This window comes from Ostrea edulis, chromosome 1 (genome assembly GCF_947568905.1).
Source record: "Ostrea edulis chromosome 1, xbOstEdul1.1, whole genome shotgun sequence".
NCBI classification, from domain to species: Eukaryota; Metazoa; Mollusca; class Bivalvia; order Ostreida; family Ostreidae; genus Ostrea; species Ostrea edulis.
The window spans coordinates 13,479,041-13,551,129 of NC_079164.1; the positions used below are offsets into that span (position 1 = coordinate 13,479,041).

General features: G+C 35.1%; 3 protein-coding genes across 4 annotated transcripts; 1 reads left to right on the forward strand and 2 right to left on the reverse strand.

Moving 5' to 3' along the window:
• The first annotated feature begins 1,201 nt into the window (after nt 1–1,201).
• LOC125661589 (uncharacterized) lies at nt 1,202–29,707 on the forward strand. 2 transcript variants are annotated; one of them, XM_048893647.2, is made up of 5 exons: nt 1,202–1,359; nt 28,716–28,821; nt 28,902–28,997; nt 29,091–29,153; nt 29,289–29,707. In XM_048893647.2, exons 1-5 carry the CDS (start codon nt 1,322–1,324, stop codon nt 29,391–29,393), a joined length of 408 nt encoding a protein of 135 aa, XP_048749604.1. In that variant the 5' UTR covers nt 1,202–1,321; the 3' UTR covers nt 29,394–29,707. The 2 variants fall into 2 exon arrangements, with proteins under 2 accessions (XP_048749604.1, XP_048749596.1); XM_048893639.2 differs by lacking the exon at nt 1,202–1,359 and adding an exon at nt 28,412–28,641.
• Nucleotides 10,341–28,329, reverse strand: LOC125661555 (rab5 GDP/GTP exchange factor-like). Its single transcript, XM_048893606.2, has 7 exons — nt 28,197–28,329; nt 25,747–25,943; nt 19,154–19,281; nt 13,462–13,722; nt 12,515–12,739; nt 11,565–11,821; nt 10,341–11,299 (listed from the first exon to the last, which is right to left on the reverse strand). The coding sequence occupies exons 2-7, from the start codon at nt 25,926–25,928 to the stop codon at nt 10,814–10,816; spliced, it is 1,539 nt and encodes a 512-aa protein (XP_048749563.1). The 5' UTR covers nt 25,929–25,943; nt 28,197–28,329; the 3' UTR covers nt 10,341–10,813.
• Nucleotides 29,708–30,396: 689 nt separating the features above from the next.
• On the reverse strand, nt 30,397–39,271 carry LOC125661582 (CDP-diacylglycerol--inositol 3-phosphatidyltransferase-like). Its single transcript, XM_048893633.2, has 6 exons — nt 39,114–39,271; nt 38,242–38,376; nt 37,538–37,691; nt 37,294–37,375; nt 35,772–35,853; nt 30,397–32,089 (listed from the first exon to the last, which is right to left on the reverse strand). The coding sequence occupies exons 1-6, from the start codon at nt 39,151–39,153 to the stop codon at nt 31,938–31,940; spliced, it is 645 nt and encodes a 214-aa protein (XP_048749590.1). The 5' UTR covers nt 39,154–39,271; the 3' UTR covers nt 30,397–31,937.
• Between the last annotated feature and the right edge of the window lie 32,818 nt (nt 39,272–72,089).

Genomic DNA, 72,089 nt, shown 5'->3' on the forward strand with positions numbered 1-72,089 from the left:
CCGTCTCCATGTCCCTTGAAAAAATTCAAGTAAAAGAGAAATATGTACTACCCAGATATGCATGTAGGTTAAGTAACTTTATTTTATAATTATTTTGATTGCCAAATCTAATAGTGTACTGTATGATATCCCCTTCATACACTATCATGTGATAGGTCTTTAAAACTTTGTTAATTGATGAATCTTGGTTAGTGAGAATTCTTGCCTGTTTTACAATGTATCAGAAGAGCGATTCTAGGCCCATGGGCCTCTTGTCTAAGGATGGCCTCAGGGGCCTGAAATTTGGAGGGTACGGTGTTGGTGGCCAACTGCTGTAACATATTTCCTTATACGCTAGAAGGCTATCAAAGTTCGTGTCTTGTCAATTCAAGTGTTCGAGGTGTAATTAGAATAGCAACTTTCATTGATAAAATGAAATTGGGAATGTTATTAGAAATTTTGCCTGCAAATATATACAAATATGGCCTAACCCTACCCAGGTTAATAATTACTTTGATATCAAGGAAATGCAATCAACATACAAAGATCAGGGGTTAACCAAATGATTTATAATTCAAAATAATTTAACAATGGGTATGACCACCCTCAGCCAAAGAATGGCTGACCTCGGACTAACGCTTATACTGCAGCCTTATTCAGGACACACAGTACACGTGTATGGAGCGCCAAATTAACATAAACTCAAATAATTGAAGATATCTTCAGTTATTACTCTCTTTAAATGAATTAATGCACGCATTAAATCAAATATTGCTCTCATCAACTGAATTAATGCGATCTTCTATTCAATTCTTGCTCTCATCAATAGAATTAATGAGAGCAATAATTGATTTAATGCGCGCATTAATTCAATTATTGCTCTCTTCAATTCAATTGATGAGAGCATCAATTTCGTAGAAATATTGCTCGCAATAATTAATTTAGAGCTCGGTATAAATAATTTGATGATCTCTTTCATTCAATTGAAGATATCTTTAATTATTTACAATTGCTTTTGTATAAGGATTTAATGCTCGCATCAATTCTTTTAAAGAGAGCAACAATTCAATTAAAGATATCATTTAATTCAATTAATGTGAATATGTTGAATTGAAGATATCTTTAATTATATAGTTGCTCTCTATGAAAGAATCATTGCTCTCTTCAAATGAATTAAAGATATCATTAATTCAATTGAAGAGAGCAATAATTGAATTAATTTTTCTAATATCTGGTATATATATTTGCATAATATATGCTACATGTATTTGAACACTGATTTTTTTCCTGAATAAACAACGAGCCTCCAATGTGCCATGTGTAGCATCATGGAGGAACTTTTATGATTGGACAACTTGTGGATGTTTCGTTGTCTCTCGAGTAAGTGAATATAGTATCTTTAATGTGCCTTATTAATATCATGACATTGAGTCGTTTTTTAATCTCCAACTGAAGCAGGACTAAATTAAGATAACCGCATACCGATAGCTGTGTCGCAGGTCAGTATATAAAGGTGGTATAATTGATCGGTTGGGTACATATTGTTTAACGTCCCGCTCGAGAATCTTTCACTCACTGACATGGAGACGTCACCATTGCCGGTGAAGGACTGCAAAGTTTAGTTCTATGCTAGCCGCTTACGGTTTTTGGGCAGGGAGGGGCGTAACCGGACGTTTATCGTGCCACACCTGCTGTGATACGGGATCTCGGTTTTTTTGCAGCCTCATCCAAAGAACCGCGCCATTTGGTCGCCTCTTACGACAAGCAAGGGGAACTGAGGACGTATTCAAACCCGGATCCCGCGGAATGATATATTAATCGAGAGTTGTTTTTAATTTTGCTGAAAAATTAAAAAGTTTAGACACATGTATTGCGTCCTTTAACAGGAGAAGAAGAAGCCGATGTTTAAAAAAAAGAACTTAATTGTTTCCCATCCTTTCATATACAATAAAATAAGTTCAAATCAAATCAACTATCCCCTGGCCTTTGTTAATGTACGTACACTGCTTTTTAGCTCATCTGAGCTGAACGCTCAAGTGAGCTTTTCTGATCGCTTTTTGTCCGTCGTCTGTCTGTCCGTCTGTCTGTTCAACTTTTCACATTTTCGCCTTCTTCTCCAGAACCACTGGGCCAATTTCAACCAAACATGGCCAAAAGCATCCTTGGGTAAAGGGCTTTCAAGTTTGTTCAAATGAAGGGCCATGTCCCTTTCAAAGGGGAGATAATCACAAAAATAGGGTGGGGCCAGAAGAGCTGAAATTTACCTGAAAGCTTCCTGACATATTGCAGATTCAAGTTTGTTCAAATCATGGCCTCAGGTGGTAGGATGGGGTCACAAGGGGGATCGAAGTTTTACATACAAATATATAGGGGAAAACTTTAAAAATCTTGTTCTCAAGAACCACTAAGCCAGAAAAGCTGATTTTTACATGAAAACTTTCTGACATAGTGCAGATTCAAGTTTGTTCAAATCATGGCCCCCGGGGGTAGGATGGGCCCCAAGGGGGGATCAAAGTTTTGCACACAAATATATAGGGAAAAACTTTAAAAATCTTCTTCTCAAGAACCACTAAGCCAGAAAAGCTGAGATTTACATGAAAGCTTCCTGACATAATGCAGATTCAAGTTTGTTCAAATAATGGGCCCCGGAGGTTGGATGGGGCCACAATAGGGGATCAAAGTTTTACATACAAATATATAGGAAAAATCTTCTTCTCAAGAACCACTGAGCCAGAAAAGCTGATTTTTACATGAAAACTTTCTGACATAGTGCAGATTCAAGTTTGTTCAAATCATGGTCCCCGGGGGTAGGATGGGGCCACAAGGGGGATCAAAGTTTTACATACAAATATATAGTTAAAATCTTTTTCTCAATAACCACCGAGTCAGAAAAGCTGATATTTACAAGAAAACTTTCTGACATAGTGCAGATTTAAGTTTGTTCAAATCATGGCCCCCGGGGGGTAGGATGGGGCCACAAGTGGGGGGGGAGGTTAAAAGTTTTACATACAAATATAGGAAAAAGCTTTTAAAATCTTCTTCTCAAGAACCGTTGGGCCAAAGAAGTTGACATTTACATGAAAGCTTTCTGACATAGTGTAGATTCAAGTTTGCAAAGAGTAGTTTGGGCCATAATAGGAACTACGGTTTTACATGCAAATATATATGGAAAGTCTTCAGATATGGGCCAAGGTGACTCAGGTGAGCGATGTGGCCCATGGGCCTCTTTGTCATTCGTACATGTATCTATTTTTCCATGTAGGCGGTGACTGGGAAATTAGATCAACACTCGCTGTACGTTTTCCACATTTATTATACATGTACGTGTTAGCAATGATGTAGAAAAGAGTACGGGGACGAGTTACTGTCCATTTCTTACAATACATAGGGGGGAGGGGAGTCCGCTATATAACAGTGAGGTAAACGTAACCTTATACTAATCTCTCTCTCTCTCTCTCTCTCTCTCTCTCTCTCTCTCTCTCTCTCTCCTTTTTTCCTTTCAGTCTTCCATTTTTATAACAAATTATTCACATCTGGAACATTTTGACTGACGTAACCAATCCGTTAACTTTCTCCAATTTCGGAGTATCTTATTGACTTGAGGCCCATTCTAGCGGTAATCCACTCATTGTTATCAAACACTATAATCTTAATTAGAGCCAAACCCTCTTCTGGTCTCTGTTACGTCATCCGTCTGCCCGCCGCTTAATCCCTAAAGCGATACTACGTGGCCGAGATGTCGGAGTCCTTTGTTACGATTAAGACATCTTGTAAACATTGATTAACATTCCATCACCACTATCTGGAGGAATTGTGTACGAATTAATCAAAATAAACAAGTTCGTTTACAAACAACTTGATATTAGAAAATACTCGAGAATATGTAATTTTACATTTCACATTGTAACATATTTCCTATTTATTATTTTTGCGATGTAAATTAGGCCATTTAAGATTATATAACTTGTATTGTCTATGGAAATAGGTTCACCACCACTCCATGTTCTTTGTATACATGACAAACTCCATGTAAAGCAAGTCATCCATATTTCAAAGACACGCGCAACGATGTAAAATATGTCTGTGACGTACTTCCTGTTAGAAATATTGAAGAAAAATCAGCAAATCTGTATGAATTATATGGCCGTGGAATGTGATCCCAAATTCCTGGATCCACACCAGATGATTGACGGGATGCAGGCGTAGAGGAAAAACAGTGATGGGTGGTTTCCGGTGTTCTGTTGTTCCTTCCGTGCACAGTTCTTACCTTTAGCTTCACAGTTTAAATATTAGTGCACATGTAATAATACAGTATTCACATGGAATTGAGACATTTACAGGAAACCATTTCTGTACATGCAGCGTACTTTGTACATAACAATAGCACAGAATCAAATTTAGTCAACATTTATATGTATTTCTCAGTTTCATACTACTGAAATACACTTTCCAAGGTTACAAATGATTTGTATAGCTTTCTTTAGGTTTCTGTAGAAGTAATTGTGTCAATTTGAACCGTGAAGACTTCTTATAATAACATTCTTTTTTTTTTTTAAATCTACTGTAATTTTCGCATAGAGAACAAACTAATATGAAACGAGCCGTTTCGAGTAAAAAGGACCCTTTTCAGTAACACTAATTAGTGCTACAGACTATAGAGAACAGTCCCTGAAAATATTCGAGCAATATGGATTGTCAAGATGACGACTAAACTGGTGATGGACGATCATGACGTCTGTCTTTACAAGTCTGTGATAAAGTTCTGTAAAATAAATAAATAAATGACGTCGCGCTTTTCTTGTTCATGATAACATTAAACTCTGTTGGGTAATTTTTGCTAGGAACGGCATTCATCTTCAACATTGAATTCCATGACATTGAAATTACAGAACAGGGAGTGGTTGATCGGCTGTAGCTTCTTGACGTTAAACACCATCTAGTTCCGGTGGAATTTTACCTATAATTCTTCGACAAATAACCCCTTCTGTAAAAGACCTTCTTACCAAACTCTTTAACTTATCTTTAAGTTTTCCTATTATTTAGGAAAACGCAAATATTACTCCTATTCATAGGAATAAGGGTGATAGACAAAATCCTAGTATATTTAACTGGTACAGTATGTAAAATAATGGGGGGAATATGATATAAACAGTTGTGTAACTTTGTAAAGGACACAACACTCTATCGAATGTGTAATCTCCATGGTTTCCAGCCAGGTGACTCGACGGTTAACCAACTCGTTGAAATGTTTGATCACATTAGAGCACGTATTGACAAAGGCAGAAACAACATTCATATTCTGTGAGATTTATAAAACTTTTGACAAGTTTGATATAAAAGTTTTCTGTACAAATAAAACAATAATGGTTTTGGTAGTAATATTGATGGTTGGAAATTTGTGTAAGCGATAGCGAGGAAACATGCAGTTTGAGGGTTGTGCTCGCAAATCTAAAATAACTGTTTCACATTTTCTAAAGCGTCATCTCTATTATACCATTGTTCATTATTTTGTATTTACCACTGGTTTTTAAAAATTGCAATTTTTTACCCATCAACAATAACAATTTCCACACTTTACATTGAGCTCGCCAGTACAGTTATTAGACTCTGTAGTCCTCCAACAGGTTCAGAGAAAGACATCACTTTATCTGTATACAGAAGTAAAAATTGTAGTCCCCCAACAGGTTCAGAGAAAGACATCACTTTATCTGTATACAGAAGTAAAAAGTGTAGTCCCCCAACAGGTTCAGAGAAACACATCACTTTATCTGTATACAGAAGTAAAAAGTGTAGTCCCCCAACAGGTTCAGTGAAAGACATCACTTTATCTGTATACAGAAGTAAAAATTGTAGTCCCCCAACAGGTTCAGTGAAAGACATCACTTTATCTGTATACAGAAGTAAAAATTGTAGTCCCCCAACAGGTTCAGTGAAAGACATCACTTTATCTGTATACAGAAGTAAAAATTGTAGTCCCCCAACAGGTTCAGAGAAAGACGTCACTTTATCTGTATACAGAAGTAAAAATTGTAGTCCCCCAACAGGTTCAGAGAAAGACATCACTTTATCTGTATACAGAAGTAAAAATTGTAGTCCCCCAACAGGTTCAGAGAAAGACATCACTTTATCTGTATACAGAAGTAAAAATTGTAGTCCCCCAACAGGTTCAGAGAAAGACATCACTTTATCTGTATACAGAAGTAAAAATTGTAGTCCCCCAACAGGTTCAGAGAAAGACGTCACTTTATCTGTATACAGAAGTAAAAATGAAATTTATAGAGGTTCACACGTATGGCGCACTTGTAACCAGACTTGAAAAAGTCATTTCAAAACCATTAACGTATAGATTGAATAGCATTGGAGGCAATAATTCACCCTGCATTAAACCAACGTTATTACCACAATAATCATCCAGGTGCCTATCCACACAAACTCAAGACTTCACACGATTGTACAAAGATTTGATAACGTTTATCAATTTGCCTTTCATGTCAATTTTCGACAAGTTTAATCACAGCATTGGTCTATTTATAAAGTCGAAATCAATAAATTCACAATATAACCTTTATCTTTTACATAAATAATTAGTTATTATAGAATGTAAAGCAGAAATTACATCTGTTGTGTCATAAAGTGGTGTAAACCAAATTGAGCTTCTGTGATAACATCGTTGCACTCTGACCATCCATTCTAATTGTCTATTATGGCGTGTAAAACGTTGCACTATTATACTAATCTTGTTATTCATATTCGAAAACTTGTAATTTATATTCTAAAACATATCATTCCTATTCTAAAAGTTGTTATTCATATTCGATAATTTTATCATTCATATTCAAAAACGTGTTATTCTTCTGCTAAAACGTGTTATTCATATTAAAAAACATGTCATTCTTATTCAATAAGTTGTAATTCATATTCTAAACTTTTCATTCGTATTCAAAAACATGTGATTCGTATTCGATAATCTCATCATTCATATTCAAAAACATGTGATTCATATTACATGCTTTTGAATATGAATAGCAAAATTATCGAATATGAATTATATGATTGTCGAATATAAATAACATAATTATCGAATATAAATGACATGATTATCGAATATGAATGATAAGATTATCGAATATGAATCACATGTTTTTGAATATGAATGATAAGATTATCGATTTATATTTTATTATAATTTTGAAATAGCTTTAGACCTTTTCTTGAATTTGGCAAAAACAAAATATTGATTAGGATCATTTTTCTTTAACAGTTTCAATCTTACACCGTCAGAGTTTTTTTGTATAAACTTTTATATCCGATTTCCGGATTTTTACCACTTTTTTTTTTTTTTTTTTTACAATTCAAAAGTTCCAAATGTTTGTCATCATTTTCAAAACTATTGAATTTTTATAAAGCTGTGGCGTAATCCTTTTATCAAGATTAAAATTCTTCATGAACCAAGGTTTGTCATCAACTTTAAATCTAAAGAGTGTACAGTTGTACTTTTCTCCATTTTAGACTGGTTAACGTTTTACCACGAAGTATTCCCCAACTATAGGAATGAGAGTATGCGTAACCCGGACGCAGTTTACCCCAAGATTGAGCGGAGATATAAATGTCTAGGTGTTGCGTGCTTGACTAATATCAAGAGTGAAATTAGAAATATTATAGAGGTTCAAATTAATTGTCAGGAAGAAAAATTATCGCACAAAATCGAGAAATGACAGGAAATTACCATGGTAGGGGGTGTGCTTAAAATGAAATGTGGAATTTACTGCAGATTACTATGTGTTGTAAAAAAGTACAAATATGGCCTGTTAAAGGCACGGGACCCTACATGTATATATTTTTTGTCATTTTTTATCAACACTTGGAATGAACTTTGAAATGTTTGCGATCATTTGTTTAAAATCGATATAGTTAATTAGTGCATGAGAGGGCCAAAGGTTAACATTGAGGTCTATGGGAAATGAATCGGTACTCTTTTCCCATCAGTATTAAACAAACCTCTAGCTGGTTTTAGTACATTGTCATGTACAATAAAATCATTAATTGTAATTTTATAATGTTCCTTAGTTTTTTTTATTAAGTAGTTACAAATCCATAATTGAAAATTAATTGTTTTACTTGCTGTTTGATCTTGAGGGAGTGCACTTTCACATGTGTTCGCAATTCTCAACTCTGACACCTCTTTCCTGTTTGAATATGATAGTGGTAATTGCTTTCTACAAGCTATCAAATTCAAGGTCAGACCTTGGGATTGTGATTTCTTTGATTTGGTTGTGTTTATCTCTCACTCATTTTACTGTTGTAAATTACAGGGCCGTAAATTACATGGAGGCGGAGGAGGCAGCTGCCTCCTCCAACTTTTGAGCCAAAAAAAATTAAAATTTAAAGTTCATTAGAATTTATGTTGTTTCCAATAACTAAGAACATGATACCTCCCTTAAAAAGCATTCCAAATCTTTCTTTTAGAATGAGTTAGTCAAGTAACATCTTAGAAGGCCCTAGAATCAAGGATTTTGCACGAAACGTGTTCAGTGTGCACAAAATGTGCTCAGCGTCTGGGGGCCGCCCAGGCCCCCGCCTAATTTCCTGCCTCCTCCAAATTGAAGGTTAATTTACGGCCCTGAATTAATGTTATCAAACTTTCCCCTGATTTTCCAACTTTCTGTAGTTTATTTCATTGGTCAATTCATACCCAAGTAGGCGGAGACATGGGTGAGTTTGCATGAGAGCATTTTACTAAATTCTTTATTAACTTTTTGTTTGCGACCCTCTCTATTCTGATCTTTGCTAAATTCAGATATACAATGTACTAAAATACGCCTTTATGAAATTCATTTTTAAAAAAAAATAAATTGATGTTCTGACTCGAATAAATTTTGGAACTTTAAATAATAGCGCTGTGTTTCTACATAGTTACATTGTACAAACGTGCATATTATTACAATATCTGTCCAGTTCACTTTGAGACGCAACATGATCAACATTCAAAATGTCTAAAATGTTCTAATTTTGCAAAAAGTGAGTCCTTGCATACATAATTCGGAGGACTGAAAACAAACTCTGTTTACAATAAAATCTTAATAGATCCCTGGTTTTTTCTGTTAAGATCTGAAATATTCCCGATCCTGCTGTAAAGAGAGTAACGCGGTTAACCTCATAATCCTTTCCTTTTTCAATATTGTCACAAAAACCTCACCTCGTCTTTCAAATATCGGGGAGGGGGGGGGGGATTAAACCAAGAACCCTAGCACTTCTGGAGACCAGACGGTCAACTTTAAACGGATATCTTTTGGGAATTAAAATTATTCGAAGAACACATTGTCCAAAAATTTATCAAATTCCTTCTTTTGTATATACGTCATACATATCTGTTATCGGCCAAGCCGCGATTGTTCCCGGCAAAAATTGCAAACAATGGTATTAAATTCTGAATTTTCGGTTTGAATTGGTATATATATGATATCTTACAATTAATATGTATACAACAAACATTCGTTGATCCTCATCCGACTGCAAATCAAAATACGTGGTAAGTGTACCTTGCTCATCTGTGTTCTAAGTCAAGAAGTGCATGCATATTTTAATAGGTCATCCATTTTTCAATAGACCATTACCACAAAGTCATCCTTATTTTAATTAGTCATTACCACAAGCAAGGTCACCCGTAATCCAATACTTAATTACCACAAGATAATCAATTCATTACTACAAGGTCATCCTTATTCAAATTCCTTCCCATGACCTTAGTTCAGCATCATGGCCAACTGTGTGACCTTGATTAAACAACCTTTGCCTGAAATATCTCATACCTAATCCTTCACCTAATCTTGTTAACAGCTGAGGTGTAATATTACAGCAAACATTGATCCTGACAACTATTTTCTAAAGTATTTTGTGAACAAGATGACATCTTGCTTCAGTGTAACCTCATCTTTGTTCACTAGGACATCCCCAGTCTAAACATTCCACTCCCGTTACTGTGGAATCATTAAAGTTTGAGGAAGCCAGTGTTCGTGGATAGCCAAATATTTACTAGTTTTGTGGGGATGAAAGTTCAAGGTTTAACGTCATATTGAAAATATAAATCATATTACTATAGTGTAGAAGCAAAGAATCACTGGTTCGTGGGGACGTAAATTCGCGGGCAAATTCCACGAACATTGAGCCCCCATGAACAATAATTCCACAGTATAGCCTTGTATTTGTTTATTTACAAGAGAATACAGAATTCTGCAACTTATACCCAATACAGAATAGCACCACATAGGGCACAAGAATTCCTAGTGATGTCAGGGTTAATCCAGGAGCAATAACTCTATCCCACTTAGCCAGCTAATTCCTTTTCAATAAATGAAATAATATTATTTCAAAAATTTATTTGAGTCCATCTCAGAAAAAACAAAGAAAATAAAAGACAAAGGCTTGTAGACATTCACATACAAACATATATACATACAAAATGCTCTGATCAATGAAGACAAATGAAACAATGAAATTACAGTTAAACCTTGTCCACAACTTCCACGCCTTGTCCTTGAACATTACATTAATATAAATAATACAAAAGTTCTCAATAAATATACACACAAATTTGTGCGCTCCCTTGTCACTCCCATCTCTCCATGAGTATTGGTGCTTGTGTGATGTTGATATGAGTATGAAGACATTCCGCAGATCTACAGCTTTGTTTACTACAGGCTACAGCTACTGACCCCTTCACATCAATAATATGAAACCTTCCTCACACAAAACCTAATCCACAAATTCAATCTTATCTTCACATACACAACACAAAATCTCTTTTCCCGTGCACACTCTCTCAGTCACACTACGATTAACGGAGCAAGTCCATTGGAACCACCTCTCCTGCTACGGAATCTGCTGAGGGGCTCTGTTCTCTTTGGCTGGTTCCCTGCCCAACCACTGACACAGAATTTGTTGGCATTATTGGTTCAGGAAGTAGTGGTGTTGGAAGATTTGCGACATTTTCTGTGTCAGCATCAATGTCAATTTTCATTTTCCGAGGTCGGATTGAACAAGGATTTTTCTCCAGTACACTCTGCACATCCTGCTTAAAACTAGCTTGAAATTCTTTCATATCTTGTTGGAGTTGGAGTGTGTCTGCCATGACTCTCTCTTGTCGCTGTCGGAGATCGGAGAGAGTCCGCAGGTTATGCCACATAGTGTGGAGACCTTCACATGTATTGTCCTGTCCGTTCTGGGGAGGGATCGCCTCCCCCGACATGTACCTGTCATATTCCTGTTGTGTTAGATTCAGTGATTCAGCGTTGATGCTCTCAATGAAGGTCACAGCACAGCACTGATTGAAAGAAAAAAATCCATTAACAATTGTGTCAAAATGTGAGATATCTAAAAGTTCATATACTATTCAATTGAATGCATGAAACAAAGCTCTTGTTAGTGTAATTGTTTTTAAATATATATGTCACAGGAATCAAACCAGCATTCTACTGCAAGAAAATGCATTCAACCCAGAAGAAAATTCTACATGTCTGAAATTTACAGTTTTGAGGTAGCATATCTTCATTCAATGGTTTATAAAAATGGGATTTGCCCCTACTCACCAAGTTAGTGAAGTAGTAGCCTGCTTCCCCGCTCATCAGTCTTCTGGGATTCGCAAACCTTGTGATGTACTGTATGTTGGACTGGAGTAATGGAGGATTGGCCTTCAGGACGACGAAGATCAGTGCGGGAAGGAAGTCATCCGCGTTAGCTGGACCCGCTTTGGAAAGGCTTAACATTTCGAAGATGTTCTTGCAGCAACGAGTGACACAATCCAACTTGTCTGGGGGCGATTTCTTTGAATTCATATCAATTATTTCTGAAAAGAAACAATGGTCGCGATGAAAAAAATGTCATCATTTTCTGAAAATGAACTAGCTGCAGATCTTTAGCTCTTTGGGAAAATATTAGGACACACCAGAGACTCTGGAACAGGACAGGACAAACCAGAGACTCTGGGACAGGACAGGACACACCAGAGACTCTGGAACAGGACAGGACAAACCAGAGACTCTGGGACAGGACAGGACACACCAGAGACTCTGGGACAGGACAGGACACACCAGAGACTCTGGAACAAGACAGGACAAACCAGAGACTCTGGGACAGGACAGGACAGGACACACCAGAGACTCTGGAACAGGACAGACTAGAGACTCTGGAACAGGACAGACTAGAGACTCTGATCTGTTCCAATATTTTCCCAGAGAGCTACAGGTCTGCAGCTACAAATGAACAAATCCTCTGATACCCGATTTGACTTTACATAGTCTTAGATGTACATACATGTAAAGAAATACATAATATTATTCATTTCACTGTACATATGTATGTGTATGAACTACTATTTCAATTTCAAAATGTAGTGCCATTGAAGACATACTTTCACATAACATGAGAGGTGAGAAAGAGGATTTTAATTTGATACTTAGAACACAATTAAGATACTTTATAAGAATTTCAACCTTTTAAGCACCTCCTACAATTTGGGGATGGACAATAGTAAATATACCTGTAATGGCCTTGTCCACGAGTTGTCGGACGTCTTCCTCATTATCATTGATGGGCGTGTCAAGCTGCTGAGCAGTCACCCAGTGTAGACTTCGGATCAGGTTCTGAGTCTTCAAGTCATTTTCTTCATCCTCGATATTCTGAGAGAACACCATGGAGTAAACACGCACCATCACGTATTTCTCTATATAGTCCAGCAGTTTCTCTGTCATCTCAGGACTCTGACCTGTAGTGAAGTCATTCTAGGTTAAATCTCAACTTACTACACGTATTTCTCTATATAGTCCAGCAGTTTCTCCGTCATCTCAGGACTCTGACCTGTAGTGAAGTCATTCTAGGTTAAATCTAAACTTACTACTGAGTCACGTATGTCATAACCAACATGAACACCAAAAACTTATAATACTGCAGATTCCTTATTCTAAGCGAGTACTTAACATCACGATATGCCTTGTGGACATCAAATTGCATGATCATAAATTCAAGAGTGGTCTAACGATAAAGAGTTTCAACATGTATTTCAGCAATATACAAGTAATTTCATTTCGCATGTGGTGCAAATTATGTGATAATAAATTCCTCACATATATTTCGGAATCTATAGTAATGAACATTTTTGATAGTAGCTTTGTAAGTACATTATATCCTACTGTACACACAGTAATAATAAGTACTATCCCTGCTCTGGTACAATAGTGAGCATCATACAGTACACAGTAATTATAAGTACTATCCCCGCTCCGATACAATAGTATCATACAGTACACAGTAATTATAAGTACCATCCCCGCTCCGATACAATAGTATCATACAGTTCACAGTAATTATAAGTACCATCCCCGCTCCGATACAATAGTATCATACAGTTCACAGTAATTATAAGTACTATCCCCGCTCCGATACAATAGTATCATACAGTAATTGTAAGTACTATCCCCGCTCCGGTACCTTTGTATGTACTGTTCATGTTCATCCTGTCGGACATGTTCTGGTAAAAGTCCTGGATCATTTCGGACAGGTCATCCACTGGTGCCTCCGTGTTCTGGGTCAGTTTGTCCACAATCAGCTTGGTGTTCTTGGTCACATCTACGGCCACATTTTTACGGATGGACTTCAGATAATCTGCAAATTCTGTTCCCAGTTGCTGGGTTTCCAAACTCACTCGCTTTATTTCTTTACGTGCGCTATTGGTCTCATGGACCATAGAATCTGAATTAAAACAAATGAAACCTGTTAATAAACAACTGCGGAAGTGACAGAATCTGAATTGAAACAAATGAAACCGGTCCCACAAATGGCACGACACAAATATAAAGGTGTTTTAAACATTAAAATCTTAAAAGTCAAGCAGATACATTAATATAGGGGGAAATGTTGTCTTGAATTAACTTAAGTTTTTTAAAAATTGAGAGCCATATTAATCAGAAAGGCTTGTTAAAGAATGTTGTCATCAAGTGGTCAGACAAATATAGTGACACTATCACTTTTCATTTCTGAAGGAAGTACCTTAGAAAAATCAGGGAAGCACCAGATTAAAAAACTCAACACACTCAAAATGATCTGACAAGATTAAAAAGACAATGGAATATTGAATTCATTAATCACCCTTTCATATTCAACCAAGACATTTGTAACGTTACTGGAATGTGGGACGTTTCGACTTAGGACGTTTCAACCTCAAGGACGTTTCGACCCAAGATATTTCGACCCAAGATATGTTTTGACCCTAGAATATTTTGGGTTGAAATGTCTCATCTAAATTTTTTTTATTGATAACTGGGATGTTTCGACCCAAAGTTTAATCTTAGACTCTATCTCTCTCCATGTATGTATGTATGTTTATATAATCTCTCTCTCTGTCTCTCTCTCTCTCTCTCTCTTCATGTATGTATGTTTATATAATTTATTTTGTTTGATGTGTATTTATGAATTGATTTTGGAATGTCAGTGTTATGTATTTATGATGTTAAGTAAATATGTTTTAATGTTCATTGTTAGTTATGGTTATTTTGATTTACATAATGATTTTTGTAATACTTATTTCTTCATTGGAATTCATTATTATAATAATTAACCATCGCTTTGACTACAATGAGCAGCATGCAGGATAACTGCGATCAAACATGACAAAGTTGGCGCTAATTGGTGGACTCGAAAGCGAAGCCTTTAAGAAATAATTAAGGGGCAGTGTTTGGCGTGGAGACGATAATGATGAGATCAATGTATACACTATACACAATACGCAAGTTCTAGAAATCTACGGGACAAACATTGTAATATACGAGACTAGAACTGTAAGAAATTCTTCATGTGTGATACTTGCGTAATTTCTCATTACACACACGTTGATATAATAAATATATCCTCATTTAATTTATATCATTATTTGTATACATAAGTGCATAATTCTTACAATAAAGAAATAAATAACAGGGAAATTTAAGGTAGAAAATGAATGTAGTTATCTTTTTATCTAATGTAAAAAGATAGACCCAGTATTTGGTCAAAAAGCCTAAGGTAAAAACCTCAGTGATCAATTAAAACAAAAAATCGACTTTTGGGTCGAAATGTCTGTTTTGGAAAAAAATATTTTATTGGGTCAAAACTTTTGAGGTCAAAATGTCTTTGGGGTCGAAACGTCCTAGTTATATATAAAAAAAATAAGTGGGACGCTTCAACCTAAAATGGGGTTGAAATGTCCACAGTTGAAACGTCTTTTGGGTCGAAACGTCCCGTTACCTTTTACTGCATATCACACATGTACCTATTTATAGTTCAAGTAGGTCACATGACTTTTATACATATACTTCAAAAGTGTATACTTTGATCACATTCTAATGTAAAAACATCATCAGTTGCTGACAATTTTTACTGTAAATTTCTATACAGATCTAGGAATAAAATAATAAATATTGCAGTATAATTGTTGATAAAGGGTCTGAAAGGAAACTGGCATTAAAAACCAAGTCTGACACAATGTGGGTGGGATATCTTGTGGTACTTAGTATAAAGATTCAATCCCTACGCAAGATCAGTGAACAGCACCTATTCGGGTGTTACCAGTCCTTTATCAGTCAGGGTCTGGGTGTCAATGACCAGATTTTATCTGATGAGTATTAGATATGTGTGTGAAGTAAGAATACATAATACATGAAAAGGGGCATGTATCTGATCATGTGTACTTGAAACATTATGAGATAATGCACTAAAACAAGCTAAAATAAACAACTTTGTGTTCGTCAGCCAGGTCTAGAGAGCCTGATCCCAAGTTATGTCCCTTTACAAAATCTTGTAAAATACTGGCCTTGGGACAGTCATTTTCTCAACTACACAATGTTTGATTGCATCATTTCATCTAGATTCTGTCTGCCTGTTTAATGTGGTGATTGTGGTCAAAGACACAGAAAGGTTACATCATAAAACCCCCAGAAATTACATAAATTTGCTATACATACTGGGATCCAGTTCAATGTTTAATAATTTATATGCTGTTTCAAAAACCAGCTAGAATTCTTAAATGAATGCAACAACATTAAAATCATATGTATATCAAATTGCTTAAAGACCTAAAATACATGATAAGGGCTTAAATTTTATCCATTGAAAAAGCAAAAATTAACCAAAAAAATCTTTGAGACTTTCATATTCAGTTATTCCAACCGGTTTTGCACTATTTCTAACAATTTGACATCAGAAATAATTAAATGCATCCAGTCAGGACCACAAGCATATTCCCCTGTTTGTTTCCAAAAATGTCTACCATCTTGGTGAAGTTCAACAATTACGATTGAATTTTCAACCAATGTTTTCAAAAATATCTAGCATCTTTAGTATAAATTTACTTCTGTTTTCCATTAATGTTTTCAAAAAAACATCATCTCTAGCATTATTTTTGTGACCAAAAGTTTAATAAATACATGAATATCAATATGAATCTTGTTCACTATGAAGTGTTTAAAATTAATATACGTGGAAGAGAATATGGTAAAAATGCACAGCAAGCATTTTTCTAGAATTAGTGTAATAAATTATGTGAAGTTTTGTATACCTTAAGGTCATATATGTACATGATGTTTCTCAATAATACATAAGTTTTCATGACATTCAGCATCCTACCCCATAAGAAAAATCTTGGGATATATTTAGAGTTAGCATACATGTGTTTTGATAGTTCCTGGTTGTGGGAAGTAAAGATGTGAAGTGAACTCTTTATGCATCACTGACGGTTGCATATACATGGACATTACTAAGCTATTGTAGCAAAGAGAGAGAGAAAAATCTTGGGATTAATTAGAGATTGAACCCAGCACCCTTGTGTCAGTAGTTCAGGGATTTAACCACTGAGCTACATGTAACTAAGGAAGATTTATGAAGGACAGCAATCTCTAATATTGCTGTATATATTTCAATATAAACTTTAAATCTATTTTGGAAAACATACAAGAGCTCTTTATATAAGGAGTGATATAATAATTTAAGAAACAAATGACAAAACAAAAATGTTGCATATGACCTTACAGGAAAAAGTCAATTGTCAATATATGGGCTATTTGGCCTTTTACATGTACCATATATATATATATATATATATATATATATATATATATATATATATATATTTTTACAAGATATAATCTTATCAATATTTTGTATCATAGCTAAAATACAAAAATATATAAAGCATATAACACAAAAAAGATACAATTTAGACATCAGACATGCCATTTCCAAACTTTATATAAAAGTAGAAAATAATGTTGTTTTTTCTTTCCTTTAATTTCTGAATTTAATGGACTTACCACTATAATAGAATCCCCCATCAATAGTTTTCACATTGATCACAACATAGTCATCATCATAGTCACAGTTTACATCTACCACAAAGCCCATTTCCAATTTCACATTGAGTTTGGAGAAAACTTTTCTCAGAGACATGGTTCAAGATTGGCTGCAGTCTATAGTCTATATGTATACACATCTACATGTATAAATCTGATATGTCACTATTTCTAATAACTCAAAGTGAGTTACATCACAATTCCTGAGCAGAGCACTGGACTCATCAATGAAAGGGAAGCTATTTTCAAATCTTCCACCAGGGGTAATCATGTTTTGATGTAGGCTCCCAGCCAATCATTGACACAGAATGCCCCAAGAACTGGCTTGGGCAGGTGACCCTAATCTCTCTGAGCATATCATATGTACGGTCATGTGACTTTGTTTGTAAACACTAGGGGTTGTAAAACAGGCTGAACAAAGAGAGGCATTAATTAGGCAATCTGCCACCTCTTACATAACATGACCACTAATCAAAGCTTCTCAGCAGGGTGTCAGAGCCCTGCCTTTTATCTTACACCTAAATATATAACTCTGTGTGTGGGATTAACAGTGATACAGCCTACAGTTTCATTATGTTTAGACTACAGGGCCTAGTTTTCACTTTTAATACTTTTTTTTGATTTGCTGTTGAGTGTCATTGCCCCTCAAGCTATTATTTTATAAACTTTCTGTACTGATTATAGACTAGGGAACAATTAACTAATTTCAATGTGCAATTTAAAACAGGTGTTTAGGAAGGGGAAAACATTCTGACAAGCTGTAGGTGACTCTGTATTTTAATTGCACCATGTGTTACCTACTTAATTTCTGTAAGCTGTTTTTGACATTTTATCTGAATTACATATATTTGGGGGGGATTAATCTCTAATACATCAATTCATGTATTTAACAGGAAGGGAGAAAATGCAATGGACCAGACCAGTATTCGCACCCCACCCCCCTTGAATCTCTAATCTGGTGCTTTAACAACTGAGCTATCTGGCCACCAGCCATCAAACCCATTTGACTCTTACATCCCTCCCTCCTTTTGTTGTTGTTTTTTTTTTTAATAATTCATACTTTATTTTCTTTACTCTTGGACAGGTATTGAGAAATAGCTGTCAATGTAAGGGTCCTGTATTTGATCTCCAATTGATTTAAAGATTGTTCTCCCCTTCTACAACACTACAACAAGTTAGTAATGTTATATATACTCTTAAGTATTACAGAAGGTTACACACACAACCTTCTGTAATACATAAGAGTTGATTTCACATTTTTACTTGCCACAACCAGGAACTATCAAAATATGCTAACTCTAAAACAGACCTGGTAATATACAAATTTTTTTTTTGCAACATTCAAGATAGGATGCAAGTGAGTTATATGAGAAACATGACACGAAAAAATCATATATTACTGAGAAACGTCCCACATGTTCTTATAAGTATCAATGAATGGAAGTTGGTATGCCCCAGACTAAAAGTCACAACATCTCTCATCAGACAATAGACAGAAGCATAGGTCTCTTCCTGCATTACATGCTACATTATCTCCCATTAGACATCAAGCCCACACTAATGTTGGACCTCTCTTTTCATATGAAATGCTTCTTACTGTGGAGCACAGCACTTCACATGTGCTCTCCTCTGAAGTATATATTTATACAGTGAAACTCTCCTGAAATATACGTATACATTGTGTACCTTTCGTGGACACCTTGCTGCAGACTGGACTGTGTGGCCATGCATACTTTTCATGGGTAACTTGCAGACGATGGACTTGACTGTGTAAAATTGGTAATTAAATTATTCATACATACCTTTCGTGGGTGTCTTCCTGAAGATGGATTTGACTGTGTGAGATCGCTTGTTAAACTGTACAGACTTTTTCTCTGTAAACTTGGAGAACAGTGGAGTACTAGTGGTCTCCTCAGCTTCTTCTGATGGCCTGCAAACAACACAATCATTTATCAGGTGTTAGTCTAAAAACTATTTACTAAACATGCAAAGATAGAAATTTTCCTTAGTATTTCACACAACAGACTGTATAATCAAATTCATAATTCCTCGAGAGCAACATCTCGGGTGATTTTCTGGATGGGATAAATACCCCATGGTAATCAACGAATTCTGTATATGTACATTTCACACGCACATAACGATCACTAAAAAACCACAACACTCAAGAGAATGCATAGTAAATTTACTTATCTGAAACTCACGGTAACATTTTCTTTTTTATTTCATACTCTCTTCAGTTATTTGAAATGCATTCATTCCAAGGGAAGAAACCGATTACCCAAAATTGTACATGTTTTATCGACCAGCAGTTGACACTTAGATCTGGGGGGACATATTGATGTAATAGACCTGTAATGCACAGCATGTTGATTTCATTGACCACTCACTGCTACCATATGCTGTGACCTGTTGGCTAAACACTCTCATATCAGCCTCCTTACTCATCAAATATTCATGCTAGCAAAAACTTGACACTTCTTCTGGTGGTGAATTTTTTTCATTAGTGGTACACTTAAAAAGTACAGGGTCCCATTTCACAAGGAAATTCATTTTTTGTAAAATAAAATTTTGTAGTCAACTAAATACAACCAAGTACAAATTACAATCTGTGACATTAGTGCTTTTTGTTCAGATCTGTGACATTATAGTGCTTTTTGTCCAGATCTGAAAATTTTCATACTTACAACAAATCACAAAAATTTAAATCCCCAAGAATGACCAACCACTTAAACGAGCAATAGCAGTGAAAGTGATGGCAACCACTTCAAAATATCTCCATGGCATATGAATAGTTATATAATTGACAAATAAAAGCATTTATTTTGTACAAAAACAAGAGAAACCTAATAAAACTACGTTAGATAAACACTTTTAGTGTGAAGAAATATATATAGAAGGAAGAATTATTGTTTTGAGTTTAAAACATGTTTAAAATAATTAAATACTGGTGTTATTACTGATAAATATAGAGCTATTTTGATTGAATTCCAATTTTGGTGACAAAATTACAGATAATGCCTCTTTAATACCAGATTGGGATTACACATATTGAAATGGAGATCTAAGTTACTGAGATGAATATAAATTATTATGTGTGTGGCATTGGGGGTCATCCATAATTGTCAACCATATTCCAAAGTGTGCAAAAAGCACACTTTTTGAGACCCCCCCCCCCTCAAAAAGTGTACATCAACCATTTTCAAATTCTCAACAAGAAGATCGACAATCGAGTTTATGAGCAATTTAGTTCAAACAATGAGTTCTTTAATATTGGTACCCCTATTTCTTGTTATATATGAATGATATACTGTTTATTATACTTTCATGTAAAATATTCGAACGTGATTGGTCGAGAAGCATTTGAAAAAACATATTGTTACCCTCTGAGAACAGAAAACACGCGACCCAGGGTGATAGTATCTAGCAACAGGTAACAGTACTTGACAACGGGTGATATTATAAAAAATTATCATATGCGACAAATTTATGCGTGTACGGTTCGCCGTAGATTGCTAGACGACGTCGTTTGAGCGTTTGTAATAAACGCGAGTACCCGCATCGAAATACGAAATATCGCACGACAGAGATTGATCAAATGTCAACAGACGTAAGTTTTTCTGCTTTCCAGTTTACATAACATTCAGTATAATAAAACAAATATTGCATGTATTTGAGGGTAACATTGAAATTTTCACCCCTCGAGAAACCATTGTCAACCTCGGCTACGCCTCGGTTGACAATGGTTTTCTCGGGGTGAAAATTTTCAATGTTAACCTCAAATACATGCAATATTTATATATTATAAATGTGCAAATCTTGTGTACATAATAGATTTTTGTTTTTATAGAAAAAAATAAAGATGTCTCTGTCTTATCTTGTCGTCTTTTTTTTTATATAGGCATTACACTTTTGTAACATGACCAATACTTTTATGTTTTTATAGCCAATAGTAGATGAAATCACGATAAAATAAAACCGAACTCCGCGGATACGAAATAAATCCGGAAGAGAAAAAAGAGCGTACAATAAAATTGTCGATTTTTTACCCCCTCCCCCCGAGCGTGCTTTTTGCACACTTTGGAAAATGGTTGACAATTATGGATGACCCCTTGGTAACAGATGACTATACATTATTATGTGTGTGTGGCATTGGTAACTTTGGTTGTATTGTATATTGGATATATTGAACATCTCTGTATTGTATATTGGATATATTGAACATCTCTGTATTGTATATTGGATATATTGAACATCTCTGTATTGTATATTGGATATATTGAACAGGTGTAATATGATCTAAAATTTCAAAAGAGCTGTATCAGACTCCTTTCTTATTCATCCAACTTAAAAATCCCCCCTTCTCTTAATTCCTGTAGGACTGTTTCTTAGGATTAATCCCCCTACCCCCTCCCCATCTCTTAATTCCTGTAGGACTGTTTGATAGGATTCATCCCCCCCAACAAACCCCCCCTCATCTTTTAAATCCTGTAGGAATGTTTCCCCCATCTCTTAAATCCTGTAGGACTGTTTGATAGGATTTATCTTCTAACAACCCCACCCCAATTGCTTAAATCCTGTAGGACTGTTTGATAGGATTTATCTCCTAACAACCCCACCCCAATTGCTTAAATCCTGTAGGAATGTTTCACAGGATTCATCCCCCCCCCATTTCTTAAATCCTGTAGGAATGTTGCATAGGATTAATTCCCTTAACACCCCCCCCCCCTCCACACACACACACATCTCTTAAATCCTGTAGGACTGTTGCATAGGATTTATCTCCTAACACCCCTCCTTTCATTAGTGCATTTAACCTGCATCTTTTAAATACACCTTAATCCTCCAATCTCCTGAACTTTTAAGGATTTTTCATGTGGTATCAAGTTGAGCATAATGTACATGCATTCAATGAAACAAGATTGATTTTTTAATTAATTCTAAAACACAGATGCCCATTAGAAAGTACACACACAAAAAGTCACATGATGAATTTGAATAAATACTCCGTTATATGCTAAGCACATCCAAGCTGGGGGTGGGATTGGGGTGGGGGGGGTCATGGGTATAGGTGTGGGTGAAAGTGTGACTTCTAGTATTGATCACCCTGTAGTATCCCCATTATAGTCCAGTATTGATACAGCTCTGTCAATGTACAGATATGTATTCTAAGCACTGTTAACCCCCTTCCTGAGTCACGGTGTGCAACATCTGTTTCCCACCATCAGCCTCTAAAACTAACCCTATTGATCCCTTAATGTCTGAGTGAACCTTGGTCTACCTGACTCACACCTGACTGTGTCTAATATTAGGGCTGACTCCTATAACAATCTGCTCATGTTAGTTCTATGTTGTGTCCTATTTCATATTCAGTTAAACTTTGACTATATTTACCATATTTTGCTGAAAAATACCCACTTTTTTCCAAGAAATTTTTGGTGTTAGAAAAGGGTGCATATTATATACCACAATAGGTATTTGACCCTCTTTTTTCAGGTGGAACTTGGCGGTTAAGTAATATTTCACTTGGAGACATAACCTTAATAGATACTGTATGCTTTTTCACATTTTATTAAAGTGGAAAAAAATCATGCAGAATGAATTCGAACGATTTGTATGGATACGTTAGATACCCATCTTCATGTAACAAAATTTCAGAGGGGTGTACGTATTTCAATTATTCATTTCTCTACTGCATCCAAGGCATTGTTTTTACAGACAGTGCAATACTTATTTACGGTGCCTATTAATGCCTTTGATTATAATCATTTTCATAAATTAACAAGAGGGTTATTGAATAAAAGGAAATTAGTTACTGAATAAAGGTGACTGCAGTTTACAAAGCACCCACTCCATTCCCTGTAATGGGTGATTACTATACTCAAACTACAAAGCCATTCATAATTCAAAGACATCAATTTTTTACCTTTACCCTAGCCTTGCCCTTATGACGATGATGTCACTTACTGAGGATATAAGTACTGACAAATAAATCAAGTGTGATAAGTGTTGTACATAGAGGAATGGGGGGGGGGGGGGTCAATGTGCCAATACACAAGCACTTTTTTGATTGAGTCATTGTCTGTTTTATCAGATTCATCAACTAATGATGAGCCTCATTGTGACTGTTCCCAGGTCAACATTAAGAAAAACCAGAAATTTAATCGTTGAAGTGATACATTTATTTATCATCATAAAATTGTTATCTAGTTTCTTTTTCAGCCATGTTGTCCATTAAAATGAAAAATATAATCTGACTAAAATTAAAGTTTGGGACATATACTAAATTTAATCCAAACTAAAATCCAAATTTGGAAACATACGAAACAATACATGTACTATGCTAAGTATAATCTGAATTAACATCTTAAAAGGACATCATTCCATACTAAGTATAATCTGAATTAAAATCTTATAAGAATATCATAATTTCTTCACCATTCTATTTTCACTGCATTGAAGATTCTATAATATTGTGGAGCATGGTTAGGACAGCACTTTGTAGTTTGATGAAAGGTGAGGTGTCATAAAAAACAAGTTGAAGTTATATTAAACATAGTAAAATAGGCCCCAGCTACATGTGTTTAAATCATTTCCTGCTTGTTTAAATCATAGGAAATTAGGTCCCAGTAGTCTAAATAATACGAATGAGGTCCCATCTGTCTAAATAACAGAAAAAAAGGACTCCCAGCTATCTAAATTTTAAATAATAGGCCCAATATGTCTAAATTTTAAAAATAGGTTCCAGCTATCTGAATTATAAGTAAACTAGAGACCTACATGAACTGACCTTGGATCAGGGTCACGACACAACATGTGCCTATTAGGTAACCAATTTGCCATGTATCAGCTTCTAATGTCCCTCCAAAACAAAGTTATGGCTTAGATTTTTTTTTTTACACTTGATGTACACTCTGTAGTATAATGATATGACCCACACATAAGTAAGATGGATAAACAGGGCAGTATAACGTAATGATTCGGAACCCATAGTTTGACCATACAAGTTTACAATTCATTTCATTTCTCGTCTATTCATTGGACACCTTAATTAAAAGTACATACCTGTATATGATGTGCATATCTATTATAGGTAAAATATTCTGTTCGAAAGTTAAATGTTTCTTATTTAAAGTCAATTGTATGCAAAAACTTTCTATTTGCAGATTGTACTTATGAAATTTATCTTTTAGAGTTTTGTGGTCTAAGTTTCAAAAGTACTTGGTATATTACTATTAAAGAGAGTAGAGATGTTGAAATCCAGACACACAAAAATTTCATTTCACCATGATATAATAAGACTAGTCCAACTTGGTTACAACTCCACTAAATACAGGTCTCAGATATCACATGAAAACAATCTGTTCTGTTGTCATATCCCATTTTTACCTTCTCATTACAAAGTTTGAGGAGAGAAAAATAACTGTAGCTATGCAACAGTGCCTACACCTGTTCATTGTTTATCACAGACTGTTCTAAGAATCTTCAGTTTGGTTTGACACCTAATTTATCTCATTAAGATTTCAAACAGCCTAAAGGCTATTCAGTTGCTCTCCTCATTATGCAGACTAAACCATCAATACAATATCATGCTGCCATCTCAACATGCATACAGACTAAATTCTCTACACAATATTATGCTCCCATATGTTCTGGGCTCATTTTCTGAAATGGGGAAACTACTTTTGCTTCTGGTAGCGAAATTGAGAATGATCTCATGACTCACGAGCCCAGTATTAAATTCTTACCTGCTCATGAAGCTGAGCTTAATCCTACCTGCTCTTCTGCTCATCAAGTTGAGCTTAATCCTACATGTACCTGCTCTTCTGCTCATCAAGTTGAGCTTAATCTTACCTGTTTTTTCTGCTCATCATATTAAGCTCATTCTGACCTGCTTTTCTGCTCATTAAGATGAGCTTATTCTCACCTGCTTTTCTGCTCATTAAGATGAGCTTATTCTCACCTGGTTTTCTGCTCATCATGTTGAGCTTATTCTCACCTGCTTTTCTGCTCATCATGTTGAGCTTATTCTCACCTGGTTTTCTGCTCATCATGTTGAGCTTATTCTCACCTGCTTTTCTGCTCATCATGTTGAGCTTATTCTCACCTGCTTTTCTGCTCATCATGTTGAGCTTATTCTCACCTGGTTTTCTGCTCATCATGTTGAGCTTATTCTCACCTGCTTTTCTGCTCATCATGTTGAGCTTATTCTCACCTGCTTTTCTGCTCATCATGTTGAGCTTATTCTCACCTGCTTTTCTGCTCATCATGTTGAGCTTATTCTCACCTGGTTTTCTGCTCATCATGTTGAGCTTATTCTCACCTGGTTTTCTGCTCATCATGTTGAGCTTATTCTCACCTGCTTTTCTGCTCATCATGTTGAGCTTATTCTCACCTGGTTTTCTGCTCATCATGTTGAGCTTGAGCCTGCTTGGCTGCCTGATAGACTTCTCTGTAACATTTGGAGCAAAAGCCCTGCCATGCTGGGTTACCATAGAAACCACAACCGTTCTTACACAGCAGGTCAGACTCGTCTACATGGAAGGTCTTCTTGGCAGACTTTTTGTTAACGCTCATGGTAGAGGAGGTGTTCTACAATGTACGTATTCTTTCACATTAGACTTAGTCTTTTTAAAAAGATATTTCATCTGTAAGACAGTTTCGTATTATTTTTTAATAAGGAAGCTATCATCATGTTCATACATAATCTGCGCTGTTGGTCTGGTTTGCTTTTATATGCAATCTGACTAACACCAGACTTCTATTTTCACTATTGGTTTGGCTTCAGACAGATTGCTTTTAAACAAGTCAGGGTTTTTCTACTTTAGCAGTTCTTGATAATATTTTTTAAGCACCCAAACCTATTATTACCAATTCTTAATTAATTTCCCTTGGAAAGGGGCATTATGTGTCATTTGAACAAACTTGAATCCCTTTTACCCAGGGTTGTCACTAATGCAAGAATCTGCATCCTAGACACAGAAAATTCATTTGGGACGCAAGTTTGTCCGATATGGCCATGCAGTCCAGCGGACGCGTTTTGGACTCGGTGTAAAAATCACAATTTTACTTAGAGCCCTGATATTGTGTATCAATCAAAACTCATAGAAGGATATAGGTAAAACGTTACACTCTAGTGAACCGAGATAATACCATCGAGTTCACAGTGTCCCAATCCGACTTGTTTGTTTAGCGCCAGTCAATCTCGTGCGAATTAGAATATAACATTAAAAAGATAATAAGATAAGATGCAAAGTGAAAAACATTTTGCCACTGGCAGTTAATAATTTTAATTTCGTATTCATTTATTTATTATTTTTTATATATAAAAAAAAAATAAATCAGGATCTATATTTAGATATTCTTATGGGAATCAAAAGTAGCATAGTTTGTAAACTTTGGTAGGTTTTACACATTTTCTGCAAACAAAACTAATACGCATCTATTTTGACACAATAATAATTTGATTAAAATGCTGTTTAATATTGAATAGACCGGGTTGTTGTGATGATAGGAGATTTGGGGAAGTAATTCTGTTGGTGTGGACAATTAGTCGTCCTAGACCAAGTCACAAATGGTTAACTTTAATTTCATGTGTAAAAAGAGGACCTTAAAATTGATATGTTTTGTACTGCTTCCATTTTGATTGTCTTATATAAAAAGACTCATTATTCATGGGACTCGTCAAATTTTCATAGGACTCAAGTTGCTTATAAACCACGAGTCTGGGACTCGTCTTCAATAATTTCTAGTGACAACCCTGTTTTACCAAAGGCATCGATGCTTTGAAGCAAATTTCATTGAAATTGGTCAAGCAGTTATGGAGAAGTCAAAATGTGAAAATATTACCGGTACATTATATTACAACCATTTTTTTACTACAACAAAACTGAACAACAGCTTTTGACCAGCAAAACCCACATGGATCAGATAAGCTAAAATCTCTTTAATCTGAAATAACTGGACCAGGTGTTGATGAACTACATTCATGTACATAATTATAATATCTTCATTGAATTTATCACATGTGTAGCAATGCATTAATTTTAATTTTGGCAATAAATTAAAAATATTTGCAGGTGTGTAACCAACATGACCAAATTCCACAACAACACTATCAGATAAATCAAATAGATCAATAGTCCTCATGAAATTATCAACAAAATTGCGGAGGGTTACAAAATTGGTCTACTAATCTTTTTACCTGGAAAATGAACAGAAAGCACATTTGAAAAACAAAAAAAAATATATGTTGGTAGAAAGCACTTTTTACAATCCAAATGCTCAAGCTTGATTGAGACACATAAACTATGGACATTGTTCTCTCTAGCTGCAGTGATAGAGGATTAGAGCTTCCCCTCGAGTCAGAATGTTAAAAATCAGGAAAGGCTGTTTATGCAATAAATCTTGATGCACATTATAAACGGGAAAGTGGGAAGCACACTTTGGTGTATATAATTTAGAGGTTAAAAACAATCATAGAAAAAACCTACTAGCAACTAACATGGTTACCTAAACATATTAACAGGTGAACGTGAACTACACTGAAGCTTACAGGATGGGAATTTATGCCTGGGTACATGTGTTTTGGGGGAGGGATGTTAAAAAAGATTCTTAGATATAAATAAATCTTAAATCAGCTATTTACATATTAAGTTGTAACATTTAACAGGACTATCTAGAGTTTGTTGCAGCTGTTGCACAGCACATATACACGACCGAGATGGTTGGTGAAACGGAAGTTCACGTTCACTAGCTAGCCTGACTAGGTTATTAATTGGATAAAACTAGGCTTTTTAAAAATCTTAAAATATGCAAAAGGATGCTAAACAAACAAAAACTCACCACAAAGTCTTTCGCCAAACCTGATAAAATACCACTGACACACAAATAGTAGTCATGTGATTATTATGCCTCTGTCTGGCTCGTCAACTTCATAGTCAATGTCAAGGCCACTATAAAGTAGTCTCTTTGTTTAGTTTCGTATTTATTGAATCAGATAAGTATATAAGTACAATGTTTAATCTAATATGAAGCAAAATTTTATCTTTGTGTATTAATAATGAGGATCAATCTACTAAAATCACATGAATCTATGTCGTTCAAGACGGATCATAAATTGTTTACGAAACTACCGACAAATGTAAATAAAGTTGGGGGCGTGTCCTGTCAAAAAAGCACATGTCAACATGGTTTCGTTATCGAGTATTTTACAATCCCCCGTCCAAGCTCTTCTCCGACCGGCTATGTGGCTTCCCATAATTAAACATCTACACAGCTACAGAGAGACGTAGGTGACATTTCGCATTCTTTAATTAAAAAAAAGTGATGAGACAGTGACGCATGTAATTAATCTACTTGCAGATGGACGTGTGAAAAAGAGAACGCAGTAATTCTGAAATCCATTGTTGACGCTCTAGAACCTTTAAAGTCCACGGACGATAAAGGCACATACTATGATATCCACAAGGTATAATTATTTTCCTTAAATAATATTGGAAATTCCTATTTAAATATTACAAGATCATACAGTTCTCTTTACTTTTACAGATAAGCAGAGATGCCACTTTTGTGAGAATCTTTGTATTCACTTGGGCTGAATGGTTAGATGTAATGGAGTTCAAAGTTCATGATGGTACAGTAGAGGTGAGAAATATCGACCTTCTTGTCTGTGCTATACATTTATATACCACCAGAATTTTGACAGCATTGAATAGAAGGCAATATATCAAATTACAGGCACATTCCTTTTCCACTGGTGTGTTTCCTCTCTTCATCCCATTCATAAGTCTGGTTAACATTGTAAGTACATGTATTATATACTTCATCCCATTCATAAGTCTGGTTAACATTGTAAGCATTATACTTCATTCCAAATCTTCTCAACTTATGACATTGTTATAATTCTGTCTGTTTGTATTTTAATTCTAACTGCAGGCATTGTTTTGGGTTCCATTTTTGGACCATGGATTGAACAAGGACAGAATTTTATCGATGAGAAGACTACTAGACACGCATGTAAAAGATTTCAATGTGAACTGAATTCATTTTCTCTCTTGAGTTAATCAAGGAATTAAGCCTTGGTGCAATATAATACATGTGTACTTTGGAAATGCTTGGCTACATATACATATACCTAGTACCAGTATGTACATGCATTGTCTATAATATTATGACATCAGTAGATGAAAGGTAAACAATTTTGATCTCAAACATATATACATTTATTTTTAAAAATCTTATTGCAATATTTTATACATATTGTTTATTGTAAAATTTCAGAGATTTCTACAAATATATTTGACTGTGTAATATACATACTACTATGAAATGATTAAATTTTGTGGGACCTACAATGTATTTCAATTTGGATTGTGTGGGTATATTTCTATATACCATGAATTCAAACCACAACAAAATACACAATATATATACATGTATATATATAGAGAGAGAGAGAGAATATCACTCTAATGCTGATCCCAGACCTGGGATTGGCCCCAAGAGTTGATCCCGGCCTGAGCCCGTCAGAGGTTACCATTAGAGTGCGATGTTGTTTGTTTTACACTACTGCGACGTCATTATTGTGATGTCATATATTTTCTATGATTTACATTACATGGTGAAGTAAAATATTTTTCTTTTAAATTTCAATTTGATAAAGCTTTCAGTGGACAATCTTGGGTTTAAAACCATTTTCAGGTATGCTCTTTCTGCCTGTCTATTTGGTGTTTAAATGAAGATTTTGAAATTTCTTAAGGAAATTCCACCTCTTGAACAAGATTTGTCGTCTAGGACTTGAAGCCTCGTCGTAGACTGCGAATTTTGTACCCTTGGTGGAGTTTCCCAATCTCAAACTCGTACTAATGAAGGGTTCTATTAATCTCACATTATGACACAGGTAGTAAAGGGCCAAAGAGTCAACAAGGGAGAAAATGTTTATAACATAAAAAATGAAGTCCTGTTTTTGCTAATATCAAATGTTTTGTCAGTCACTAAATGTGTATCAATTTGTTTAGTGTAATCAATAAGAAACTTGATGACAATCAGATTCAATTTACAATTTAATTAATCACTTTAACAACAAAAACAAACAGTATTTTGACAATTAAAATCTTCTATTCGATATTGTTTTAACTTACTAGCTACAATGAACAAAAGTAAACTGAGTACATTCTCACATTATGTCAACTAAGACATGCAGCTAAAGCACTATTCCTTCTAATGTACATGTATCTAATACATCTTATACACTACACAAAGGAAAGCAGAACTGTATATTGCACGTAAAAATGATATTGACATTCAACTATCCATCCTATAAACTATCCATTTCTAAAGTTTGTCAAAATTCAAACATCCTCAAGACAGTTATCCATATCTATTACACATAATTAATTTGAAATCAACACTTGTATGTTTTAACAGTGGAATCACCATATAGGAGTAGAAGGGGATTCCACCATTCCCTCCTTTTATTCCTCCCCCTACCCCCTTTTCTACATCAATCATCCCCTTTCTCCCCACTCCCCCACCCCATGCATTTCTCCCTCAGACCCTGTTCCATTTACTCTGTCCACCCCCAATAATATATATACATTATTACTAGTAAATTAGTAAAATCACACTGTTCAACTTCAATAACCAATATTTATATCTATCTATCTATCTATATATCTATATCTATCTATCTATCTATCTATATATATATATATATATATATAAAGCACAGAAAATTTCACTTTATGTGGATACCCACTTCCGCCCCTACCCGGGGTTGAACTCACGACCTGCGGAACCAAATCTCCTAGCAGCATGTAACCAGCGCGCTAGACCGCTCGACCATCTAGGCAAGTCTTAAAACTTGCTTTCGATGACGATGGAATTCTCGCCACGCTGTCACACCATATCTATATATATATATATATATATATATATATATATATATATATATATATTCATATATTCAAGTTATAGTACATGCATTCTGTTCATCTCTAACTTAGAATAGTAAAGCTCAAACTCCAATAATACAAAACTAAACATTATTTGGTACAGGTAAAAATAATTGGTGTTGGAGACAAAAATAAATTGGATCTGTGTTCATTACAAGAGTTCAAGTGTTATCTTTGCTCATCAATTTCTTTTGCATGATGTACATTGTCATATCAATTTGTTCACTACATAATATACATCTTTAATCTATGATTCAAATTCAATTTTAATTTAATGTGTTCAGTTTACATTAAGATAACTTTATTTTCACAGAATTGATAATTAAGGAGCCATTTCATGTTTTTAAAAATATATCAACAGCCTGAGGATTTCATAGATTCTTGATCACAACTATTACAAAAATCAAAATTTTATATGATTTAAAATACACACACATTTCTTTTCACCTCACTAAAACCAGTTAGTGAATGATAAAGACAAATAAAACAAAAACAAATAAAACATCAGAGAGTATAAAATGATAATTCCTTCAGTAGAAAAAATATATACGGGTTCTCTGTACTGGTGATATTTGCTGAGTTTCCTCCCTTTCATATAATTGTAATCCTATTACAATTAATCTAGTTCTCTTTATCTGGTCTTTCTAGCCTCTCTATCACTCTGATCAATAACAGCAATGTTGTTACATGCTGCTATCAGCTGCAGGGCACTTATCCCTGCCTTGATGAAGGATAACGGGGCACTAACATAGAGTATTGCCTGGAATAAGCCGATTCCCAGGACTGAAAGAGATCAAATCAGTAGATCAATATAAAACACATATATTCTCCTTCTAGTTCAGCACTCAAAGTGGGACGTCTTACTTCAAGGAATAAGCCGATGCCCAGGACTGAAAGAGATCAAATCAATAGATCAATATAAAACACATATATTCTCCTTCTAGTTCAGCACTCAAAGTGGGACGTCTTATTTCAAGGAATAAGCCGATCCCCAGGACTGAAAGAGATCAAATCAGTAGATCAATATAAAACACATATATTCTCCTTCTAGTTCAGTACTCAAAGTGGGACGTCTTATTTCAAGGAATAAGCCGATGCCCAGGACTGAAAGAGATCAAATCAATAGATCATTTATAAGACACAAATAGACTCTTTCTAGTTCAGTACTCAAAGTGGGACTTCTTACTTCGTGGGCATCTCTTATCCATGACCATAAAAGCGTAAATAGACTCCAATCAAAAAATTCAATTTTGTATGTATCCTTGGCTTGATAAAAATCACATATATTTCTTATTGATATTTCTTATTATACTATTCAAAATCTAATAAATTTTAAAATTACATGTACATATATTGACTTTTATCAATAACTTATGGATTTTAATTTAAAAGTTTTAGCAAAGTCTTTTCTCATTTTATGATTACAACATGATGTGAATCTAAATACACTTATACTGGTGGTGAAGTATAAATATGTGTGTATATATATATATAAATATATATGTATATGTGTGTGTGTGTAAAGAAAATTTGAGGCTGGATTGGAAATTGAACCTCGAACCCTTGTATCATTAGTCAGGTGCTTCAGCCACTGAGCTATCCAAGCCAATATCAACAACCCATGTAGCTTTAGATACTACACTCCTAGATTGTCTTTGCCCTTGAAGACATAAAACCCAGATTCTTTGATTCTGGCTGACTTGCCATTACATATAATGAAATAGGAAGTAGACAATTTTGGGCTGTATTGGGAATCAAACCTGGGACACCTACATTACTAGTCTAGCGTTGTAATCACTGAGATATCCAGACAGATATCCACATGTAGCTCTAAATACTGTAGCTGTGACACACACTACTCCCAAGCTTAAGATGCTATTCAGTGGATAGTACAATTATTCATGTTAAGGCAGTGATTGCATGTGTCATTGAAAATTAATGAATCTATGAATTTTTTAATTTTTTACATATATTGTAGTTGACAGTATCTGTAACTCATTATGAAAGTATCATGTATGGTTTTCACGGAAACTGTGATGCTACGGTTGTCATAGTAACCCCTCTTGTCAACTTTCTGTATTAAATGGTACAGGTGTTTCAGATGGTGTTTAAAAATGATACAAAAGAGTAAGTGATACAAATTTTATATCAAATTCAAGTTAAAACCTTAATTAATATATAATTTGTATCAAAATGTCCATTTATTTTCATATGAAGTAGTAGCACGGCTCCTTATGAGCAATTGTGCAATTTTTAGAAGGCAATTATTCACCAAAACAGACATATTTTCACCCCCTGAAAAATAAATGACCAATGAATTTTTTTAATTTTTACATATGTTTGAACATATGTTGGTAGGAAATTTTTCTGAAAGTATCAATATTGGTTTTCAGGTTTCCTATGGCGCTATGAGCACTATAGTTACCCCATCCTTACATAAATGCTGCAGGTGACAATACGATTAATATGCATCTTACATGTGTTTATTTTAACTCATGTTTACACTATAAATCTGTTTTGATGTTTACTATTGAATTAATTTCACATAGAATGATAGTACTGTGGCTTTGGCGATATTTTTATTACTTTCTGTTTGAAATTACTTGTATATTTATGCTCTGTAAGTGCATGTTAAAAACGCGGGAAATATAACACAACCGATGTAAACTGTGCATTGTGACATCGTATTACCGGTAATGCCTTTTTTCTCTTTTTAAACCAAGCGATTATCAAAAACAAAACTTTCTTTATTTTTTATATTATAAGAAATAAGTGAACTAACTGTCGCAAAAACATATTAACAGCAATTGCTTTTTTCAAAATTCACACTTTTTGATTTCTCTTAACATCCACGTTACATAGTAAACTCCCTCGATTCCCTCTTAGCAAAATAAAGTGTTTTAAATCTATCTATAGTGTACTTTAATAGGAAAGATATGATTAAAATAATCAATATTGTTTGCTTAAAATGAAGCATTTACATAACCTGTGTTTCCTCAGCCTAACGGTTTCCTTTGGATATTACATGTCCAGTACTTTAAATTATGTGCACTAACACCATATACATTTTATGAAATTGATAGCATTATATATTATAACATTATAATTTTAATAGGCCTAGTGGTTTGTGAATTAAAATTACGTTTTCTAAGACTGACAATTAACCAAGAAGCCCGGGGAGGGGGGGGGGGGGGGGGGGGGGGGGGTATGAATCATGGAGACATAAACTATGACTATTATTTAAAAGATCATTAAAACATAAAGGATTTTTCATTTGTATTTTATTTTACTTGTATATTTTTAAACATATTAACACTTTATCCTGTGTCTGGTTAAATCTGACAAGTCTTTGTTTCCATCGTCTGTCATTATTACTGATGCTTAGCGCTTGATGTATTCCGGATACGAAAATAGTCTTTTTTAGATAATGAATGAATAAACCATGTGATGCCTTGCAATCACCACTAACAAAATTACAGAAACATGTTCAGTGATACCACCTTTACAATTTCCCATTTTCCAAAAAACTCGAAAAGAAGCAACTTGTGATCCCCATGCACTGCAGCCATTTGTTAGTTTAGTTTTCATCTACACAGTTATCACAGTGAGTTAGATTAGTTGTCATCTACACAGTCATAACAGTGAGTTAGTTTAGCTGTCATCTACACAGTCATCACAGTGAGTGAGTTAGTTTAGCTGTCATCTACACAGTCATCACAGTGAGTTTGTTTAGCTGTCATCTACACAGTCATCACAGTGAGTTAGTTTAGCTGTCATCTACACAGTCATCACAGTGAGTTAGTTTAGCTGTCATCTACACAGTCATCACAGTGAGTTTGTTAGTTTAGCTGTCATCTACACAGTCATCACAGTGAGTTAGTGTAGCTGTCATCTACACAGTCATCACAGTGAGTGTATTAGTTTAGCTGTCATCTACACAGTCATCACTGTGAGTTAGTTTAGCTGTCATCTACACAGTCATCACAGTGAGTTAGTTTAGCTGTCATCTACACAGTCATCACTGTGAGTTACTTTAGCTGTCATCTACACAGTCATCACAGTGAGTTAGTTTAGCTGTCATCGACACAGTCATCACAGTGAGTTAGTTTAGCTGTCATCTACACAGTCATCACAGTGAGTTAGTTTAGCTGTCATCTACACAGTCATCACAGTTAGTTTAGCTGTCATCTACACAGTCATCACAGTGAGTTACTTTAGCTGTCATCTACACAGTCATCACAGTGAATTAGTTTAGCTGTCATCTACACAGTCATCACAGTGAGTTAGTTTAGCTGTCATCTACACAATCATTACAGTGAGTTAGTTTAGCTGTCATCTACACAGTCATCACAGTGAGTTACTTTAGCTGTCATCTACACAGTCATCACAGTGAGTTACTTTAGCTGTCATCTACACAGTCATCACAGTGAATTGGTTAGTTCAGCTGTTGTCTACAGATACTTACTTGTTGGTCCAGGAGTGAAATATGTCAGGTACAGCATGCAGAAAAACAGCTCATTGGCAGAGCACATCACAAACAGAATAATCTGAAATCAACACTCACATATAAATTTACAGTGCATATCTTTATATTCAAACTAATAACTTTAAAAGATTATTTTATCAATCTCGTTTCTTTAAAAATTAATCCAATTCATGATGAGATCTATGATTCATTTATGTTTTATCAGATTATGATCAGATTCTTAAGATGCAACTGAATTTCAGAAATATTTCATAGAACAAGACATTCGTTATTAAGTAGGCTACCTAGGTGTATCCAGACAGGAGTTTATGAGGCATCACTTCAAATGTATAACTACGACTAAGTACTGGTGGGAACGCAGGGGGTCAAAACCCTTGCAAGCTCCTGGATATTCAGTTGGGGGGAGGGGGGGGGGAATGGACTCAGTATTTGAATAATGGTTAGGATTATCTAAAATTGGGTTGTTCAGTCACTGTGTTATGATAGAAATGTCTAAATATGGGGTTGTTCAGTCACTATGTTGTGATAGTAGTGTCTAAGGATGGGGTTGTTCAGTCACTATGTTGTGATAGTAGTGTCTAAGGATGGGGTTGTTCAGTCACTATGTTGTGATAGTAGTGTCTAAGGATGGGGTTGTTCAGTCACTATGTTGTGATAGTAGTGTCTAAGGATGGGGTTATTCAGTCACTGTGTTGTGATAGTAGTGTCTAAGGATGGGATTGTTCAGTCACTGTGTTGTGATGGTAGTGTCTAAGGATGGGATTGTTCAGTCACTGTGTTGTGATAGTAGTGTCTAAGGATGGGGTTGTTCAGTCACTATGTTGTGATAGTAGTGTCTAAGGATGGGATTGTTCAGTCACTGTGTTGTGATAGTAGTGTCTAAGGATGGGGTTGTTCAGTCACTGTGTTGTGATAGTAGTGTCTAAGGATGGGATTGTTCAGTCACTGTGTTGTAATAGTACTGTCTAAGGATGGGGTTTTTCAGTCACTGTGTTGTGATATTAATGTCTAAGGATGGGATTGTTCAGTCATTGTGTTGTGATAGTAGTGTCTAAGGATGGGGTTGTTCAGTCACTATGTTGTGATGGTAGTGTCTAAGGATGGGATTGTTCAGTCACTGTGTTGTGATAGTAGTGTCTAAGGATGGGATTGTTCAGTCACTGTGTTGTGATATTAATGTCTAAGTTGGGTTGTTCACTTACTCTGTTGTGATGGTAGTGTCTAAGGATGGGATTGTTCAGTCACTATGTTGTGATAGTAGTGTCTAAGGATGGGATTGTTCAGTCACTGTGTTGTGATAGTAGTGTCTAAGGATGGGGTTGTTCAGTCACTGTGTTGTGATGGTAGTGTCTAAGGATGGGATTGTTCAGTCACTGTGTTGTGATATTAATGTCTAAGGATGGGATTGTTCAGTCACTGTGTTGTGATGGTAGTGTCTAAGGATGGGATTGTTCAGTCACTGTGTTGTGATATTAATGTCTAAGTTGGGTTGTTCACTTACTCTGTTGTGATAGTAATGTCTAAGGATGGGGTTGGCTGCCAGGTCCAGCTTTTTATGGCTGTCTCCTCCTTTCATCAAAGAACTGCAGATACAAAGAAAATGCTGCATTACAACAAACACCTCATCTTCTTTGAATTCATTCAGAACATTTTGTTTCACAATATTCAAATTATTTTACATGTGCTTAGTTTGGATTACCAAAAATTAAAATGATGCATGGGGTTGATGAGAACTAGATACTGACCTCTGCACATGGAACCAGTGGCTAGTGATGTCCAGTGCCATGCTGAACTGGAAAAAAAGCATGTACTTAGGGTAGAAGTGACAAAGGGCAGCCATTAAACACATCGTGGCACAGCGGTCAATCAGCATGTCCAACATGGCTCCTAGTTTACTTCCTGTAAAAGAGCACCATCTCAGTGATCATAACTAAAGACTACAAACATTTTTTTCTTCTTCTAAAGCTTCTCAAATCAAAGTCAGCTTAACCAGTAAACATTTTATTCAATTAGGTCTACGAAAGCATTTATACTAAACTGTACACATAAAGTTTATCAAACATGTCAAACATGCTTGAATGTCATGTGATTTCTCTGCTGGAATGATCATAGGATGTACTCAAGAAATAAATTTCATTTCTGAAAATACATTAGCCTATAAACTGTGATGCTTTATATCGGCATTAGCGGTTCATGGAAAGCATGCCAGCATGAAAGTGTCTCAGTTCATACCCTCATGTATTTAAAAAAATAAAATTTATTTTTTATATTTACATTTTCATTTTCAGAATTCTCAGCTGTTAAAACCAACTTTATTTATCAAGATTCATATGCACATTGTTCATAACTGCACTGAATTCATGAGGAAATGGCTATCATTACAATTTGTAAAGATATCAAATGCAAATCCACTGGAGATGTATATATATGATTATAAAGTACATGATACCCTGGTCCAGCATTCTTGCTAAGTGTCCATCAATAGCATCTAGGAGACCACTCAACAAGTACCAAAACGAAGCACTCCACGGGTCTGTCGGCAGGTAGTAAAAGGAAATAAAAGCTGTGAGGACCCGCAAATAATCTGAAACAGTTATTTTCAAGAGATGCAATATAGCTGACAATAACACAAGAGACCAAAAACAATCTGTAATAGAGTACAAATTCATAGTAACTTGTTGACTATATAAAATATCTACATTACTTTTAAAATATCTTATCAGTAAAATTATACTGAAAAGAGGATATTCAACCTTCAACTGAAAGAATTATATACAATCATTATATACAGCCAGTAAATGAAACTGACAAGAATACAAGAAAAAATTAACATTAATCACTGAAAACAAGTCTGACATGGTAAGGGATAAATTTAGGAATCATGTCATAATGATATAATTTTTTAAAAATTTTCAACACATCTCTGCTACTCACTCCAATACTTTGTGCTGGAGAAGTGTAGAGTACTGGAGCGGGAAGAAAATATCTGACTAGAATTAGATTGTACCTCATATAAAACATTCATACATATAGATGCTATACTCAATTATTTTCTTTAAAAATCTTCTCTCCCCACCCCACCCAGCTTCTTTATTTATGTAGCCTAAAAGCCCTTGGTCTTCTTCAGAACAACCAGCCCGCTTTCTTGTGTCTATTCTCAAACGCAACAATCATCAAAATGATGACAAAATCTTGTTGAGATGATGTACCTACCATCACATTCCGATGAGCACATCATCTGATCATTACTACACAGTATCCTTAGGACATTCTGTTGACAGGAATTATAATCATATACAGTCTTTACCCACGTACACTTACCAACAATATTTGGAATAAATAGAAAAATGTTTTCAGCCATCTTCTTTGGTATCGTAGGTAGCTACTGCAATATAATTCGTGTTATTATATGGGTTTCGACGTCCTCTAGCATGTATCGATTTGTTGTCAAAATCTCTCTCGGAACTCCTCATTTCCGGCAGGCGGTAAATCTAGTACTGCCGACTCCCGACTTTTTAAAAGTTTTTTGTTTTTTTTTCAAAGGTGTCTTTATAAAATCATGCATTGAGTGAAAAGTGTCCTTTTTCGGTTTTTGTATTTACAACACAGTACTAGATTTGAATGTCAGACATTTCGGCCCAAAAAATTGGACATTTCGGCCCAAAGACATTTTGGCCCTCATATTTTGTATGAGACACTTCGGCCCATGTTTTTCATTTTGCTAACATCACCCATATTATTGCGTTTCCACAACATTATAGTAAATTGACACTTCGGCCCTCAGACTCTTCGGCCCAAATCTTTAATAATGACATCCATGGGTGAATTCCTTTGGTTTTTACATTTCGTCACTTCGGTCCAAACGTTTCGGCCCCAATTTTTGAGACACTTCGGACCAATTTTTTTTAAACTGAGACAAGTCGGTCCAAAGCACACACATTACTTTTTAAAACAACACCATAGTATATTGACACTTAGGCCCAGTTTTTAAAAAGACGATCACTGACACATCCGTAATTTCCTCCCAATACTAGGCCTTTATAGTACATTGGCACTTCGGCCATTTTTTTCTTCCAAAAGTATATACACTGTACATAGACATATCAGCCAAGTAATATTTCAACCTTCAAACACCTAGGGTGAGAGCGGGGTTGTATTATATCATATTTTCGACTCATTCCAGAGAGTAACACTTCGGTCCAATTTTCTGAACTTCAATCAACACAGAAATATTTACAAGTGCAACTTGAATCATTTCATTCTTGTTTGCTACGTTATCTAATTATCATATTAAAGACGCCAAAAGTAAGATATAAATGAAAGAACAAATAAGAATATTAACATGTGGCATACATAGTTTCATTACCAATATAATAATAAGAAATTAAAACTGTCTGTATTTACACGTTGCCTGTATTTACACGGGAGTGTTCAATTAAAAAAAGTCCGCCAACATTGCCACTATTTTCTTCAGCGCTTTCCTGCCAGACGGGTCTCCAGCGGTGAGCTGACCCCAAACACGGAAAAGTCCTCTTTGAAATTTCAACGTGCCCTTCCTCTGTTGTCGTCGCAAACGATCCTCCGTCAGAAGGCGAACTTGTACAACAACTAGTTTGGCCTCCTCTCCCAGCAGCTGCACCAACAGGTAGATGGGCATATTGGATTTCCCAGCAGTGTGGTTCAGGCGTCAGTGCCATCCCTCTACATCAATGTTGGTGCGGACAGCTTGGTTAAACACGCTCCACTGGGAAGGCTGCCAGCGTCCCGTCACACCTGAACTAATTTTCAACATCTTTACATAAATAGCAATATTTTGACTGACGCCTTCACCGAATCTCGGAGCAGTCTTTCATAATTTATGTCTGAAAATTTACTTTCAGCTTCGGCCACTTGCCAGTGGCGTAGCCTGAGTTAATTAATGTGTACGCCTATTGTACGGCGAGGGGTCTGGGGGCCGCCCAAGGCCCCCAGCGGGTCGAGGGCAGGGCCTTGGTAGGGGCTCCGGGGGGAGACTAATGTACCGCAGATACTACAGACACTTATTTTTCACCTATGTTTGTAGCATTTAATAGGTTTTTTTTTTTTTATGTGTACGCCCGGGCGTTTTGACGTAAACGTAGCTACGTGCCTGACTTCTAGCAATTAAAATGTACTTAGGTGATACTGCTGTTCGCTTCAAATAAGTCATTTGTCTGTTAAACTAACTCTCTATCACTATTAATGCTGTGTTACTTACCATTTAGGTACAATAAAAAAAAAAACCCCAGAATGAAAACAAACACCACATTTTCCGTTCAAATGAAAATTTCCACGGCACAATATTTTATCTCCTGGAATTGAAGAGTTCCTATAGTCTGCTTTATCTAGTTACTGATACATCGTATCTCTACATACCTACTTGCATTTCGCTAATTAATTAAAAAAAAAACTATAGGAACTCTTCTATTTAGGGAGATAGAATATTGCGCCATAGAAGTCTTCATTTGAACGGAAAAATTAGTGATGGTTTATTTTATGGAATTTACATATTTAGACGGTAAGTAATACAGCATTAATAGTGATAGAGAGTTAGTTTAACAGTCAAATCACTTAATTGAAGCGAACAGTACTGTCACCTAAGTGCACATTAATTGCTAGAACTGGCTGAAGCTGATAGTGACAGACATGAATTAAGAAGGACTGCTCCCAGATTCGGCGAAGGCGTCAATCCAAGCCGAATCTCAGCCGAGGTTACGATAACTGTAAAGCCTGGCAACACCGAACGTGCAATTCTGGCAAGTAGCTGTTTTAATTCTGGTAAGTAGCTGTTTTGATTCTGGTAAGTAGCTGTTTTAATTCTGGTAAGTAGCTGTTTTGATTCTGGTAAGTAGCTGTTTTGATTCTGGTAAGTAGCTGTTTTAATTCTGGCAAGTAGCTGTTTTGATTCTGGTAAGTAGCTGTTTTAATTCTGGTAAGTAGCTGTTTTGATTCTGGTAAGTAGCTGTTTTAATTCTGGTAAGTAGCTGTTTTGATTCTGGTAAGTAGCTGTTTTAATTCTGGTAAGTAGCTGTTTTGATTCTGGTAAGTAGCTGTTTTAATTCTGGTAAGTAGCTGTTTTGATTCTGGTAAGTAGCTGTTTTGATTCTGTCTGGTAAGTAGCTGTTTTAATTCTGGTAAGTAGCTGTTTTGATTCTGGTAAGTAGCTGTTTTAATTCTGGTAAGTAGCTGTTTTAATTCTGGTAAGTAGCTGTTTTGATTGTCATTCATCATAAATTTGCTATGCCTATGGTCAACTTATAAATCTAAATGCTGAGATTCATAAACTCAGTTGTGAATTTCAGTGGATTTATCCACTATGGAAAACCGCATCGACAATTCTGAACGCGATGATCCTCAATGTATGTCTGAAGATACAGCGTCTGGTGCAGAATCCGATGTAATAGAACAGATAGATACCCCGGTAACCAGATGAGGAGGTAATATACTACTTTAATTACTTAAGTTAACTTGGTAGTAAACAATTAATATAATAGATGCATGTATGGCATCATATTCAATGTTTTACTTACTTAACTGGAAAAATATAAACAAGTATAAAATGTTTTTTCTTAGGAATGTCTTTATTACTTTTCCGTCAATCTAAATTGTAGCAAATGTTGATTTTTTTTTTTTTTATTTTTTTTTGTAGACACAGAGTGACGACCCTTCTTTCAGAGTCTCAACCAGGATAAATGAATCTACCGTGCTGGATCCACTTCCGACTGAGAACAGTCATCTTGATGAAGAGGTACAACAAAATGTGATTCATACATAAATTCGAAAACTACAATTGATTCCAGTAAAGCTTTGAAAAGAATATTTTAACCCGAACCCGATTTGTATGTAAGGCGGATTGCATTCGATTGTTTTGATTTATAGTCCGCGACAACACGATACACTGTGGTGGAGGGAGCCACAACACGTTTGCGGCCTTAGCTGGTGGACAACCGTGGATTTTCTTACACGATGAAGAGAAAAACGACGATAAAACAACTTGGCGAAGTTCCAAGCGACATACGGTATTTATATCTCATGTATTAAAACCACCTATTATAACAAAACGAATATAGTTTAATTCAAACTTTCGAGTACTTGAAAACTAGTTATAATTCACAAACACAATTTGATATATTTATTCTTTTTTTCTGTAGACCATCCAGTGTCCTGCAACGGTCAAGCAGGTTGGCAACAACTTTTTAGAGGGTCAGTCTTCACACTTCCATGGTCCAACATAGATGCAGTAAATATTCTTTAGAGAAACTATTGCCCCAACCATTTAAAATTGACCCCAGAGATATAATTTTATCCACAAAATATTTATGATAAATTAAAAATATTATTGTACTGTACCCCTACCTGTTTGATCATCATTTAAAGAAATAACTACATGCACATGTATCTAATATGTGTGTTATTTTATAACAAGTAGTTGGTTTGTTTATTATTTTTCGGGAGGGGGGGGGGGGGCTAGGGGGGGGGTTAATTTCAATTTATTTATTTATTGATTCACCAAGAAGTAAAAATTATCCCCGAGAATTGTAACAGGATTACATTCTTTCTCGTATTATTTCTTTAAGGTTTACTTTAACTGAGACAACGACTTGAAATTCTCAAGTCCACCTATCAACATCGTTGGTGTTTGTTTGTTTTTTTTCTTTTTTTTGTTTTTTTTGGGTTTTTTTTTTTACACCTAATTAAATGATCACAAGACTAGTGTATAACCTGTTTTTAATCTACTAAGACTACTTGTTTGCTTTGATTTAATTTTAACGTATAAATAAAGTTCGAATATCAATATTCAATTTTTTAAATATACTAATGATAAAAAATGGAATAGATAAAATAGATAAATTTTATATTTATATACAACACAAAATATGTGTGTACATTATTGATAACTCCATTTAGCTTAAATTAATTTAATTATCAATTTATCAAAAATTGTGTAGTTTTTAAAGTTGCATTTGTTTTTTTTTGAAAATAAACAAATAATAATATGATTTGAATAGTTTAATAAGATGAAAGAAATTGGTATATAAATAAACAGGTGACTTTAGCGGGGGTGGGGGGGGGGGGGGGTGGGGGGGTGTACAAACATATAGGCATGGTAGGAGTTGGTGCACTGCGGTAGTAAACTTAGGGATAAAGGGACACAGTTTACTCTCCCTGTACCCCGTGACCCCCCCCCTTCCCTACCCCGGTGACTTCACCTATTTTCCCGTTTATGAATTTGTTAAATCTTTAAATTTAAGAAAGAGATGGATTGAATTACATGATAATTATAACTTTACTTAATGTTGTGGGAAACCAAACAATATCTTACAATGAAAACATGGTAAGGTGGGGCTCTAGGATGTACCTGCTTGATTCTTTAGAAAATTTTCAACTTCCTTTTTACTCTATTTCAGTGAAATCATGATAAAAATGTCTCCAAACTCTTGTGTTATGTGCTCATGTTTACATCAAAAAGTAAGCAAGCAGTCATGTTTAACCACTGGTTAAATGACTTAACCCACCTCTGCAGTTTGGTTAACTGTGGTCAATATTTAACCATTGGCTAGGCAATTTAACCACTGGTTAACTTTTGAGCAACATAATTTAACCATTGGCTAAAAGTTAACCAGTGGACAAGGGATTTAACCACTGGTTAAGCTTAACCAAGGTTTCGAGCAACCCAGTCCTGATCTTTGCGATAGTTGCTCAGTTAGAAATCTTAGGTACACATATACTAATTCATCTGTACAATTTTCCACCATGTATTTTTCACGTAATGGGAATAGCATGTCTGATGACGCTATAATTGAGAGAGAACTGATATGTGTTACGGGGCATGTGATCGTTGATACATATAAAAGAAATAACTAGGCATTGATTGGCAAGCCTAAAAACCAAACAACATGTAGTCTGCGTTGTAAATACGTTTGTAGATTAGTGTAGTTGTAGTGCTAGATGTATTTATATGTAGTTTTTGTTATGCTCTGTTGATATTGGCCACATGTAGTATTTCTTTTCGTTTGTCCTGAAGAAGGGACGGGTCGTCCCGAAAATTTGACAATCTGGTTGTTCGTGTCGTTGGTCATTTTAATGCTTTGTATAATTTTTTGTATTTTACCTTGTATCCATGCTTGTGGATCCGACACTCTGAGATATCAGGTGTTGTTGGAACTTTAGTGCTTATATATATATATATATATATATATATATATATATATATATATATATATCCTGATGACATTGATGATTCATATTATCCTTATTTGTTTTCAGGACGTGCAAAGTCGTGGTATGTAAATGCTACCTTTAAGATCTTTCAGTTGCTGTCAATTCATGCTTTCATCAAATTCAACGACAGCTTCAAACAGGTATTGTTTTTAGAGTTTAACAAAATTATAAATTGAAGAAAAAAATAAAAATGTTAGAGAGGTCAATAAAATGAAATCGATATATTATATGTATGAATCAAAGTTAATTTTCATAATACATGATAATGATTTATGTCATAGTCTTTAGATAAAATGTTTTTGTAAATCATCTTATTGTATGAATTCTGTAATAAAATTCCAGGTTCCACTCCTGTTCAATCTGTTTAATGTCCGGAAAGAAGAAGTGCGATTATAAGGGCCGTCAAAGACCTCCTTACAACCGTTGCCCTGCAAGAGGTTGTGATTGATTACGAAATTGCCATGTGGAAAGCTTCTTTCATTTTTTCCAGACGCACATATCCGCGGGTGCTCATTCCACTGGGGTCAAGCTGTTTGGAGGAAGATCCCAGACATCGGACTCCAGACTAAAGCACGTCATGAGATTTATATTGTCCAAAAATGAGTCGAGGAAATTCGATCTGAAATTGCTGGTTCGAAATAGGAAATCTGGTGCGTGTCATCTATAAAACTCAGTATATATCTTCACCAGCAACCCATCAATAGTAGAAAATCGAAGTGACACGGTTAGATTTAATTTAACACACGTGAAAAATATGCGAGTTGACGAATCACCTACTTGCTTGAAAACAAACGTATTTACATTCAATTTCTGGGATCGTACCTGGTCAATTCCAGGGTTTGGGGTATTCAACAATAGCTAACTTAAACTAATTGGTATGATTTTAGTGGACTGCCAAAATATACAAATATGTCCTAACCTTATCTAGGTAAATTATAATCAAACAGAGAATCACTATATCAATCAGAGACAAGCAACGATAACTGGTAGTGCTAACTTGACAAAATGTAGAGCCCAGTCGCCCTCGGATGACCCCATATACTGTAGGACGCCTTATTCAGGACGGACAGTATATGTGGTAGCCCTTCAACCACTACACTCACTGTAGGATGCCTTATTCAGGACGGACAATGAGTATAGCGGCCTGGACGACGGTCTGTTCAGCCAATGCGGACGACACCAAAAACGAACTATGGCTAGCCTCTTTACTGGAGGTCAACCTCTTCGTGGCAGGCCAGACTTCTGATGGCCTTCCAAATTCACTCTCTAAATGTACAGGCGAGGAATTGTTTATTATGAATACTTTATTAGTACACATAATCTCGTCCTCTCAACTTGGCTGGGTCTGCTATCTGAATGACACTGACGACTGCGGAGTCTCGGTATTTATACACAAATTAGATCACGTGATGTAAAGTGACTAATTGAGAACTCCGCATGATCGTACCTCAAATATCCGGAATCATTACACTAAGACTATATCAAACAAGCGTGTCACATGGAAAACCAAGTATTATACATTTCCTAAGGTCTATCTCTGGCAATTAATGACATAAAATCGAAAGTGACACAGCTAATTAAGCCATGATACGCTCATTTACGTACATTCCCATTACTTACCATTGAGTCCGCCATATTGGATTTTGACAAATGGAAGAATCCATTCGACAGTGAGTGCCTGGCCTTCGTGCTTGCACATCGGGAACCAGGCTACCATAGCCTATGAACCGACATCCGGTCGGCCATCTTTGCAAACAACTTAACTGTGACGTACAATGTACTTAGAAACGTGAGGTTGTGTTTGTTACATCATGCTAATTAATTTAAAACGGCTCTTTAGATCGGGTTCAATGTACTATTGTAGCGGTCAGCCGGGTTCGATCCTATGTGGCCAGATATCAAAGTTGTCGGGGGGGGGGGGTGGATTCGAATCCTGGTCTGGTCCATTGCATTTTCTTCCTTCCTGTTACATTTGGTCAACCAGGTTCGGCCGAGAGGTTAGAGCGTTCGCCCCACATGTGGAAGGTCGGGGTTCGAATCCCGGCCGCGAGACATAAGTCGTTAAAATAGGTAGTGACAGATCCATCGCAAAACGCTCGGCATCAGGTGTGAATGTCACGGGTCCGCGGAGATGACCTTAAAAACGGATCTCCCGTGTCACAGTAGGTGTGGCACGCTAAAGAACCCTCACTACTCAATGGCCGTAAGCGCCTAGCATAGGCCTAAATTTGAAGCCCTTCACCGGTATTGGTGACGTCTCCAAATGAGTGATAAAAAGGGAGTTAAACAAGATAAGATCAATCCTGGTCTGGTCTGTTGCATTTTCTCCGTTCCTGATACACTGTAATTCAACAATTGTTACTCCTGATTGCTTCAGTTTTAGACACATTTGGTATCCCAGTCAATGGGTCGAATGAATATGAGTTACCGTACCTATACTGGATTCCTAAACTACATAAAACCCCTTACAAACAAAGATACATTGCTGGATCGAGTATGTGCTCTACTAAGCCCCTATCTTTGCTCCTCACGAAAATATTAACAGCTGTGAAGGAGAAACTTCAAACTTACTGTGCGACTACATATGCCAGAAGTAGTGTTAATTAAATGTGGATTCTAAAAATTTTTAAAGAACTTTTAGTAAACTTGAAATCGCAGAATTTTTCCCAAATCAATAACATTAAAACCTATGACTTTTCAACACTATACACGACCATTCCTCGCGATAAATTAACGACTAGACTTTTTGATATCATAGACAGTTGCTTCTTCAACAAAAATGGAAAACGGAAATATTCATATCTAGTGATCAGTCATTCAAAAACTTTCTTTGTTAAACACCATTCTGATTCCAGGCACAGGTACTCTGAAGTTGAAATAAAAAATATGCTAGAGTTCCTCATTGACAATATCTTCGTGGTCTTTGGTGATCAGGTCTTCCAACAGTCTGTTGGAATTCCCATGGGCACGAATTGTGCTCCTTTGTTAGCTGACCTGTTTCTATATTCATATGAAGCAGAATTTATTCAAAAACATCTACGGGAGAAGAAAAAATCTCTCGCTGTGGCCTTCAGTTCGACATTTCGATGACGTTTTGTCTATTAACAATAATAACTTTCATTCATATGTGGATTTGATATATCCCTGTGAGCTCGAAATAAAGGACACCACAGAGTCGTCCATTTCTGCTTCATACTTAGATATTTTATTGAAAGTAGACATTAACGGCAAACTGACAACTCAACTGTATGACAAACGGGATGATTTCAGCTTCTCCATCGTCAACTTCCCATATTTATGTAGCAATATTCCATTATAACCTGCATATGGTGTTTATATATCTCAACTGATTCGATATGCAAGATCTTGTTCTGCGTATAGTCAGTTTTTAAATCGAGTTAAGCTACTGACAAACAAGTTGATGGTACAGGGGTATCAACAGTCTCGATTGAAGTCAGCATTTCGAAAATTCTATGGTCGTTATAACGATCTAGTTCGTCAATACAACCTATCATTGCGTCAAATGCTGTCTGACGTCTTTCATACCGATTGTTAAGCCGTTCTTGGCACACTAATTTTGACTGCGGATAACTCCGTTTACCTGATCAGGATATAGGGATCACGGAGGGTGTGACCGGTCAACAGGGGATGCTTACTCCCCCTAAGCACCTGATCCCACCTCTGGTGTGGCAAGGGGTCCGTGTATGCCCAACTATATTTTGCATTGCTTATAGGAATTATGAGATTGATCACTGTTCGTTATATTCACCTTGCATTCAATGATTCCTTTTTGTATTTGTGACCTAAAATAATAAACGTTTCAATTTTCAAATCCCCAAACAAATTGTTTTTGACGAGATCCTGGGGAAATTAAATTTCATATTTACCTCGAAGGCACCAGTTTTGTAAGTGAATATAACGTTCCATTGTTTCTATTTCAAGACTGTGTGGTAGTATCGATGTATATTATCTCTATTTCATTGTTTAAAGTAAATTCCTATCTTCGTACTCGATTTGTTGATTTCATAAAACAGGAAGAGAGTTATCTTTTATTTTGAAACGTATTTCATTAGAAAACTTTTCATTGGTTATTTTTAAATTCATCATCAAATCATAATACAGGTAATTTGTAATTTCACTCTCTTGTTCAGAATGGAGCACAGCCATGCTTAGGGCTTCTTGCAACACGGTAAAAATCAGGAGTCGTTTCATCCTCTATTTTAATTCAAAACTTTATTCATCATCTATTCATTATTTCATTTCTAGCCTCACTCTATTCGAACTCAAACTTATCTAGAAATATCTAAAGGGTTAAATACTTTACATAAAACATATTCAAATAGATAACACAACATGAAGAACAAAAACATTTCAATAATAGTAGCTGCGTGTAGAATACCCAACGATTTCTAGACGTTCCGCCCCATTATCAATCCGTTTCTTAGTCGATTCGTCCCATTACCGATCCGTCCCTAGACTATCTGCCCCCTCGTTAATACGTCCCCTTGTCGATCCGGCCCAGAAAAAATAATTACCACGTTTTTAAAACTATTTTTCAGAGTGTTATTTACAGTTACTGAATTGGTTTAATTCATCTGCGTATTTCCTCTTCAATGTGTGTGTCTATGACATCAGGTAGTAATCCTTTGATATGCTCTCTGGTATTTATGACGTGATTGCAGACTAACATAACGTGATGAAACAACCATTAAGCAACGAAATAGGAATAAAATGATAAACCTTTATTGCATGTACGATGTTGCCATTTTTTGCACCTTTCACACTCTAATGTTTGCTGCCGGGGTCGGACCTCCCGGTGACAGTATTAGCATGGAAACTCCATTGTCAGAATGACGGACCATTTTGAAGATTGGCTTATATATCCTTGGTTTCGTAAGATCAAAAAATGTTCCTAAGCTACTACAGTTGATTGTAATGGTTATCGTACTGGTGAACCACCTACATTTAATCCGCGTAAATCACAGCGAATACGTTCCAATGTACCATTCTAACAGAACGTGTTCGAATCAAGATTATAAACATGGCCTGAAAATTGACGCTTGATTATACATGCCTAATTGATAAAGAAAGTATCGCCAAAAATAGGCTCCGTCCGAGGGTCGGTGTAATATCCTGGTAAGTGTAATGTCCCGATTAACCTGATGGGCAATAATTTTAAAAATATGATATTTTAAGATTGGTTCCAATTAATAGGATTTAACTCATCGAAGTTAAATCGGTTTATCAAAGTTAAATACCATTATTTATCACTACTCTGTATTACCGGGATATTTCCGGATGCCAGCTATCCTCTATTCGGGTATTAGTGAGGTCATAAATTACGTCACGACCACCGTGCAAGATTCCCCAGCAGTTGGCACATGGAAATTCAAGAGGTAAAACGAAAAATTTATGTAAGTCTCGGTGTATAAAAAAGAAATAATTTAAAAATGGTGTAGCTACAACAAGACGTTAGGTCCCTAGCGTTAATTTGGTTAATTTTGTCTGTACCAATTTTGTATTTGTGTACATTGTATTACGGTAAATTTGGGGGAGAAATGCATTTATATTACCTCAATTTCCTTTGCACTGTAATTGATTAAATCTAAATTACTTGCATATTGTTGGAGAACAAAATGTCAAAGAGAAAGGGAGAAGCGTTACCTTCGTCTAGGGGAAGAAAGAGGAGAATCCCCGCTGCGACTGTGAGTGAGCCCGAGCGTATTGACGATCAGGGCCAGGCCGCGGGTGTTAATGACAACCCCCTCCCCGCTTTAACGACGAACAGATGCAACAAATCACAGATGTTATCTCTGCGGGCATGACGGCCAGTGTAACCAAGGCCCCCATTCCAGTCCGGGCCACGGACGCAAGTGTGAATTGCGAGGCTACTCCTCCAGGTAATGCAGACTTGGACTTTATTTTCAATGAAACTGGGGGCGATAGTTACTCGCCTGAGCAAGCTCCTAGTTATAGTCTCGAGCTGGGCTACAATGTGCCAGACAAAATAAAAGTGCAAATTTCTAATGGGCAATATGTCAATCTAGCCAAATTAATGCATAATTACTCTGACCCGATGATGAAACTCAATACATAGCACTTCAAGATGGTATCTTAGCAATGGCCAAAAATCTAAGGTCAAATCTATCACAGATATCCAAGTCTGGACAGATTTATTCCTTGTTTACGCGTCAATATTTGCCACTGTGCATCCAGAATGCACCACTTCATTATTTAAGTATATGTACACAATTTGTTTGGGGGCTAGCAGGTCACCTGGTTTGGCCTGGCGTGATTATTATATTCAGTTTCGTTTAAAGAAAGATCAAAACCCCAGTATGTCATTTGCTAGTGTCGATCAGAAACTGTGGTTGTTGTATTTGCAAGCCCCTTCGGTACCCCCCAGTAACAAGAACAGGGACCAAATCAACAAGTGTTACGATTTCAATTTCCGAGGAAATTGTCAAAAGAAGCCTTGTCCATATAAACATCTCTGTATGCGATGTTCACGCAATTATCCCTCTATCAAGTGTTTTTCATCAACCCCCCATTCAAATCGTTTCAATTCTGGACCCAACACACCACAGACATCTGGACGTGTCCCACAATCGACACCCAACAATCCAAAACCAGGCCAGTCATTTAGACATTAATACCATAGCAACTAAGCCAATACAAACTGCACATTTAGAAAATTATTTAAAGCATTACCCAGATAAAAGTACAGCAGGGGAACTATTACAAGGGTTTTCACTAGGTTTTCGACTTGCGTACAATGGTCCAAGATATGCGACAGTTTGTCGTAACCTTCGATCATTGGAGGGGCTTGAAGATCAAGCAATTGAATTAATCAATAAGGAAATCCATCTAGGCAGAGTGGCTGGGCCATTCCCCATTGCCGCTTTGTCTAACCTCAGTTTATCGCCAGTCGGGTTAGTCCCCAAGAAGGAAGATCATTTAGGCTTATTCATCATCTATCATACCCCACAGGATCCAGCGTTAACGACTACATTGACAAAGATTGTTGCTCAGTAACTTGTACGTCTTTTGACCAGGCCCTCAATATGTTGGCTAAGTTGGGAAAGGGGGCCCTCGTAGCACGTCTTGATATTAAAAGTGCATTTAGACTTTTGCAAGTACACCCATCTGATTTTAGCCTGTTGGGATTTAAAGTTCAAATCAATGTCTACATTGATATGTGCTTACCATTTGGCTGTGCAATCAGTTGTGCTAAGTTTAAGTTTTCTACTTTTTTAGAGTGGACTCTTAAGGAAAAGTCTGCAAGTGACAATGTGGTACATTATTTAGATTACTTTTTGTTAGCAGGGAGACCTGGTACCACAGACTGTGTAAACCTCATGTTGTGTTTTTGTTCTATTTGCTCAGATCTGGGTGTACCTTTGGCACATGAAAAGACAATAGGTCCTACATCAGTCATGACCTATCTAATCTAGGCTTAGAAATTGATACTATCCAAATGATTATTAAGATCCCACAAGACAAGTTAGGTCAGCTTAAGACTGAGTTGCTAGGTTTGTTGTCCAAAAAGAGGGCAACACTTAAGGAATTGCAAAAGCTTACAGGGTTATTGAACTTTTGCATTAGAGCTATACCGGCTGGCAGGGCATTTGTTCGAAATGAAAAAAGACATTCACACTTGGCTACTGTTTTTGGATTTCTTCAATGGGATAACTTCTTATCAGCTGGTTGACTGGACTTCTGACCTTGACCTGCAATTATTTACAGACAGAGCCGGTTGTCCAGACCTTGGATGTGGCGCCGTGTTCAATTCTCATTGGGCTTATATGCTATGGCCGCAGGAATGGAAACATTCCAACATATTCAAGCAGGTCACATTTTTAGAGTTAGTTCCCATAGTTATGGCATTCACCATTTGGGGTGATAGATTCCAAAGCAAAAAGGTCATCTTACACACTGATAATAACGCTTTGGTATCAATATTGAATTCTGAAACTTCCAAATCCAAGCTCATAATGCATTTACTTAGACCCCTAGTCTTGCAGGGATTACTACATAGCATATTAATCAGGGGACAACACATAGAGGGTGTTAAAAACTTTAAAGCAGACTCTCTTTCCCGACAGCAATGGTCAAGATTCATAGAGTCATTTCCAGGGGCCGACAAGCTGTCATCGCAGGTGCCTCCGGTTTTTCACCAGCTGATCTGCAGCATAGATCTCAAGAATTGCTGAGCCACTCCTTAGCAGACAATACTAAGAAATTGTACAGTTCTGGGCTTCACACGTTCAATGCATTTAGAACAACTCACAACTATCAGATTACTTGGCCTCCGACCACATGATAACTTGCCCATTTTATTGCATTCTTATCCCTTCGCAAGTTTAGCCCCAATACCATCAAGTCCTTTCTGGCTGCAATTTCCTTTTATTGTAAAATTTTCAACATCACAGACACAACCCAAACCTTTGTAGTGAAGAAAATTCTTTCCGGCTCATGTCGCACTAAGGTTCAAGTAGACGAGCGAAAGCCCTTATCTATAGACATGCTACACAGAATGGTCAACATGCTCCCATCAGTTTGCTCATCACAGTATGAAGCCACTCTTTTTGTTGCTGCCTTCACTACGGCATTTTTTTTTTGTTTATTTTTTTTTTTCGCATGGGCGAGCTGGTTCAAAATAGTGTCAAGGAAGTCGGGCATGCTATTCAATTTGAAGATGTTGGGTTTTTAGCATCATGTAACGCCATCAGAATTTCACTAAAGCATTCAAAAACTGACCAGCAAGGTAAGGGGACAATCATAACCTTACGCCCAACATTTAAGACTATTTTTCCAGTTGAATCGCTGAAGTCGTTTATGCTAATTAGGCCTGGCTGTTTTTGGTTCCTTTTTTGCCACATTGGGGGAACCCCTGTCACTAACTATCAGGTTAGGGCGATACTGACTATGCTCATCACCAAGTTGGGTTTAGATAGTAAAGTGTACAACACTCACTCTTTTCGCATCGGTGCTGCCACAAATGCTTGGGTTCAAGGCAAGACTGAAGATGAGATAGCAGCAGGAGGCAGGTGGAAGTCAAAATGCATGTACAAATACATCAGATGTTGAAGTTGTCTCTTGGCTTAATTGTTGTACGTGCCTTATTCAATATTTACCCTTTTACTATTTTGCCATCATTTGTAAAACCAATTCAATTTTATATATCATTGTAGATCACAAGAGGATTTGGATTGTAGGATCCTCACTAATTAAACATACTTTTTTGCATGCCCGTTCTTCTTCATTTGGGGCTAATCTCCAATTACTTAGACACAACGCTTCAGTGTTTTGGCAAGGGAAGGGGGCATGAAATGGAAGCAAGTATACCCCAGGTAGAGACTCTTTTGAAAATCGAGGAATCACCACACTACCTGCTAATACATTGCGGGGGGATGACATTTGGCAAGGGGATATAGGTGTAATGCTTCGCAATCGTATTAAAAAGGACTTAGTCAAACTGCACAACTTGCTACCAACAACTACAATAGTCTGGTCTCAGGTCTTACCAAGGGTGCATTGGCGAGGGGAACAGGACCATCTCGCTGTAGAGAGGGCGGCTAGGGTGAGACTTAATAGCTGCATTACAACCTTCATACTCGGGTCAGGAGGGAAGTACATACGATACCCAGAGCTTAAAATCCCTAGCCCTGATCTTTTCAAGGATCAAGTCCATTTAAGTAGTTTGGGCAATTGTCTGTTTCTCCACCGAATACAACAAGCATTTCAGTATTTTCTGTCGGATCCACTAGCATCTGTAACCCCCAATGTTGGTGGTTTTGATCTATAGCTGCTCTAGTGTTCTTCTAGTGTTTTTTTTTGGGGGGGGGGGGGGTTCTGGCAACCATTTCATGGATAGGCAACTATGAGTACTCATTCACTGGGGCAATACTTAAATCCGATTTTTTGGCGATTGGCTCTTGCATGGTTTTTAGTTGTGTTCTTGATTGATGATGTATCACACGAACATGTCAAGGGGCGCCTTGTTATGAAAAATTGTTGCTGGCCCCCTTTTTGCATCATTGTATATATTGCACACTAAATTGTTATCTGAGTGTTAACTGATTGATGATGTGATCACATTTTGTTAAGGGATGCCCATTTAAGCAAAATTGTTGCTGGCTACCTTTTTGTACACATTGCATATTGTACTATTTTTTCAGTGTTTAATGAGTGACACTTGATCTAATTTTGTTTAGGGATGCCTATTGAAGTAGAATTGCTGGCACCCTTTGTTGCATTATTGCGCACTCATTCTTATTTGTAGCAGTTACTGATTGATGGCGGTGGTTTTTGGCTTTGTTTTGTTTTTTTACAGGCAAGATCCTTGGTGGTGAGCCACTCCTACGTCACGGCTGCCGTTTCCGAGTGGGGCGATATTTAGCTTGCCAGTAGAGCTCGCCTGGATTTTTCATTCATTTAATTGATGTTCCAAGTATAAATGAGCATTATCTAATATTTTCCTGGGTGAACATCTGGTCCCAGGGTTCACTTCCGTTTATGTTTTTCTCCTGTACTTGCACTAGTTATGAGCAGCCCTGATCATTAGCGCCAATAAATCTAATAACCTTACCTACGAGTCTTTGTTCTGTGCATACTAGTTTGCTTAACCCTGCATTTACCATATTTTGTCTTGGATAAATATACGTTTATCTTTCATAAAATAATATTCATTTTTTTATATGCATTTTGATGCATGATGATTCATCATTTTCAAACCCGAGGGTGTAATGTCCTGATATTTAGTATAATGTCCTGATGAGACATTTAGAGAACTACAAAAATTGATACATTTTTACGATGTTTTATGCACCCAAATTCTATTTAAGAGTTGGTAGATACATGTATCTCAAGGTATTCAACTAATGTTTTTGATATTTATTGGTTATTTTTCATTATTTTAGGTTTAAACTATACTAAGGGTGTGATGTCCTGATATCGGAATGACCTGATGACACGCTGGAGCGTTATAGAGTAATGTCATGATGTGTCATTTTATTGTCACAACGCTTTTTTTGATGATGTTTGTTTTCATATTGAATTTTTTCCACAAATATACATTTTTCAAATGATATTCTAAAAAAGAATCATAAATGAATGCTATAGTTATTTGTTATTTTAGAAAATAATAAATGATACATATATGTAACTATACATACATATCCTCTCTGGGCCCTATGGACTCTTGAGGCCGGCCAACATCCCTCGCCATCTTGACCTGTCTGCTGCCACGACTTCAGCTCTCTGCCAAGTGGTCCATCCGAGGTTGTTCCTTTCGCTTTCAACTGTCCTTCGCCAGGTATTCCTTGGTCTTCCAGTTCTCCTTTTCCCTTTTGGCGTCCATGTTAGTGCAATCTTTATATTTCTGTTGTTGTTCCTTCGTAGAACATGGCCAATCCATCTCCATCTACGGACTTTGATGCTGATTGACAATGGTATGGTATTTGTCCGTCTATAGAGATCATCATTTGAGATCTTCTCTGACCAGTAGGTGTTGAGTATTGTACGAAGGCATTTGCGCTGGAAGGTATCTAATCTTTCCTCATCTTTTTTAGTTGTTCGCCATAACTCTGCACAGTACTGGAGGACAGATATTACATTGGTGTTGAAGAGGCGCAGTTTAGTATCAGTTTTGAATTTAGATGACTTCCAGATCTTGTTTAGTGCACTGAAGGCTGATCTTGCAAGCCCGAGTCTTCTGGTTATATCAAATTCGGTGCCACCAGTTTTGTCCATGGTAGCTCCAAGGTATAAGAAGGAATAGGTGTCTTCTACTTCCTTGTTATCGATTTTCACTTTTTGATTGGTTTTGCAGTTCATTCTCATTGTCATTGTTTTCTTGGCATTGATGTTTAGGCCGGTGTATTTGGCTATTGTGTGCAGTCTTTCAGACTTTTCTTGCAAATCAGCGAATCGGCTGGATAATAAGGCAAGGTCATCAGCATAGTCGAGATCTTCCAGTCTGCTGGTGAATTTCCATCTAATGCCTCGATTTCTGTTGTTTGTATTTCTCATTATCCAGTCAACAATGATAATGAAAAGGAATCCTGACATGACACAGCCTTGTTTGACCCCAGATTTTACCTCGAACCAGTCCGATGTTTTGCCATCTTCTAGCACGCAGCATCTGCTTCCATCATACATGTTCTTTATGATATTGATGAATGTTTCTGGTATGCCATAGTGCTTTAGTATCATCCACATTTTCTCTTGAATGATGCTGTCGAAGGCCTTCTTGAAATCTATAAAATTAATATACAGAGGGGCGTTCCATTCCTGGCATTGTTCTAGGAAGTTTCTTAGAATGTAAACTTGCTCTGTTGTGCCCCTCCCACTACGGAAGGCAGCCTGCTCGTCTCTCAGTTCTTCCTCAACACCTTCCCTAATTCTATCAATGATGATTCTGGAGAAGACCTTGGATGGAAATTCCTGTATAGTTGTCACACAGAGTCAAGTCCCCCTTTTTGGTAATTTGACAATCAATGATCGTTTCCAATCCAATGTCACTTCCTTTTCATCTATAATTCTATTGAACAGTTTAAGTAGATGTTTGGTCGAGGTTCCAATGCTTTCCTTAATAAGTTCTGGATTAATATTGTCTATGCCTGGACTTTTTCTGGTTTTCACTCTCGTTGTATGCATTTGATATTTTTGTCCAATGACTGTATACGGAGTCTTCGTTTTCGCTTAAATTCTGAAAGCGATTTTTCAAATCCAATTGGAATGCCCTACATACAGTGTGAGACTTCAGCTTGTTGATATCATATGCTTTTCGTATGCTCTTACTTTGTTTTCTGTTTCTGTTCAGTTTTAGTTTCACTTTGCAGACAACTAGATGGTGATCGCTGTTTGCGTCTGCCCCTCACATCGCTCTTACATCCTGCAATGATTTTTTATATCTACCATTAATGATGATGTGGTCAATTTGGTTCTCATCCCTGCCATTTGGTGACTCCCATGTGTACTTATGTATGTCTTTGTGCTTGAAAAGTGTTCCACCTATTACACAGTTGTTAAGTGCACAAAATTCTGCAAGTCTAGCTCCATTTTCATTCATAATTCTAACTCCATTGCAGCCCATTACTCTTTCCCAACCAGTATTAGATGTTCCGACTTTGGCATTTGCGTCACCCATGATGATAATCATATCATGCTTTGGGACTGCATCAATTTCTTTCTGTAGTTGCTCATAGAAGGTGTCCTTTTCATCGTCATTGCTATCATTTGTTGGACTGTAAATTTGTATAACTGTTAGTTTAACAAACTTTGAGAAGAATCGTGCACTTATGACTCTGTCATTGACTGGTTTCCATGTTCTCATGCTTTCTCTGCTGGTTTTGTCTAGTATAAGGGCTACTCCATGATGGTGTGAGTTGTCAGACCCTGAATAAAGTATTGTTTCCCCAGTTGTTGTTTTCACTTCTCCAAAACCAGTCCAGCGCATTTCACTGATGCCCATGATATTGATATTGTAGCTCTTAAATTCCCTCACAATGCTTGCTGTCTTGCCTATTTGATACATAGTTCTTACATTCTAGCATCCTAATTTCAGATGTTGTTTAGGAGTGGTTAAGGACGGTCTCTGCAACTTCTGACCCATGGCTTCCTTGCGGCTTTCACCAGGTGTCGTCATTTGTTCAGGTTCCCAATAGATGTATGCTTCATCAGGAATCCTGCATGTTACATTGGCACATCCTTCGATAGCGTTGAATGTTGCTTCGGTTTCCGTAATCAGGTTCTTTTTGCGGAAGAAGGTGGTTAATCTCAAGTCCAACCCCCTGCTCAATGTTTGGAGGACCAACACGGTTTAATTCAGGTTTCCTTCCCTAAGTAGATATCATGATGACTGATGGACTCCACCAAGACCAGGTTTTTATATCAGAGATGTCCTTCTCTTAGAAGAGTTGCCAACCAAGGCTAATGACCCTCATCTGGCCATCTATTTAACCCATAGATGGGGCAAGGTTGATGAGTGATAGGGCGTGTCCACGTGCCTGTGGGCATACACACTACATTTCTGGGGCCCTTGCTGCTCCGAGATCCCCTTCCATTTAGCCTTGGGTGCTAGTCCCAAGTTACCATGTGTTGCCCCGGGGAGACACATGAAGGAGTCTTGGTAGTGTAGAGGCTATGTGCTGACAAGACAAGATTGACGCTTTTGCTACTCGTCCTTTCACCCACAAGTAGGCTAGTCAGCGGCAGTAAGGATCTAGAGACGTTTGATCCCGGCTGCACTAGACGCGTATCATTACCCTGTGTTAAACCACCAACACACATATATGTAACTATGATCTAACTATAATAATTAATATAGTTTCTTTTACATAACATTCAAATCAACTGTACATAATGCAATAAAGCACTTCAACACGTGTTATCAGGTCATTCTTTTTTGTGTTTTTTTTTTAAATTCATAAAATGGTTTTCCGCCAATATGAATGTTTGGTTTATAAAATAACAGTGCATCAGCAGCAACATCATAATTGTTGCTGAGGTTACATAATATAAGCCATGCTTTGAATACATGTATCCAAAATTATTTTTCAATATCTTTAAGAAAATTGTAATATAATAAATTCCACAGTTTGTTAATTCGTAAAGTTCAACTTTAGAATAAAATGTTTCATCCCTCTATTTGAAAACATGAGATATCTTATCAAGAATAATTTCATAGACGCTATGAATGTCATTAGGTTCGGGTGCGCGACGTTTCGGGCACGACAGTTCGGGAGCTGGTAAATAAATTTGATATTTAGTGTTAGGGACCGGTGCATTCCATATTTCCATTTTAAAGAAAACCTATGTCCTATCTTCTAAGAATACAAAAAAAGTTGCTGTCCTATATCAGATGTGTAATAAAATGTGTTTGTCCTATCTAATAAATATTTATGTATGATTTAACAATATTTTTACTTCATTTTAAAAATCTCTGGAGTTCTTCACAATTATCACTTGAAATGTTATATCAGCTGAGGGATTCAATTTCCTCTGAAGATTTTGCTTACTTTGTCACGTTTGTTTGGTAATTTGTCTAGTGAAGTTACAAATCTCATTATTTTCATCTCACTTTTAATTCTTCTTTAAAATGCTACATTTTGCATATTTTTAAATTACTGTTTTACTGAATTGTTGTCTCGGGTACTTACAAGTATTTTTCACATCTTGGTATTCTCTATGAAAGGTGAAGATAACGAACATTGATCAATCTCATAACTCCTCTAAGAATACAATATAGAGAGTTGGACAAACACGGACCCCTGGATATACCAGAGGTGGGATCAGGTGCCTAGGAGGAGTAAGCATCCCCTGTCGACCGATCACACCCGCCGTGAGTCCTATATCTTGATCAGGTAAACGAAGTTATCCGTAGTCAAAATCAGTGCGCCAAGAACGGCCTAACAATAGGTATGAAACAAGTCAGACAGCATTTAACCCAATGATCGGTTGTATTGGTAAACTATCAAATTATTAAAGACGTGTTTAGAATTTAGTTAAATTCTGGTCTGTATCTTTCAAGTTATGATATACCATTTTTATTTTCAAAATGATTGAAATCCATACTCCATGCAAAACTTACATGTAATTTTTGCAGTTTTATTCAGAGCTGAATATACTTATTTTGTGATATCAAATTACAGTCATGTTTTCATATTAAAAAATGTCAAAGGTCCAGTATCTTATTGCAAATTGTCTCTAGTATATTCAACTTGGACATGAAATAAAGCATGCAGACAATTCAGTATTATTGTTGGTAAGATAGTTGAATTAAAAGTTTGAAATATTTTAAAATATTTTTGTTCTTTGATACATTTGCAAAAGAATATATATAGCTGTCCTGTCAATGTTGAAAATAAAAAAAAGTTGGAGTCCTATCAGTATGCAAGTCAAAATAAGTGTGTGTCCTGTTGCATTTTGCATCGGTCCCAAACTCCCAATAAATATTGACCTGTCTCTGATTTCTCTGTTTTAAAATTGACACTTGTAACGGGTGAAACACAATCAAGGAAACAATATTTTAGCGTTGCACTTGCACTTGAGGGTAAAATTGTATAATTCTACTTTTCTAAAGGGTAGACTACTTGAAAGAAACAAAACTTAAGTTGTTTGCTGATATTCACCTTTGAATTTTTTTTTACATGCTGACAATAAGCATTTCTGCAAAAGTTACGATCACTGTCTGCTGATAACGGTAAACATTTATCCCTTTATGTCGGCAACTTTCATAGCACGACATTCCTATGATGCATTGAATAACAAGATATGTCTGCTGTATTATAACAAAACCAAAAGAAAAATTTATGTATTTTGTTACTTTAAGTGAATTAGACCTATCAACAGTTCGGGTGCGCGACATATGGCTACTCCCGAACCGTTGTGCATCCCTCTAAGTACGTGAACTCTTACTTTTTTAATAATTTCAATAATTAACTCCCGAACTGTCGTCACCGAACTCCCGAATCATCGCATCAGGTGCCGAACAGTCGTGCACCCGAAACGTCGCGGACCCGAACTGTCGGTAATTCGAGAGACTCTTCATAAGTGATGTATCATCAGCCAATTGTGAGAACCTTTTTTCTATACATTATTCTCAGTAATGTCTTTAAAATTTGTAATCATTCTAATTTGAATAACTAATATTTCTGCATGCATATTAAATATATATAGGGTGATAGTAGACCCCCCAGTCTTCAACCTCTTTAAATAGTGATTCTATATCAGATAGATTACCATCTTGATTTATAGCATCTATGTAATATCTTTAATAAAAATTGAAAATTGATATTAAATCTGAAAAAGAAGAAAACTCTTCATAACACTCGTATAAGCAACATTTGGTAATTATGTTTTACAACATATCAAATGTAACCAATAAGTCATTCCAACAAAATATTACTACAAAAATATACACACGTAACGTTACAGATCAGATAGATAAAGTACTTCATTACACTAATTATATACAAGTAACGTTAGAGATCAGATTGATAAAGTACTTCATTATACTAATTATAAACAAGTAACATTGCAGATCAGATTGATAAAGTACTTCATTACACTAATTATATACAAGTAACATTACAGATCAGATTGATAAAGTACTTCATTACACTAATTATATACAAGTAACATTACAGATCAATAATAAAGTACTTCATTACACTAATTATATACAAGTAACATTGCAGATCAGATTGATAAAGTACTTCATTACACTAATTATATACAAGTAACGTTACAGATTAGATTGACAAAGTACTTTATTACACTAATTATATACAAGTAACGTTACAGATCAGATTGATAAAGTACTTTATTACACTAATTATATACAAGTAACGTTACAAATCAGATTGACAAAGTACTCTTCATTACACTAATTATATACAAGTAGCGTTACAGATCAGATTGACAAAGTACTTCATTATACTAATCATATACAAGTAACATTACAGATCAGATTGATAAAGTACTTCATTACACTAATTATACACAAGTAACATTACAGATCAGATTGATAAAGTACTTCATTACACTAATTATATTCAAGTAACGTAACAGATCAGATTGATAAAGTACTTCATTACACAAATTATATACAAGTAACATTACAGATCAGATTGATAAAGCACTTCATTATACTAATCATATACAAGTAACATTACAGATCAGATTGATAAAGTACTTCATTACACTAATTATATACAAGTAACATTACAGATCAGATTGATAAAGTACTTCACTACGTTAATTATATACAAGTAACGTTACAGATCATATTGATAAAGTACTTCATTACACTAATTATATACAGGTAATATTACAGATCAGATTGATAAAGTACTTCATTACACTAATTATATATAAGTAACGTTACAGATCAGATTGATAAAGTACTTCATTACACTAATTATATACAAGTAACGTTACAGATCAGATTGATAAAGTACTTCATTACACTAATTATATACAAGTAACGTTACAGATCAGATTGATAAAGTCCTTCATTACACTAATTATATACAAGTAACATTACAGATCAGATTGATAAAGTACTTCATTACATTAATTATACACAAGCAACGTTACAGATCAGATTGACAAAGTACTCTTCATTACACTAATTATATAGAAGTAACGTTACAGATCAGATTGATAAAGTACTTCATTACACTAATTATATACAAGTACAAGTAACATTACAGTTCAGATTTATAAAGTACTTCATTACACTAATTATACACAAGTAACGTTACAGATCAGATTGATAAAGTACTTCATTACACTAATTATATACAAGTAACATTACAGATAAGATTGATAAAGTACTTCATTACACTAATTATATGCAAGTAACGTTACAGATCAGATTGATAAAGTACTTCATTACATTAATTATACACAAGCAACGTTACAGATCAGATTGACAAAGTACTCTTCATTACACTAATTATATAGAAGTAACGTTACAGATCAGATTGATAAAGTACTTCATTACACTAATTATATACAAGTACAAGTAACATTACAGTTCAGATTTATAAAGTACTTCATTACACTAATTATACACAAGTAACGTTACAGATCAGATTGATAAAGTACTTCATTACACTAATTATATACAAGTACATGTAACATTACAGATCAGATTGATAAAGTACTTAATTACACTGATTATATACAAGTAACGTTACAGATCATATTGATAAAGTACTTCATTACACTAATTATATAAAAGTAACGTTACAGATCAGATTGATAAAGTATTTCATTACACTAATTATATACAAGTACATGTACCATTACAGATCAGATTGATAAAGTACTTCATTACACTAATTATATACAAGTAACGTTACAGATCAGATTGACAAAGTACTCTTCATTACACTAATTATTTACAAGTACATGTAACATTACAGATCAGATTGATAAAGTACTTCACTACATTAATTATATACAAGTAACGTTATAGATCAGATTGACAAAGTACTCTTCATTACACTAATTATTTACAAGTACATGTAACATTACAGATCAGATTGATAAAGTACTTCATTACACTACCTATACACAAGTAACGTTACAGATTAGATTGATAAAGTACTTCATTACACTAATTATATACAAGTAATGTTACAGATCAGATTGATAAAGTACTTCATTATACTAATTATATACAAATAACATTACAGCTGAGATTGACATAGTACTTCATTACACTAATTATATACAAGTACATGTAACATTACAGATCAGATTGATAAAGTACTTCATTACATTAATTATAGACAAGTAACGTTACAAATCAGATTGACAAAGTACTCTTCATTACACTAATTATATACAAGTACTACATGTAACATTACAGATCAGATTGATAAAGTACTTCATTACATTAATTATATACAAGTAACGTTACAGATCAGATTGATAAAGAACTTCATTACACTAATTATATACAAGTAACGTTACAGATCAGATTGATAAAGTACTTCATTACACTAATTACATACACATAACGTTACAGATCAGATTGATAAAGTATTTCATTGCACTAATTATATACAAGTAACGTTAAAGATCAGATTGATAAAGTACTTCATTACACTAATTATATACAAGTAACGTTACAGATCAGATTAATAAAGTACTTCATTACACTAATTATATACAAGTAACATTACAGATCAGATTGAAAAAGTATTTCATTACATTAATTATATACAAGTAATGTTACAGATCAGATTGATAAAGTACTTCATTACACTAATTATACACATGTTACATTACAAATCAGATTGATAAAGTACTTCATTACACTAATTATATACAAGTAACGTTACAGATCAGATTGACAAAGTACTCTTCATTACACTAATTTTATACAAGTAACGTTACAGATCAGATTGACAAAGTACTTCATTATACTAATCATATACAAGTAACATTACAGATCAGATTGATAAAGTACTTCATTACACTAATTATATACAAGTAACATTACAGATCAGATTGATAAAGTACTTCACTACGTTAATTATATACAAGTAACGTTACAGATCATATTGATAAAGTACTTCATTACACTAATTATATACAGGAAATATTACAGATCAGATTGATAAAGTACTTCATTACACTAATTATATACAAGTAACGTTACAGATCAGATTGACAAAGTACTCTTCATTACACTAATTATTTACAAGTACATGTAACATTACAGATCAGATTGATAAAGTACTTCACTACATTAATTATATACAAGTAACGTTATAGATCAGATTGACAAAGTACTCTTCATTACACTAATTATTTACAAGTACATGTAACATTACAGATCAGATTGATAAAGTACTTCATTACACTACCTATACACAAGTAACGTTACAGATTAGATTGATAAAGTACTTCATTACACTAATTATATACAAGTAACGTTACAGATCAGATTGATAAAGTACTTCATTATACTAATTATATACAAATAACATTACAGCTCAGATTGACATAGTACTTCATTACACTAATTATATACAAGTACATGTAACATTACAGATCAGATTGATAAAGTACTTCATTAGATTAATTATAGACAAGTAACGTTACAGATCAGATTGACAAAGTACTCTTCATTACACTAATTATATACAAATACTACATGTAACATTACAGATCAGATTGACAAAGTACTTCATTACACTAATTATATAGAAGTAACGTTACAGATCAGATTGACAAAGTACTTCATTACACTAATTACATACACATAACGTTACAGATCAGATTGATAAAGTATTTCATTGCACTAATTATATACAAGTAACGTTACAGATCAGATTGATAAAGTACTTCATAACACTAATTATATACAAGTAACGTTACAGATCAGATTTATAAAGTACTTCATTACACTAATTATATACAAGTAACATTACAGATCAGATTGATAAAGTATTTCATTACATTAATTATATACAAGTAATGTTCCAGATCAGATTGATAAAGTACTTCATAACACTAATTATACACATGTTACATTACAAATCAGATTGATAAAGTACTTCATTACACTAATTATATACAAGTAACGTTACAGATCAGATTGACAAAGTACTCTTCATTACACTAATTTTATACAAGTAACGTTACAGATCAGATTGACAAAGTACTTCATTACACTAATTATACACAAGTAACATTTCAGATCAGATTGATAAAGTACTTCATTACATTAATTATATTCAAGTAACGTAACAGATCAGATTGATAAAGTACTTCATTACACTAATTATATACAAGTAACGTTACAGATCAGATTGATAAAGTACTTCATTACACTAATCATATACAAGTAACATTACAGATCAGATTGATAAAGTACTTCATTACACTAATTATATACAAGTAACATTACATATCAGATTAATAAAGTACTTCACTACATTAATTATATACAAGTAACGTTACAGATCATATTGATAAAGTACTTCATTACACTAATTATATACAAGTAACGTTACAGATCAGATTGATAAAGTACTTCATTATACTAATCATATACAAGTAACATTACAGATCAGATTGACAAAGTACTCTTCATTACACTAATTTTATACAAGTAACGTTACAGATCAGATTGACAAAGTACTTCATTACACTAATTATACACAAGTAACATTTCAGATCAGATTGATAAAGTACTTCATTACATTAATTATATTCAAGTAACGTAACAGATCAGATTGATAAAGTACTTCATTACACTAATTATATACAAGTAACGTTACAGATCAGATTGATAAAGTACTTCATTACACTAATTATATAAAAGTAACGTTAGAGATCAGATTGATAAAGTACTTCATAACACTAATTATATACAAGTAACGTTACAGATCAGATTGATAAAGTATTTCATTACACTAATTATATACAAGTAACGTTACAGATCAGATTGATAAAGTATTTCATTACTCTAATTATAAACACGTGTAACAGGAAGGGAGAAAATGCAACGGACCAGACCGGGATTCGAACCCGGGCCCCCTGATTCTCTAGTCAGGTGTTCTAACAACTGAGCTATCTGGCCACCGGCGATCGAACCCGGCTGACCGCTACACACGTAACATTACAGATCAGATTGACAAAGTACTTCATTACACTAATTATATACAAGTAACATTACAGATCAGATTAATAAAGTACTTTATTACACTAATTATATATAGGTAACATTACAGATCAGATTGATAAAGTACTTCATTACACTAATTATATACAAGTAACGTTACAGATCAGATTGATAAAGTACTTCATTATACTAATCATATACAAGCAACATTACAGATCAGATTGATAAAGTACTTCAGTACATTAATTATATACAAGTAACATTACAGATCAGATTAATAAAGTACTTCACTACATTAATTATATACAAGTAACGTTACAGATCATATTGATAAAGTACTTCACTACATTAATTATATACAAGTAACATTACAGATCATATTGATAAAGTACTTTATTACACTAATTATATATAGGTAACATTACAGATCAGATTGATAAAGTACTTCATTACACTAATTATTTATAAGTAACGTTACAGATCAGATTGATAAAGTACTTTATTACACTAAATATCTATAAGTAACATTAAAGATCAGATTGATAAAGTACTTCACTCCATTAGTTATACACAAGTAATGTTACAGATTAGATTGATAAAGTACTTCATTACACTAATTATATACAAGTAACGTTACAGATCAGATTGACAAAGTACTTCATTACACTAATTACATACACATAACGTTACAGATCAGATTGATAAAGTATTTCATTGCACTAATTATATACAAGTAACGTTACAGATCAGATTGATAAAGTACTTCATAACACTAATTATATACAAGTAACGTTACAGATCAGATTAATAAAGTACTTCATTACACTAATTATATACAAGTAACATTACAGATCAGATTGATAAAGTATTTCATTACATTAATTATATACAAGTAATGTTACAGATCAGATTGATAAAGTACTTCATAACACTAATTATACACATGTTACATTACAAATCAGATTGATAAAGTACTTCATTACACTAATTATATACAAGTAACGTTACAGATCAGACTGACAAAGTACTCTTCATTACACTAATTTTATACAAGTAATGTTACAGATCAGATTGACAAAGTACTTCATTACACTAATTATACACAAGTAAAATTTCAGATCAGATTGATAAAGTACTTCACTACATTAATTATATACAAGTAACGTTACAGATCAGATTGATAAAGTACTTCATTATACTAATCATATACAAGTAACATTACAGATCAGATTGATAAAGTACTTCATTACACTAATTATATACAAGTAACATTACAGATCAGATTAATAAAGTACTTCACTACATTAATTATATACAAGTAACGTTACAGATCATATTGATAAAGTACTTCATTACACTAATTATATACAAGTAACGTTACAGATCAGATTGATAAAGTACTTCATTATACTAATCATATACAAGTAACATTACAGATCAGATTGATAAAGTACTCTTCATTACACTAATTTTATACAAGTAACGTTACAGATCAGATTGATAAAGTACTTCATTATACTAATCATATACAAGTAACATTACAGATCAGATTGACAAAGTACTCTTCATTACACTAATTTTATACAAGTAACGTTACAGATCAGATTGACAAAGTACTTCATTACACTAATTATACACAAGTAACATTTCAGATCAGATTGATAAAGTACTTCATTACATTAATTATATTCAAGTAACGTAACAGATCAGATTGATAAAGTACTTCATTACATTAATTATATACAAGTAACGTTATAGATCAGATTGACAAAGTACTCTTCATTACACTAATTATTTACAAGTACATGTAACATTACAGATCAGATTGATAAAGTACTTCATTACACTACCTATACACAAGTAACGTTACAGATTAGATTGATAAAGTACTTCATTACTCTAATTATATACAAGTAACGTTACAGATCAGATTGATGAAGTACTTCATTATAATAATTATATACAAATAACATTACAGCTCAGATTGACATAGTACTTCATTACACTAATTATATACAAGTACATGTAACATTACAGATCAGATTGATAAAGTACTTCATTACACTAATTATATACAAGTAACGTTACAGATCAGATTGACAAAGTACTCTTCATTACACTAATTATATACAAGTACTACATGTAACATTACAGATCAGATTGATAAAGTACTTAATTACACTGATTATATACAAGTAACGTTACAGATCAGATTGATAAAGTACTTCATTACACTAATTATATAAAAGTAACGTTAGAGATCAGATTAATAAAGTATTTCAGTACATTAATTATACACAAGTAATATTACAGATCAGATTGATAAAGAACTTCATTACACTAATTATATACAAGTAACATTACAGATCAGATTGATAAAGTACTTCATTACACTAATTATATAAAAGTAACGTTAGAGATCAGATTGATAAAGTACTTCATAACACTAATTATATACAAGTAACGTTACAGATCAGATTGATAAAGTATTTCATTACACTAATTATATACAAGTAACGTTACAGATCAGATTGATAAAGTATTTCATTACTCTAATTATAAACACGTGTAACAGGAAGGGAGAAAATGCAACGGACCAGACCGGGATTCGAACCCGGGCCCCCTGATTCTCTAGTCAGGTGTTCTAACAACTGAGCTATCTGGCCACCGGCGATCGAACCCGGCTGACCGCTACACACGTAACATTACAGATCAGATTGACAAAGTACTTCATTACACTAATTATATACAAGTAACGTTACAGATCCGATTGATAAAGTACTTCATTACACTAATTATATACAAGTAACGTTACAGATCCGATTGATAAAGTACTTCATTACACTAATTATATACAAGTAACGTAACAGATCAGATTGATAAAGTACTTCATTACACTAATTATATACAAGTAACGTTACAGATCAGATTGATAAAGTACTTCATTACACTAACTATACACAAGTAACGTTACAGATCAGATTGATAAAGTACTTCATTACACTAATCATCAAGTCATTAGAATACCCGCATTAGCTATAATGCGATAAAATGATAAAATCTTTTTGTACTTTTTTTCTTTTATAATACATGTATATAAAGAATGAAAACAAACATCATCAAAGGAAGCTTTGTTACAATGAAAATTGCACATTAGGACATTACTCTATAACGCTCTACCGTGTCATATCAGGTCATTCCGATATCATGTCTCAAAAATAAGTCGAATATCTTAAGATATATACCAACTCATAAATAAAATTAAATTGGGTGCATAAATCATTGTAAGAATTTATCATCTCATTAGGACATTACACTAAATATCAGGGGGTTTGAAAATAATGAATTATTATGCATTAAAACTCATATACTTTTTATTTTATGAAAGATAAACGTATATTTAATTAGAACCAATTTTAAGATATCATAGAGGGCGAAGCCCTCTGACGGCCCGAAGGGCCGTGAGAGCGGAGCTCTCCCTATAGGTAACACGCATATCCATGTTTAAAAGGAAAATATAGGAAAATAATGAAAAATTAAACCATACCTATGGAACTTGAAAATTTTGGTACCAATGGCGTCGATTCGAATATTAGCGCGTGGACATGTATTCCTCCATTTTGAATCTCGTCTACCCTAGTTCACGTCGTTCTGAGATGTTACATAAAATCCATAAAAGCATGTAAATCTTATTTTCTTAATCATATATAATCACTCCACGTTTAACGCCATGTTTTTTGTTGTGGTTCAAACGCTATGTTTGTAAATTTGCTAAATAACGACGCTGAATATGACGTCACAATGAACTGTTTACATTGTGGTAGTTTGGGTTTTACTTTTACTTTTATTTCTGAATTTCGATCCCGATGTAAATTATTCACCCGTTGTATTTGACCACGTCCACTTTATCTTTTAGCCAATAACTTTAATGACAGTTTCTATTGTCTAATTTGCTATATAAAGCCATGCAGCTTACTATTCGTGGAAGCGAGACAGCTGGCCTTGCTAGCTACTCTTCTCCTTCCATTATTCCTATTTTGGTATTACGTTTTGTTCGTCTACTTTGCCCTTTTTACTTACTAAATTATTATATTACCTTTGGGTTGGGAGATTTCTTGATAGTTTCTAGGCTAAGTTCTAGGCTTTAGGAGTTTGTCTGTGTCACATTCATACTGGTAATAAATTCGTAAAGTGTTATTTCTCTTATTTTCATTTATTTTCAAGTTTAAAATCATAGTGTAGTTGGGTCGTTTCGAAGTCGCCACTATCAACATAAAATAAAACAAACACAACGCGAAGTACAGACTATACGAACACCAGACCTGCTACAACATCAATTGCGTTATATTCCCCGTGTTCAATATATAGGCGGATCAAATGTCCAAAATTAGGATGCTTTGATACAGCTCCGTCCGCGTGTTAACTTCGGGTTCTTTTTGTCCTGTTTTGGATATAGATACTAATGCCAAAACTTTTTTGCTTCGCCCTCAAACACGGTCACGCCGTAAAACATATTATTTTAAAAACATGCTTTAGTGTAGATAGAATTATTGCCCATCAGGTCAACTAGGACATTACACTTATCAGGACATTACATCGACCCTCTGTCCGAACTACTTTTACACACACCCGTGGAAATAGCTGGGCGCGGGAACATAGATTTACCCCAAAACACCCAAAAAATACCCCAAAACACCCAAAAATATCATAGAACAGCACAGTAAACAACCAATATCGTTCATATATTAAAGAAAAATTGAATTTTTTAGTAAAAAAGTTTAACCAATAAATAATTTAACCAATAGCATTTGGTGTAAAACAAACAATATGAATATTTCGTTAAATGATCAAAACAGTAAATTATTTGATGCCGCCGATTGCACAATCATGAGTCTTCTTTACTT

Coding starts and splice junctions, on each gene's coding strand:
- LOC125661555 (XM_048893606.2), bottom strand. CDS start 25,928: ATGAGCGTTAACAAAAAGTCTGCCAAGAAGACCTTCCATGTAGACGAG. Junction 19,282..25,746: donor CATGATGAGCAGAAAACCAG/GTGAGAATAAGC, acceptor TGTTGTTTGCAG/GCCATCAGAAGAAGCTGAGG. Junction 12,740..13,461: donor CATGAACAGTACATACAAAG/GTACCGGAGCGG, acceptor ACTTCACTACAG/GTCAGAGTCCTGAGATGACA.
- LOC125661589 (XM_048893639.2), top strand. CDS start 28,541: ATGGTTTCGTTATCGAGTATTTTACAATCCCCCGTCCAAGCTCTTCTC. Junction 28,822..28,901: donor CATACTATGATATCCACAAG/GTATAATTATTT, acceptor TTACTTTTACAG/ATAAGCAGAGATGCCACTTT. Junction 28,998..29,090: donor TTCATGATGGTACAGTAGAG/GTGAGAAATATC, acceptor ATCAAATTACAG/GCACATTCCTTTTCCACTGG.
- LOC125661582 (XM_048893633.2), bottom strand. CDS start 39,153: ATGGCTGAAAACATTTTTCTATTTATTCCAAATATTGTTG. Junction 37,376..37,537: donor CACTGGTTCCATGTGCAGAG/GTCAGTATCTAG, acceptor TTGTATCTGCAG/TTCTTTGATGAAAGGAGGAG. Junction 32,090..35,771: donor TTTCACTCCTGGACCAACAA/GTAAGTATCTGT, acceptor GATCTCTTTCAG/TCCTGGGAATCGGCTTATTC.